At 46.1% G+C, this 72,089-nt stretch overlaps 1 protein-coding gene across 2 annotated transcripts; it reads right to left on the bottom strand.

The window, feature by feature from the left end:
- Positions 1-14,054: 14,054 nt before the first annotated feature.
- LOC121724530 (PDZ domain-containing RING finger protein 4-like) lies at positions 14,055-64,849 on the bottom strand. 2 transcript variants are annotated; one of them, XM_042111161.1, is made up of 8 exons: positions 64,293-64,849; positions 32,369-32,622; positions 30,288-30,432; positions 25,199-25,297; positions 22,596-22,658; positions 19,537-19,638; positions 18,511-18,633; positions 14,055-16,332 (listed from the first exon to the last, which is right to left on the bottom strand). In XM_042111161.1, exons 1-8 carry the CDS (start codon positions 64,359-64,361, stop codon positions 14,620-14,622), a joined length of 2,568 nt encoding a protein of 855 aa, XP_041967095.1. In that variant the 5' UTR covers positions 64,362-64,849; the 3' UTR covers positions 14,055-14,619. The 2 variants fall into 2 exon arrangements, with proteins under 2 accessions (XP_041967095.1, XP_041967096.1); XM_042111162.1 differs by lacking the exon at positions 25,199-25,297.
- Between the last annotated feature and the right edge of the window lie 7,240 nt (positions 64,850-72,089).

Below are 72,089 nucleotides of genomic sequence, written 5' to 3'. Positions count from 1 at the left end.
TTGGTAGCAACCCCCCGGTAAAACAAACGTGTTTGTCAGAGAGAAAAAAAAACTGATCATAAAATGTATCGTAAAAAGGAACGATGGTGTTGTAGAAATGTAGCGGAGTAAAAGTACAGATAATTGCTGTAAAATGTAACGAAGTAAAAGTCAAAAGTATGCACTATACATTTTACTTAAGTAAAGTACAAATACGTGGAAAATTTACTTGAGTACAGTAACGAAGTATTTGTACTTCGTTACATTCCACCACTGGCAGAGGGATCATGTGCTAAAGGCACAGCTGCTCTATGGTGCCCACTGTGCCTACTGCTGCATATGAGGACACAGCTGCTCTATGGTGCCCACTGTACTGTACTGTACTGCATATGAGGACACAGCTGCTCTATAGTGCCCACTGTACTGTACTGCATATGAGGACACAGCTGCTCTATAGTGCCTACTGCACTGTACTGTACTGCATATGAGGACACAGCTGCTCTATAGTGCCCACTGTACTGTACTGCATATGAGGACACAGCTGCTCTATAGTGCCCACTGTACTGTACTGCATATGAGGACACAGCTGCTCTATAGTGCCCACTGCACTGCACTGTACTGCATATGAGGACACAGCTGCTCTATGGTGCCCACTGCACTGTACTGCATATGAGGACACAGCTGCTCTATGGTGCCTACTGTACTGTACTGCATATGAGGACACAGCTGCTCTATAGTGCCCACTGTACTGTACTGTACTGCATATGAGGATACACCTCTCTGTGTTTTCCAAGTATGTCACTTGCCTACTATATCTAACCCTAGATGAACATGGAGGACTGTGTTCACCCAGGGAGATGAACATGAAGGACTGTGTTCACCCAGGGAGATGCCTGCAAGTATCTAAAGCAACAATAAGCAGAGATGGGAAGTTACTGCACTTGAGAAGCTTTTTTAAGGCTTCGTACTTTGCTTGTGTATTTATTTTTTTGACAACGTTTTACTTTCACTCCCCTACATGTTAACAGGAGTATCTGTCCTTTCTACATGTCCAAGAAAAGCTTCATTGCTTTTGTGATAATGCATTTGAAAAATAGTAATAGATTTTTTCCTCATGTGTGTCCTCCCCAACATCAAGACTGATTTCAACTGCACTTCTTCTCCAGTTGGAAAGTGTCTCTGGCAGTACAATGTAGACCATGAGGAGGAAGTTGGTTAGCAAGTGTGGTTTATTCTGATATTTACATAGAAACTCTAATCAGGTTATATCAAGACAGCAAATAAGTTGAAAGGATTGTATGTAACTTCAATAATGTACAGATGCAATCATTTGCTTTTGGTCTCTGTAACATTCAGACAAAGACAGTCTAGAAATATCATTTACATTTAGCAGACGCTTGCATCTATCCAAAGTGACTTATATGTCAGTTACATTACAAGGGCCTTTGTTCTGGAGCAACTCAGTTACATTACAAGGGCCTTTGTTCTGGAGCAACTCAGTTACATTACAAGGGCCTTTGTTCTGGAGCAACTCAGTTACATTACAAGGGCCTTTGTTCCGGAGCAACTTGGGGTTAAGTGTCATGCTCAAGTGTGTCATGCTCAAGGGCACAACGGTGGAGGTTGGGAATTGAACCAGACAATCATTTTTTTTTCAAAAAGATTATGAGAGTGACATTTGCATACTCTGTTATTGCCACTGGAATCCACTAATAGTATATACTGTATATTATATGATCCGTTAAGCTATCGGATCAGAACGGAGGGACTGAGCAATTAAAATACAGTTATTACATTACATTTATTATAGAAGTAAATCCTCTGATAGACAATTGATTATTGTTGCACATGGTAGTTAAGTCACATTGCTAGGCTATGTCAGAGAGAAGCTCTTACTCAAACACTTTGGATAAAACTGCCAAGCAAATATGGCTGATGAATATCTGTGACTGATTAAGTGTGCCAATTGGATGTTTGAAGTTGATGAAGGTTTTGATGATGCTATTTAGAATGTGCCAAACCTTTCCATGTACTCTGGGTCTGGGTTTGTTGGTGTTTGGTAATATCCAGGGAAATGTTTCACATCGTATCACTTTTATGGGCAGCCAGTGTAAGCAGTTTCCTCTAATGGACTGCCATCATGGACACCGTTATCCCAAATGGTCTGCAGTGGTCTGTAAAATCAAGTGCCATGAATCTTCAGCAGGGATGGACCACCCCGCTATGAATAACTGCCATAAAGACTCAAGGTCGTGGGAAAGCGAGTCAGGTAGGCTACTGTGTGCAGCCAAGTGTCCAGTGTATGTCCAATACCCTCCTCAATATGCAGACTGAACTTCATCTCGCTGCTCAGTCAGACTGAGAGCCTCCATGTCTCAGGGAGTATTACGTTGATTTGTACTGAATCCAGAGGACATGTTTCCACATTAATGGTCATTAACCCTCCTGTCCTGTGTTTCATGTTTACTAGTTTTGTGTTCCCGGTCAAAAATGGCCACTGCATTATAACTTGTTATAAATTCATAACACATACACTATCTATCGAGTAATGTTGTGATAGACCTTTTTATCAAGTTATATTGGATCGAGACCACATCACCCCTGTCCTAGCCTCCCTCCACTGGCTTCCGGTCCGTTACAGAATTTATTTTAAAGTCCTTCTTTCTACTTTCAAAGCCATTAATAGAAAAGCCCCCCCCCCCCCCACACACACACACATCTCAGACCTCGTCTCCCCCTACTCTAATGTTAGGTCCCCTACTGTAATGTTAGGTCCCCTACTCTAATGTTAGGTCCCGTACTCTAATGTTCATGTTTACTAGTTTTGTGTTCCCGGTCAAAAATGGCCACTGCATTATAACTTGTTATAAATTCATAACACATACACTATCTATCGAGTAATGTTGTGATAGACCTTTTTATCAAGTTATATTGGATCGAGACCACATCACCCCTGTCCTAGCCTCCCTCCACTGGCTTCCGGTCCGTTACAGAATTTATTTTAAAGTCCTTCTTTCTACTTTCAAAGCCATTAATAGAAAAGCCCCCCCCCACACACACACACACATCTCAGACCTCGTCTCCCCCTACTCTAATGTTAGGTCCCCTACTGTAATGTTAGGTCCCCTACTCTAATGTTAGGTCCCGTACTCTAATGTTAGGGCCCTTAGATCGGCCACGCAGGGGTTACTGACGGAGCTGAAAGCCAATCTCAAGCACAGAGGCTACCGTGCCTTTGCTGTCGCAGCCCCCAAACTGTGGAACAGCATCCCTACCTCCATCAGATTCGCCCCTTCAGTTGACTCTTTTAAATCCCAGCTCAAAACCTTTTCTCTCTAGCATTTCCCCATTCATCTTGACCGGAGCCCTGCTTGTACTGTCGTCTCTTTCGTGTATTTGTATGGTCTGCTTTATGATGTGTTTTTGTATGGCCTGCCTCTGTCTTACTTGTTATATGTTATATGTTTGATTCCCACCGGTCTCTGTAAAGCACTTTGGTTGATGCAAGTCATGTTTAAATGTGCTATATAAATAAATCTGATTGATTAATTGATTGATTGGATATTATCAGTATTGAACTTCGATTTGCTATTTATGGCCTGCAGGCCTCACTGACCTGAGCTCATGCAAGTCAGAAAGGGGAAGATTCTATTGGGGAAAGGTTCCAGTGGGGGCTGGCATAGAAGCAAAGTGTGGGAGTGATGGTGTGTTTGTGTGTGTGTGTGTGTGTGTGTGAGTGAATGTACAGAAGCACAGATACAGTCCTGTGTCTGGACTCAATTTTATACCCTGACTATTTTCACACCCATTCATTTCTAATGGCCGGTCATTTTTGAAAATTGGACTGCAAACACAACAGGGGTAATACACATGAGGAAGTGTTGACTGGGTTCAGGGGAAATTAAGATGAATTTATGCAAATGATAAGGAACCAAATATATACTGGCTCATATGTATTCATTCCAGAAATATACACATATGTTTATTGAATAAATACAGATGAAATGTATTTATTTGATTATTTTTCTATTTTGCAAGTAAGAAATGACACATCATGTCACATCTTAAAAAGGTCCACCACACACCAAAGTTTCCATAATGTGTTTTGCCTGCACAGACTCCGATCTGTCCTGTCTTCCCCACAACCACAGGATGACATTCCCACTGCTGGTTGTGAGACAAATCCCACTGTCAAGTCATTGTCAATGTTTGCTTCGACCCTGTATTGATTCATGCTCCTCATTGCACTCTCTCTCTCTCTCTCTCTCTCTGTCTCCCTCTCTCTCTCTCTCTCTGTCTACCTCTCTCTCTCTGTCTCCCTCTCTCTCTCTCTGCCTATTTAAATCTCTACGCCAAGCCAAGCGTGATTGAAAAAATATCTCTGCATCTGATTTCCTTACCAGCAAAGCACATGCTAATCAGTTGTCATGAAAGCCCTCTCCCTTGGGACTGCACGAGTTTGTGTGGCGAGATCATTGAGCTTTTTGTTGTGCTGCCACACAGGACTAGGATCCATGTTGGCAGCGAGAGCCCGAGGCCAGACGCATCATCATTGTTTGGGTTGAATTCTTGTCAAAATGGGAACGAGTCTGATTTTCTTTTGTTTTCGTCGAGTTCACGAAAATCTTTAACCTGGCCGCATGGGAAGAGAGTTTTTATTTTTCTCCTGTGTCTAGTTCAGCAGAACTGGGTCATGACTGCGGTGGCATCATGGGCTTTAGTGGGACGCGGCGGTTACGCAGCTTTGACATGTGATGGGTACAGTAAGAGAGCGGAGGAGGAGTGGGCAAGGGCTCAGACGAGGAGCTCTGAGGTGAATTCCCAAACTGGGTTATAAAAACAATTATCTCATGAAATCTTAATTAGTCCTTGGCCATCACTCTTATAACCATGTTGACAAAGGAAAAGGAGGCATCAAACCAACTGATATATATATTTCTGACTATCCTATTTCATTGATATATATATATATTTCTGACTATCCTATTTCATTGATATATATATATTTCTGACTATCATATTTCACTGATATATATTTCTGACTATCATATTTCACTGATATATATTTCTGACTATCATATTTCACTGACAGACTTTTTGCTTTAACCCATCTGTGTTGCTTGTCATTGCTATGCAACTGAAGATGATGTTCTTCTATTTAACAGGGCCAAGACTATTTCATAGTCATCCAGGTGTTTACAGTGGTTGTCTTTGCCTTGTTGATCTTTGCAGTTATACACTCAAGGCAAACTATGTAATGAAATGAGACTATCCAGAATTGCTTCCAGTTTGTATTTGGGGTCCACTGCTGTAAATAGCTTTTTTTTGCAGCTGTGAACTTTGCCATCAACACTTTTGTGCCACGTAAAGAAAATTGGTACTTTGTTGGTACAGTATATCCTTTTGTACAACCTCAGGGTAACTCTTAATGAAACATCTATGATAACACACACAAAAAAACTCTCAAAATATAATTGAACTCAAGGTAAAGACACAACGTCTAAATTCAACACACTGCCTTGCTGACAGAGAGTATCTCCAGGGTCCAGTTGGGGAGATAATATTATAATAATATATATAATATAATATTGTAATAGATATAAAATGGACCCGGTTCACAAGATGTCAGAAATCATTTGCTAGTTGAAATGCTCAGTGAGGCGAGAGCAGGACTGATTAGATGAGCCTCCCACACTCCTCTCCACTAGGACCTATTCACACCCTGTAACCTGGGGCTCATGAATAGGGAAGAGTGAGCAGACCCTTAAGAAGGACACATGGAGGTCATTACCCATGCTAATCAAAGTCAAAGTCAGCTTTATTGTCAATTTCTTCACATGTTCCAGACATACAAAGAGATCGAAATTACGTTTCTCACTATCCCACGGTGAAGACAAGACATATTTTACCAATTTAAGTCCACAGACAAACATAACATTCAAGTAAACAAAAAAGTAAGTAAATAAGTAAATAAGAGGGCACATATAATAATGAAAAAATAAGAGCAGCAAAATTTGGTTGAAATTGTGCATAGACAGTCAATAAAATACTAGTGCAAAGTCAGGCCAATAAAAGGCTTGGGTAGTTCTGTTTGACCTAAGTAATAAAGAAAGTGGCATAGTGGTGCAAGTTATGTAAGAGCAGCAGAAGTGTTGTGTTTTCAGGACAACAACACCAAGTTGTAAAGTGTACAAGTGTGCAAGTGTGCAAGTGGAGTAGTGCAGGCGGCCATTGTGGGTCCAATGTCCAGGATGTTATGTAGCTGAGGGTGGAGGGGGGAGAGGAGGGAGAGAGTTCAGCATCCTTACAGCTTGGTGTATGAAGCTGTTGGTGAGTCTGGTAGTGCGGGAGCGCAGGCTTCTGTACCTCTTCCCAGAGGGCAGTAGATCAAACAAATTGTGAGCGGGGTGACTTGCATCACTCACAATTTTGGTCGCCTTGCGGGTGAGGTGGGTGGTGTAAATGTCCTTCAGAGAGGGGAGTGAAGCACCAATAATCCTTCCAGCTGTGTTCACTATGCGCTGCAGGGCTTTCCTGTTGTATTCAGTGCAGCTTCCGCCCCACACAGCGATACAGCTGGAGAGGATGCTCTCAATGGTGCCTCGGTAGAATGTGGTCATGATGGCTGGTGGAGCACTTGCTCGCCTGAGTTTCCGCAGGAAGTACAGGCGGCGCTGAGCTCTCTTCGCCAGTGATGCAGTGTTGGTGGTCCAGGAGAGGTCTTCGCTGATGTGCACCCCCAGGAATTTGGTGCTGCTCGCTCTCTCCACCACAGCACCGTCGATGGTCAGTGGCAGGTGTTGGGTGTGACCTCTCCGGAAGTCAACAACAATCTCTTTGGTCTTGCTGACGTTCAGCAGGAGGTTGTTGTCCCTGCACCACGTGGTCAGATGGTCGACCTCCAACCTGTATTGAGTCTCGTCGCCCTTGGTGATGAGACCCACCAGAGTTGTGTCGTCAGCAAATTTCACTATGTGATTGTTGCTGTAGGTTGCAGTGCAGTCATGCGTCAGCAGAGTGAAGAGCAGCGGACTGAGCACGCAGCCTTGGGGGGCCCCTGTGCTCAGTGTGATGCTGCTTGAGGTATTGTTGCCAACACGTACTACTTGAGGCCTCTGACAGAGGAAGTCCAGTAGCCAGTTGCAGAGGTAGGTACTGAGTCCCAGTTTGTCAAGTTTGCAGATGAGTTGTTGTGGTATTATGGTGTTGAATGCAGAACTGAAGTCTATAAACAGCAATCTCACATATGAGATATATGTCTGTTTATATAATGCAGTGCAATGTAATACTGGCTGCTACCAATGTGTACCAAATCAACTGCACATCAAACTGTTTTGCTCAACTACAGCTCCTCCAATTGGTTTATTACAAAGTTATTACAATGGCGTGACAGTGCCTGCTCTCTCTGAAATAGCAGAAGGATATATTGCATGTATCAACATATTTGGAAAAAGACACAGTTTTGCAAAGTTGCAGTGTATATTGAGATTTGCATTGGTATTACGAAAGTGAAGTGACGGTTTCCTTTCTTCGAGAAGGTGGTTGAATAATACATTGCAAGTCTGCTTTTGCATGGATCTGGCACCACATATTTAATGAATAATAAAATGTAATTAGCTACTTTAATTACACCCTGAAATATTCACAGCTTTTTGGTATAATTGAACTTGTGTTCTCAGTAGACAACAGAACAGTCATGAAACATTAGGGGTAAGAACCCAGAAATGTAGCAATATCATATGTTATTTATATGTTTGCATAACATATATCATATATCATTAGAATATCATATGTTATTTATATGTTAGCATATATTTATATGTTAGCATAACATATATCCTATATCATTAGAATAGCATATGTTGTTTATATGTTAGCATAACATATATCCTATATCATTAGAATTTCATATGTTATTTATATGTTATATCATATATCATTAGAATATCATATGTTGTTTATATGTTAGCATAACATATATCAAATATCATTAGAATATCATATGTTGTTTATATGTTAGCATAACATATACCCTATATCATTAGAATATCATATGTTATTTATATGTTAGCATAACATATATCCTATATCATTAGAATATCATTAGAATCCCAGAGTGGCATGTCTCCGGCCTCTTTAGTTATAGGTCATCAATGTAAAGGTTAACCCTCTCATTTTATGCATTTCTTTTGCAGGGGAAAGAACATTTTTGGAGGGCAAAAAAAATACAGGCAGGCAAAATTCAACATTGACCCATCACATGGTGCTTTAGCTGTCAGTTAGCTATGGCAGGGGGCAGTGAAATCCCCACAACCTCTACGCCAGCCGTATATTTATCCGCCCTATTAAGACATTTTACCTGACACTACAGTTATGATATCAAACACTGAAGCAGCCATAAATATCCAGAATTACAGCAGAAAGGGTCAGCCCAGACAACTCCGGGTAAGACCTTACAATAATGCAGGCAGGCATTGGGGAAACAGACTGCTTCACATGCCACTACACACACACACACACACACACATAGGAAGCCCCCTGTTTTGGCAGCTTAATGAGGGTAAATTTGTAGTTTTTTGTCGCTCCGTAAATCATAAAGGTTATCAGCAAACATTCCTAAAGCAGACAGAGGCTACCCATGAGAGTGTGTGGGAGGAGGGGCAAGAGCAGGGCATTGTGGGTAGCGCTATCTGTTTGACATTTCTGTCAGGATAGGTATTTTGAATCGGCCGGATGCCTCTGACAAATGCCAGCGCTGTCAGCGCATCACTTTTAATTACACCTGACTTGCCTTTCTTCCGTGGGGCTGCGGAATGAGCTTAATTAGTTGGTGCGGAGAGAGAGTCGCTCGTGCTCGTGCTCTCGCTCTCCTGAGCAGGGCTGGTGTGAGTGACCTGCACGGCTCTCGCTGTGGCTGCCATGGCATTTTAATGGACTCCATGTAGACGGGGCAAATTAGAATATGAGAGGAGAGGAGCAGCCTGCTGAGCTTGGGTTGGACTCTGGTGGAACAAAGCTAATCTGGGCGCTAAACTGGGCTGGAACAAAGCTAATCTGGGCTCTAAACTGGACACTAAACTAGGATGGCGACGCACTGGGATGGTGCACAGGTGTGCCGGCTTCATCAGTTGACTGAAACTCATTTGACCCCTGCTGACTTATGAAATTACACTGGCAGGTGTAAGAATCCATCCTTTTTTGTTTGATAAAGATGAAAATTGACGTTTTTACAAAGTACACTGTAAAGTCAACATTATTTGACAAATAAACATACTCATACCTAAAATTGAATATGACCAATTTGGCTATAGTAGAAAGTGTGTGTCTTTTATATTGTACACATTGCTTTGTTGATATAAACTGTATGTTGGCTAATGCAGGTTAGAATGCATTGATGTCTCTAGACTGACACATTGTTGATGTCTCTAGACTGACACATTATTAAAATGGGTAAACGCACAGAGAGCACCACATTATTAAAATGGGTAAACTGGGCATATACAGTAGAGCACCACATTATTAAAATGAGTAAACTGGGCACATAGAGCACCACATTTCTTCCTCAAATATTTGAGAGGCTCATCACCATCTCCTCACCAAGGATAATTTTGTTTCTTATCTTTACTCAGTCTTAGAATCAGAAAAGATTAAATAAATAAATAAAAGCACCAAATGTTCAAACACACTGGGACTGAGAGACTACATGTAAAGTGGGTAATGCACTTTTGTGTAGCTTCTTATTTATGAGTAAATCATTATGGTTGTAAACAGTGGTGTAGTCTACGTGATACGCAAGACTACGCAGTATACCCACTTAAAAAGCATCTCCATCTTAGTATACTCACTTAGAATAGGCAAGGATACATATTAACATTTGGAGTTGATCACAGTATATCCACTACAGCTAACTAGACTACACCACAGTATACCCACTACAGCTAACTACTACATCACAGTATACCCACTACAGCTAACTACTACATCACAGTATACCCACTACAGCTAACTAGACTACACCACTGGTTGTAAACAACATGTTTATCTTATTTATGAGTAAATCATTATGGTTGTCAACAGCATGTTTATCACATCAGAAGAATGGAATGCAAACTTTATTATATATTTATGGATTACTTTATAATATATTTATATTTTTATGGATTTCCTCATGATGACAGTGTGGTGCTTGTAAATTTAGCTTGACAATGCCCTTTGGTCCCTACCTTGCATACTACAAAGTTCATCTCAGACTTACTAACCTAGAGTTATACATAGATAAGCCCACTGAAATGATTCAGTAGCTGATACACTTAATTGGGGTAAAATCATTCAAACGTGAAGGAATTTTAATTGAAATTTGCTTGTGATCATGTTTGACTCATTTAAGTGAATTTGAGGCTACTGTTAAAAATGCATATATTGGGGAGGAAACTGCCAGTATTGAATAAAAACAACCCATGGTGATTTATGTTTTTCTAAAATACATTTTCTTGGTCTCATTTAGCATGTGCCATTGCATGTGATAGTAGCCAGTCAGTGCTGTGCTTTGGGTAAGCTTCACCCCCAACACCTGAAGACACACAGACTTAGGCATAGACACCGGCAACAGTAGTCATGGCTTTTGTTAGCATGCCTGCCTCTCATGCCGGTGTAGCAAGTTTGAGTCCTGGCCAGTGCTGGACTGCACAGTAAAACACAGCGCAGGTTGCAGCACTGGCACCATGACCTGGATGAGGGTGAGGTTTTATGGAGGAGCAGGGATGTGGTGGAGGCTAAACGCAAGTAAACACAGTTTATCCACCTCTGGCATTTCAGAAATAGAGTTTATCCACCTCTTATTAGAGTTTATCCACCTCCCAAGAGTTTATTCACCAATTGCAACTTTTAACATTCAAAAATCCCACTGTATTATCCACATTCACAATATGTACACTTATCAACACTCTAGGACTGTAATACCCCTGGTATTGCTATAAATATTGGACAATAACCTCTATCATTCAAACATGTTCCTTGAATGCCTTTTTTAAAATGGCACAGTCCACCTTACCGTGATCACAGAATTCATTCCCAACCTCTTATTTTACCAGCACACCCCTGGACACACACACACACACACACACACACACCTTATTTTACCACCAAAGTTCTGTTCTTCAATGTGACATGATACATGTATTTGAGGTGTGCAGGGGAAATGTCTGGCAAATAGAATGTTTTCTTATTCTGGTGTTCTTATTGGCCAAGACAATATTCAATTTGTGAACAATCATTTTCAAAAATCATTTGCAGACAACACCAAACTTGCAGTGTTCACTGTTTCTGTTTTTCCAAAGAAACAAGAAACAATGGTTTATTTGAATTTTTTTAACCAAATAACACAATCACCACACATTAACTTGGCCATCAGCTGGACAACTACATAGCACTGGAAATAAGACCATCGACATTGACTTTGAACAAATACATGGTCAAATTTACAATTGAAATTTACATTTTTAGCAGAAATAAAAAGTAAAAAGTGTAAAGTTGGAGCACTGGAGAACAAGAGAACACATCCTCCGTGTGCCTTTGATTGCTGGACTGATATGTTTGCAGGTGCGTTGTACACAAAGACCCCTCCATGATACACATTAATGGTAATGATGGCCATTACCATCTGAAAGCCTTCACAAGAAATGTAACCTTCCTACTCATGACGTGTGTACACAAGGCAACACACTGAGATCACATGATCATATTAGCTAAGGTGTAAAGGGAAGCTCCACTGTGTTGGGTTCGGCACCAGAGCGCTCCGTTCACATCGCGTAATCATAGTTTTAGAAGACTGGTCTAATTTGAACCTACGCACCACCATCACGTCTAGTGTAGCCAGTTCCATTGATTATAGTGGAAGATAATTGTTGCAGCAGACGCTACGCTAACGGAACACTTCAGTTCTATTGATTATGGTGGAAGCTAATTGTTGCAGCAGACACTACACTAACGGAACACTTCAGTTACGCGCCCTGTGTACAGTAGTCTCCGTTACTGAGATGCTAACCTCTCAATTGTGTGCACTAGCCTGAACACAGCTGCAGGTAAGATGCCATACGATCTGCTCAACATGCCATACGATCTGCTCATTTTTAACTGTGTGCGCTAGCCTGGACAGAGCTGGAGGTAACATGCCATACGATCTGCTAGTTTCTTCGGACATCTGGTGTCCAGTGCATAGTCCAGTTCTTCAGTCAGTTATTCAATTAGCTGATTAACTGGTAGAAACAAGTAGAACATGTCATCCCCTTTAATGAAAAACTGTTTAATGGGGTAGGAGGACCTTTAGTATTTTGAACATTTTATTTATAAATTAATTTATCAAGAATGTTAATAGTTAATATGCTACTTTTATGCAACCGTATCTCATTCAAATCAGAGATAGACTCACTGGCATTAAGACCCATTTGGATGAATGATACACGTATAGTGATCACAAAGTACCGTAAAACTTCAAATAATAGCCAAGTCCCAAATAGACACCGGTCTCTTTTAAACGCCTGGTGTGGCTACAGGTTTGGGTTAAAGGCCGATCTCAAATAGAGGCCTGGTCTGTTTAGTTTCGAGTTGTATTTAATCTTCTAAAACCCGTCAGATCGTCTGTTTAAGCCAGTATGGTGCAGACTGCGCACGCTAACGTTATGATTACATGGCATTAAAAGACTGCGGTGGGGAAAAGCTAGAGTTCCAAATTGTATAACTTTTTTCAATATGAACTATGCCTATATGTCCGACTCAGACATGGTTCAATTCATCCCTTTTGTTTCAAATTTGCGGATAGGCTGATGGTAAGCTTGTTTTTATGCTGGCAACGTAACAAAAGGGTCGACAAACGTTATTCTTTATTCTAAATGCGAACCGCCATGGCGATGAAGTGAAAGAAGTACTGTAGGCTATGATTTGAAATGTAAGCTGACTGTTGTCAAATTTGCCAAATAAAATACGGGAGAAACGATATGGTTCATGCTCTCTCATGCTGTTTCATTCGTGCAGAAAAGGAGGGAGAATGAAACATTACGCACGTTCCACTTTTGCATAAATAATTCCTGAACGGTTGGTCAGGGCTGAAAATGCAACTGTATTTGACAGAGGACAGATATAGGTTGCTAGTGAAAAAATATGAGCTTTCAGTGTGGTACGCTCTCTTTGTAAGTTACGTTTGATTAAAAAGTGTTTCATCTGTTCTGGCTATCTCCGCTATTTGGATTTTATCTCACTCAATGAATAACATCTCTACACTAAATGAATGATGATCTGTAATTGTCATCGGATAGCCTAGTCATATGGGTAGACATTCAGTGTGTTTGAAATAATTAATTCGATAATATATTCCATCTTTGCAGAGGAAAAGTTTTGTGTGAAGGGAATTAAAGGCCTGTATCATATAGATGCCTGTCTCTAATACTAGCCGGTGCAGTTTGGCGATTTGGGAAAATAAAAGCCCGGGGTATTATTTGGAGTTTTACGGTAGTCCTCTGAGTCTCTGTACCCTGACACTGAAGAGGAATATTAAGATGCTAGTAGTAAGTCTCTGTTTCCTGACACTGAATAGGACACTATGACTGGCTTTCTCAGTAAATTGTCTAGTGAGACAAGCTTGTAACTGCTAAATGTGTTATTGGAATGAGGACAAATGTTAACCACTCTGTAGAAATGCTCACTGACTCGCCTGACGTGAACACAGAGCCTGCAAGATCTGAGGACAAACATAAACAAAGAACTAATCTGAGGACAAACATAAACAAAGAACTAATCTTGGGTCTTTCTACATTGGTCCCTCGCAACCAAGACAGTCAAGTTGTGTGAGTTCAATGATTGAAATTCATAGAGCGGCACATATCAAATGTACAAAGAGTAAAAGGGTACTGACAGATGTTCACACACTGGAAGAGTCGGAATGATGCAAACGTGAAGCCCAGCTCTGAGAGGCTCAGTGGACCTGTGTATCAAGGGAAGTCTGGGTAATCAAATCCTGAGAAGATATGCTGGTTCAATAGTTTGGTGTTCATTGGTGTCATGTCATCAACCCATGTGTCATCTACCTACAGTACTGCTGTGTCACGCCATCGTACTGAATACGAAGTAGTACCAAAGTTGTTCAAAAAAAAAACCCTGCAGCAGACTACATTTCCCATGAAACAGTGTCCAAAGAATGCTAAAAACCCTGCAGCAGACTACATTTCCCATGAACCAGTGAGGAGAGCTGTTGTGTGGTGTTTTACATTCGTATTAAAACCTTACCTACCAGGAACACGGCTCTACTCATGGAATGCAACAGTACAAAAATAAAATCATGATTGTTGAATGTCACATACAGGTTAAACAAAAAATGCACTTGGCTTGGTAGTTTCATATAAAAGCATTTCCGAAAGATGAAAAACAGCAAGGGAAAAAGAAACAATAATATGCGAGATATGAAATGAGACAGTTATTCAAATTGTTTATAAAATGCTATTCAGGTTACAAAGTGTGAAAAATAGTTTTCTTTACGCGTCTTTTCTCTCCACATAAAAATGCCACATTGAACGAGGCAAAGTAGATAATACCGCATGGGGTAGAGTTTGTTTCCGTTGTCCTTGTCTTGGTTTCGCTTTGTCCAGTGTTCTATACAGTGGTGACGGACAGGAAGGCGTTGTGGACTTTGGCTCCCTCGGGCGCCTTGGCGCCGTGGGTCATCAGTTCCTGGATGGTCATCCAGTTGTCCAGAATCTTCTTGTTGCGCTTCTTCATCATCTTGCGGTGGCTGAGCTCAATGATGTTGACCTCCTTGCGGGGCGAGCCGCTGGACGCTGGGCCTGGGGTTCCGGATCCTTCTCCGCCACTCTGCGGGTTCTCGCGTAGGCTATCCAGACGGCTGCGCTGCATGAACTGGCGTCGGCGCCGCTGCTCCTTGGCGCGGGTCAGCTGCTGCTTGCGCTCCTCCTTGCTCCAGTAGCGACCCATCTTCATCTCGCTCATGGCGTCGTCGTCCGTGGTCATTCCCCCGCTGCGCTCCTCGCTGATCTTGAGCGCGCGCTCGCGCAGTAGCCGGTCACGCACCGGCCGCTTGGTGATGTAGCGCGTGCCGTCACTGCGCACCTTCACCTTCCACTCCAGCTTGGGGTCGAGCGACGGACTCGTCTGCTCCGGCTGCACCTGGGGCTCGGGGCACATGCTGAACAGGCTGAGCTGGCTCTGAGCGTACTCCACGGCTGACCGCTGCTGGACCAGGTGCATGTAGCTCTGGTAGTGGCGCGCGTGCGCCGGGATGTGGGCGTGGCGGTGGGGTGAGCTGTGGCTGGGGGAGAAGTAGGGGATGCGGGATGACCGCTCGGCCGGCCGGGGCTGCTGCTGCGAGCAGAGGACGAGGTGGCGCTGGTGACCGGGGGAGGACGAGGCTTCCTCGTCGGCCGGCGGCGGCGTCTGTTCCGACTCGGACGGGTTGCTGTGGTCAGGGCTTCCGCTGGGCGCGCGGCGGGCCGGACAGGAAGTGGACGACGGGGAGAAGGGAGAGCGTCCGGCGGTGGCGGCCAGGGTGCTGCAGAGGTTGCGCTGGTTGGTCAGGCTGACGAGCCGCTGCAGCGAGTGCTCGGGCGAGCGGTCCATGGCCAACGGTGTGCTGCGCGAGCTCTCCGCAGTGTTGTAGGCGCTCGAGCTGTTGTCCTTGTCCGACTTCTCCGGGTGCTCGTTGATGTCGGCCAGCTTGCCGGCCGTGCCGCTGCCCCCAACCTGGCTCTGGTGGTGTCGGCGTGGGCTGCCCCCACCGCGACCAGGCTCCTTGACCAGCGGCGGCGTCCGGGGGTCGCGCTTGCGTAGCTGGTGCGCCTGCATGATGCTCTGGCACTCCAGCTCGATGCTGCGCAGCTCCTCGTTGAGCATCCTCAGCTCGCGCTCCACCCCCTCGCCCCCCCCCACGCCTCCACCCGACTCCGCCCGGCTGCACTCGATGGTGCTGCTGCGGCTGTAGAACAGGTCGTACTCGCCGCTGTTGCGGATCTGGCATTTGAGCTCCAGCAGCTGCTGGACACGCTCGCCCTCGGCCCCGCGCTCGCCCCCCTGCTGACCGCTCCCCGCGCCGGACGCCTGCTGACCGCTCCCCGCGCCGGGCGCCTGCTGACCGCTCCCCGCACCGGGCGCCTGCTGACCGCTCCCCGCGCCGGACGCCTCCACCTCCCGACGCTCCCGCAGGCACCGGGTCAGTCTCCTGTGGATGTGGCTCAGCATCTCCTGCTCCGAGCTCACGTGGGCGTGGCCCAGGCCGCTGTCTTTGTCCTGGTTGGCCGAGGAGGAACAGGTGGGCGTGTCGCCGCTGATGTCACTCTCCAGTCTCCTCCAGGGCTGCAGGGGCAGGAGACGACACATGAGCGCATCATCATGACATCATCATGAGCGCGTGCACACACACTGACATCATCATGACATCATCATGAGCGCGTGCACACACACGGACATCATCATGAGCGCGTGCACACACACTGACATCATCATGACATCATCATGAGCGCGTGCACACACACTGACATCATCATGGCATCATCATGAGCGCGTGCACACACACTGACATCATCATGGCATCATCATGAGTGCGTGCACACACACTGACATCATCATTACATCATCATGAGCGCGTGCACACCAGAGTTTCCGCAAGAAAAAAATGGTGCCGGAGGTTTCGTTTTCCGGACATTTTGATGATATACCGGTCAAATATCCTATTATCGCTTCTTAATTAGTCAAATTGAGGAAAACTGGAGACAGGCTTAAAGAATGACATAATCAGGCTGTATAGAATGCAACATATTCATCAGCCTAACTTAAACATGCCTAACAAGATCTAGCCAGTATCTTTTCATGGACAGCAAGAGTCCGCTTCGTTTGTTGTTTTAAAAAGGCTACGTTGTTTGTTGCTGCTACCCACCTTATCTCCAGTGGTGACTGTTTAACTTACACAGATGCGCACACACAAGAATGAGCGCTCACACCACTACCCCCTAATACTATGCCTCTTTATTTGATAACAATAAATTAAGAAATGTTTCCTATTCTGGCTTAGTTTTTTTGCTTTTTCTTTCGGCCGCGGTTCAATGATATCGTTTAATTGTCCCAGAAATTATCCACGGACCGGTAATCTCCTCATCGAGGAGGCCCTAACCCTGCAGATCATAGACAGAGAATGCATAGGCCTACTGTATGCTTTGGGTAAAGAACACTTTGCATGTCCAGTGTACACGGAGAATGACAGAGTCTTGGAGCGGCCGCACCCACCGCAACTCCACTTCCAATGTCACTGATTCCGACAGATACGCCCGACACTTCTGCTTTTTATCTGGTGGTGGTGGAGTTGACCGGACATCTGAGGCTTCAGACGTTACCAATTTATCATCATCCATCGCGTCTGGCCTCTGAAAAAACTTTTAAGGCTAGTCTGCCTGGGCCTGGCCATGTTTGAACCGCCTCACTCATTTGTTCGTTGTTTAACATGGACGTTTTAAGCGTGCGCTTCCTATTTGAAATGCTGCATAGGCTATGCGTGTTGTTTAGCTTACTTTTCAAATGGTAGAGCCTGTTCATTTAAAAACATAGCCAGAGGACGTATAATATAGGCTTAAATATTAAAGCTTATTCTCAAATTCAGATTGCGTTAGGGGACGGGATTATTAGCCAATTTCAATCGGACAATTTGACCGGAGAGATTTAATTTTGTCAGACATTTGATTTTTTTTCCGGCCAATGTCCGGTAATTACCGGACAACGGAAACCCTGGTGCACACACACTGACATCATCATGAGCACGTGCACACACACTGACATCATGACATCATCATGAGCGCGTGCACACACACTGACATAATCATGAGCGCGTGCACACACACTGACATCATCATGAATTAAACAGACGCGTGTCCTTGGGGACTGCTCTCTACTCTCCACATGGGTGATCACACACACACACACACACACTACCCTCCACATGGGTGATCACACACACACACACACACTACCCTCCACATGGGTGATCTCCGGCTCTCTACTCTCTCCATGGGGTGATCTCCGGCGCACAATAGCGCACAATAGCTCTCTATTGTCTCTTTGAGATCCCAAACTTTGGAATACACAGTATGTTAATATCCTCGTAAAATTTGAATTTATAATGGGTAGTGCTTGGGATTTAAAACACTCATCTCTCTCTCATACATATTCATATCTCAGAAGGCACATTTTGAAAGTTGTTAAAGGATTGGGGAGAGCAAAACACACTCAATAGATTAATGTGAACCTCTCTGCATCTGCAGTATCCATTATTTCTAATGACTTCCTGCATTTTACATTCATTTTAGCTTTAACACTCTCATGGAGCCAAAAGGCCGACGACAAACTAGCATCTTGAGACAGAATTGCTTGCTAATGCTTGCTATTCACTCTGTAAATAAAACAATGCCGATGCTTTGTTCAATGAAATGCTGAAATCTAAAGGCTCATGTGTTCCTCTAACTGCTTCAGCCTCTGGTCCGCTACCTGCTCCTGTAGCTTAGCAGCTCTGTCCATCTCCTCCTCCTCTCTCCTCTGCTCCTCCAACATCTCCATCTTCAGCTCCTCCAGGAACTCGCTGTGCTCATCATCCAACCAGCCTTCCTCCAGCTGTGGAGAAGCCAAGGCAGTGTGAGAGAGAGAGAGAGAGAGAGAGAGAGAGAGAGAGAGAGAAAGAAATGTATTGCTATTGAAGAATGCTTAATTAATAAACATCAACACAAGCTTTTAATGGCCGCTGGTGACGTACCCACACTCGTCAACCTGACAGACCGAACCTGCTGTGGACACGGCTCAGTGACCACACCACGCTGTCTTGACCTTGTGCTCTCATTTCTCACATCAGCTCTTTGTCAGGGTGTCTCAAGCAAAAAAAAATCATAATCCATATTTATAGATTTAGATTCTCCAAGACGCACTTAATTACTGCGAGAGTCCATTACAGCGGCAGGCCTCAGCTGGACCCACTGGCTCGTCCACCACGCCGGGCCCAGGGCATGGGCTCACTCTAGATTAGCATGCCATTAGTTTTTATGGGCTACAGTCCCAAGTCAATTATGTTGCTGCTACATAAAAATAAAACATGACGAGGAGTGTGGAGCTACCGCCCTCAAGCTGCCCAGGAGGGACAGAGCAGCGCAGGAGGGGTGGACAGCATAGCACAGGTGCTGCTGCTCTTTTAGTAAAAGTAAAACTTGGCTGCAATCACGATTCGACAAAGTGTGAGATGCCGTCGGCAGCAAGCACAGTTGTGTGTGTTGCACTTGTAGGAGCGAGATGCCGTCGGCAGCAAGCACAGTTGTGTGTTTCTCAGCATGTTTGTGTGCGCACATGTGATGGTGACCGTGTGATGTCATCAGGATGGTGCACAGTGCACGCTGTCTCCCTGGGATCAGTGTGTGTGATTGGGAACAGAGTCGATATGCTGAGATGTGTGGTCATTTTCTACACATACAGTACAGTACATCTCCATGAATAAATCGGAGTGTCGGCCGGTGCAGAGGAATGACCCACCTGCAGCTCGGGTCTGGCCACCAGCAGCACGATGCTCCTGCTGTCCTCGCTGGAGAGCGCCACCACCGCCTCCTCTCTGTCCTGCACGTCCTGACCATTTATCTGTGGGGGCCGAGACACGGGTCAGACACGCACTTCACACAGCCCCGCTTAGCAGGAGAGAGAGAGAGGAGTCAAGAGAGAGAGAGAGAGGGAGAGAAAGAGAGAGAGAGGGAGAGAGAGAGGGAGAGAGAGAGTGAGAGAGAGAGAGAGCGAGAGAGAGAGGGAGAAAGAGAGTGAGAGGGAGAGAGAGAGTGAGAGGGAGAGAGAGGGAGTGAGAGAGAGAGAAAGAGAGAGTGAGAGAGAGAGAGGGAGAGAGAGAGTGAGAGGGAGAGAGAGAGAAAGAGAGAAAGAGAGAGAGAGGAAGAGAGAGAGTGAGAGGGAGAGAGAGTGAGAGAGAGAAAGAGAGAGCGAGAGAGAGAGGGAGAGAGAGTGAGAGGGAGAGAGAGAGAGAGAGAGAGTGAGAGGGAGAGAGAGAGTGAGAGGGAGAGAGAGATAAAGAGAGAGGGAGAGAGAGAGTGAGAGGGAGGGAGAGAGAGAGAGAGAGTGAGAGGGAGAGAGAGAGAGAGAGAGAGTGAGAGGGAGAGAGAGATAAAGAGAGAGGGAGAGAGAGAGTGAGAGGGAGGGAGAGAGAGAGAGAGAGAGGGAGAGAGAGAGAGGGAGGGAGAGAGAGAGAGAGACTTGCTGCAGCGGTAGGTACACATGTGGGTGATTATCTATTTGTGGCTTGAAAAGGAACACAGTGCCGCATGCCATGGAGGTACAGAGAGAAACGGCCATTTTCTCCCTCTCTACTCTCTCTCAAACACACACTTACACAAACTTAACACACACACACACACACTTACACAAACTTAACACACACACACACACACTTACACAAACTTAACACACACACACACACTTAACAAACACACAGACACACACACACTTAACAAACACACACACACACACACACACTATAACGCACACATACACACATTACATTACATTACATTACATTTGGCTGACGCTTTTTAACCAAAGCGACTAACAACATGGTAAACAGTAAGTTTTAGAACAATTCTCACAATTTTAGGACAGTTTAAAAACACATTAGAGTACAGTAAGAATAAGTGCGTCGGTGAGTGCTGTTTTTAACAGTTACTTGTCAGTTTAAAACGGCTGGTGAGTGCTAGGATCAGTAAAACTTGTTGTAAGTGTTGCTATGAGAGTAGATGTTCTCTAAAGAGCTGGGTCTTCAGGAGTTTTTTGAACACACACACACACTTAACAAACACACACACACACACACACACTATAACGCACACACACACACACACACTATAACACACACACACACACACACACTATAACACACACACACTATAACACGATGCTATTCACACTACTTTGCCTTTTCATTTCCCATCCTCCTCAGGTAAGTGCCCTCACTCAGGTACACAGTTGGAGAGGAAGCAGGACAACAGGCCAGTGATTACTGCTGGGGTGTGCACCTTGGACAGTGGAGACTGGCGTCCTGCACATGTCCTGGCAATGCATATAGATCTGGCCACACAATGAACTGCCGCTGACAGGTGGTGTTCATCTTTTTCCAGGGAGAGTAATGGGACTGTCACTGGAGGATAAAAGCGCCCAGCACTGGCCGACCAGCGGACCCAGCACTCGTCTAGTCAGTCACGCACCACACGCTCGTGCCAACAATTAGCGCCCGCGCTTCACATTATCTCCCTGAGGCACGGGCGAAGTTCCACTGGTCAGCCGCGCGCTATCGCTTCTTAGGGACGTCTTTGCACTACACGTGCCCCCAAATGAAGGGCCCTCTGCTACCTGTCGGTGTGAAACAGTGCAAACATTTCACTCTTTCAGACAGAGTCTGCCTGCAGGTGTCCTCTCACGCCTCACATGCATCATATCCTGTCTACGCTGGACCCTGGTGGACCCTTGGAATCCAGCGTTCTTTTCTGGTACTATGCCATCTGCCAAAGCTGTTATTAAACATGCTCCCCCCCTGTGCCCTAATCATCAGCCCTAATGGCATCAGACTCACTGGCTTTGCCTCATCAGACTCACTGGCTTTGCCACATCAGACTCACTGGCTTTGCCTCATCAGACTCACTGGCTTTGCCTCATCAGACTCACTGGCTTTGCCTCATCAGACTCACTGGCTTTGCCTCATCAGACTCACTGGCTTTGCTGCCTTTTAGTCCCAGTGTGCCATTCCTGGTTAAAACTGGAAACAAAGGCTTTTATGACAGTAGCTGTAATTTATTCTCTCACTTTGCATATTGTGTCCAATACAACATGCAAACCTCAGCAACAATAACGTGTAAAACTATCCCCACTGTTCACAACATTAGCTGGCTGAAGAACAATGTAATTTTCAGAAAATAGTCCAGAGACCGCAGGAATCTTTAAATAAGGCAACTTTTATACATCTTTATAGTGTGCCAAGTCCCAAAAGCGTGCTCGCTTGAACGCGTCTGCACAACAGTCAACATCGCAGCCGCTCTCCCTCCTGTGTGCCTCTCCAGACTGGAGGCCACTATCTCTCATGAGTGCAGACTACAGAACCTCTCCTCATGAGTGCAGACTACAGAACCTCTCCTCATGAGTGCAGACTACAGAATCTCTCCTCATGAGTGCAGACTACAGAACCCCCCGGGTCTCTGGCCCGGAGAACCGCTCACAGTAATGATGTTGAGAAATCTTCTCCAGCCCCTCGGGGGGCCTCATCCGCTGCACCGAGCGCCTCTAAACTGGGGTCATAAAAACCCGGCAACCCCCCGCGGCCCCCCTGGCTGCTGACGCGGGGAGTAAAACAGCCGGGGGGGGGGGAATGGGTGAGGGGGGATTATCCCCTAACCGCCACTAAGGGGGCTGCTTCTTCACTTAATGTTCAACCATTAAAAATGAATGGGGCCCACTCGCCACAAGACGACGGCGGCACTCCGAAAATGAAGGAGGTTTCCGTGTCGGTGGTAATGAGAGCGAAGGGACGGATTCTGGGTGTACTGCACCTGTAAGATGCGGTCCCCTTCTCGAATGCGCCCATCTCTGGCGGCAATGCTGTTTGGACCAACCTGAGAGAGAGAGAGAGAGAGAGAGAGAGAGAATGGAGTACATTGTGTATTGTTGAAGTAGGGTGACCACTGCCATGACTGTTAAAAGAGGACAATTTTGTCACAAAACAGTAAGATATAATAATTGAAAAAGAGATAATGTGCAAAGTTTCCTTTCTACTATTAGCAAGAAGTCGTATAATAAGCGGTATAATGTGTTTACTGTCTCCACTTTGTGTTGGGCCTATGTTTGTAGGGCCTATGTTATGTTGGGCCTATGTTGTGTTGGGCCTACATGTATGTTGTGTTCAGAATTTCACGGAGGCTTAAAATGCTCCAAGTCAACTCATATGATCTCACGTGTATTGAAGAAAGTGAGTGAACCTGAGCTTTTACGATACAAATCTGACAGATGACAAAAGCTAGACGATCAGGTGTCCCCTTAGACGTCTGGCTAGACAACGGACACACACACACACACACACACACACACACACACACACACACACACACACACACACATAATCTATAAAATCAGATTGTTTGGGCCGCAAACCAGACGTGTGGCCACCCTAAGTTCAAGGGAAATTACTTTTAAAGAGTAACTCTGTGGCCTATAAACAGTTAGCCTATAAACATCTTCATATCATACTGGATCTAGTACACGATACCCTACATGGATATACACTTTTTTCAATGCTAACTGGAAGTCAGCTCCCCTAAAGATATCAGACACATGTACGATTAATGACTGTGGGCTGATGGTCATCTACACATACACTTGCTTTGTACAAGCATTATTAATCTGATTCCCCTGGGTATTCAAATTCATTTGATCCTCTCTGGTACCAGTTAACAAAATGGATGAGGTTCAGGGTAAATTCTTTATCCTGCATAGATAACAAAGTCATTATAAAGTGGTGTTTGCATTTTAAGAGGTCATTATAAAGTGGTGTTGCATTTGAAGAGGTTGTTTTATTTTGCTGTCTCTGATTTCCCTGGGCCATTCAGCTTTCGAAATCAGGAGCCATGATTGGCTCGGCCCACAGACAGGAAGCTGAAGCATGTGGCGCTCTTTTGTGATTAATGCTACTGAGTGAAGGGGCTGGCCCATCCTTCACTGGCCAATCAATTGCTGTCTAAGGTCATTTGTTTCACTCTGTCCTGTCGGAGGAGATCTCCTGAGATCTCTTGGTGTCGGAGTGTTCCGTCTTCATAAACCTCGACCCTTCACTGTGCCCACTCACTTAAAGTGACGTGCTGCCGAGCCAGGAGGAGGAATCGGCAGTTTGCAGTCAAATAATGAGCCGCGTGTCTACTGCCATCCAGTCAATGGAGAGGCTTGTTTGTCTGCGGCTACATCATTAACTGTATCTATATAACATCACCAGCGCTGCTCTGGACGGGTAGAGACATGCAGTGGTTAGGGCACCCTGTCCTATTCAAAGCAAATAAGGGAATAATCATATTTGAAAGTATTTACTTGGAATAAGTTATTTTCCAACTCATTTTATGAATGCTGTTTGTTAAGTTTTCCATTGAAAGTTGTCAATAGCATGGCAGGATGCAATAACTAAAGAGGCAGTCTGTGCAGAGACGCATATTAATGAGCCCATAACCACTCATTCATGACGAATATCAATATGCTGAGCATGTCCCTGTAGCCAAACTGCGGCGCTCGGAGCTAATTTAGCTGACTTGGAGAGCAGGCTAGGGTGGGGTGAGGATAGCACTCTGTGTTTTTGACAAGCGAAAGAGAAGACTCTTAGACTGATAGCGCACCAGGCGAGAAAAGCGGTCATCAAAACATTTTCATTATTCATCATCAGTGCACGATATAATGAGTGTTGCTACTTATGAGAAGGATGGTTTCAATCCTAATATTTTCCCTTTTAATATTCTTCCCCATGGAGAAATACATATTTTCAAACACATCCATATTCATGCAAGTATCTAGTAATGGTAAAGAAAAATAAATAAATCAAATGCCAAAACATATTTAGGCATATTTCAGTACAGTGACGGCATATTTGAATACTGTCAAAAAGGTACATTGACACATCAAAGCTCAGCATTCAGTTCCATTATGAGGAAAAGCAGATATGTTCATCATGCTAAGCCACTCCTCTTCTTAGCACCACTCAAACTGACTTGCTGTGTCTGAAGACTTCAAAAGAATCAGAGAAAAACCCTGGCTGACAGAAATACAACACACAGGCGTACACATTTAATGAGGGGAATTACCATTTGATTTCATCAGTGCTGCTAAAAATAGCGCTGCTTGTGAGGGCTTTTGTTTGTAAACTTCTGCATTTCAGAAGAATTATTGAACATTTATATATTTAATATTCTTGGCATGAAGGGCCACCCTCCAAGCAAGACACACAGACACTAATTGACACTTCAAGGCTGACAATAAATATATATGCTTTTAGCTAGACTCTCTTTAATTCTTTCTGTCTGTCAAAGACTCCATCATAACCACCACATCATAACCATCTATTTCCAGTAATTCCAGAGTCCTGTGGTCTAGGCAGTGGATCTGCATGTGAGTTTCTCACCTCACTGACGTAGATAGCGTTGTCATCCTCATCATCTGTCCTGTAGCACAGCGTCAGGCCAAGTTTCTCCTGACTGACCAGCCGACACAGCTCAACCTCCTGCACACACACACACACACACACACAGACTCTTACTGGTGTGTTGCCGTTGGCTAGACGTCAGGGCAGGAAATGGCTTAGAAACATTAATGCCCTTTTAATGAACCCCCTTTTGCACTTTTAATGTGTTAGTTGATGTTTTAATTGTAGCCAGTAACTGCGGTGAATGCAAACAAGCCCTAAGGTAGTACACCTGCTAATGCTGTAACTTTGCAGGTACTTTGATAACTTGATTCAACTTTTGGGCATTCCCATCCGCTCTCTCATTAAAATGCATGCTTATTCTGTAAATACGTCCGTAATTATGCTAATAATCACTGATTTAATTCGGTCAGCGGGCCCTCTCTGTAGTAACCAAAGAAAACACCCATGAAATATTCATTAGCTGTCCCCGAATGGGGCTTAGGGGCTTTGCGAGATTTGTTTTGAATGCGGAGTTAAACTCTATTATGCATTGCTGCCTGGATTATAACTTGGTGTGCTATGCTATGCTATGCTATGCCATGCTATGCTATGCTATGCTATGCTAGCACAATCTCCGCAGCCCAACCGGCATGGCTGGAGACGACTGACACAACAAGAGATTAGAAAAGGTGTTTGTTTCCACACATTGGGGGCAGTGCGTGGGTCCTTTGGGGGCAGTGCGTGGGCATGTCTGGCCCCGTCGCTGCTCGGCAGGTGGGGCCTGGCCCGGGGGAACCCTGACAGGCCTCTAGGGGAGAGATGGACGAGGTCATTTTCCTTCCTGGCATCTGCGGGCCGGCTGGTTAACACACGTCGAGGAGACGAGTCAGGAACAAAGAGGAAGGTGGAGAAGACAGGCAAACGAGGCCGAGGGAGAAGGCCACCTGGGGGGGGGGGCTAGAAAAGGGGGACAAATACCAAAGGAAGAGGAAGAAAGTACATAGAGGGGAACCTACACACTCCACCTGACAAGCCCTCACATCTTTAATTGAGTGTGTGTGGAGCTACAGTAGCGTGAGCTCTGGCCTGTCACAGCCAATCTCACACACACACACACACACACACACACAGCACACACAGGTGAAGTGGACAGACACAGTTGAGGCAAAACTGCATCCCAAACAACAAACAACAACAAACAATACCTCCAATAACAAGATGAAGGCAACACCTCCAATAACAAGATGAACATCCCAAACAACACCTCCAATAACAAGATGAAGGCAAGCCACAGTGAAACAACACCTCCAATAACAAAATGAAGGCAACACCTCCAATAACAAGATGAACATCCCAAACAACACCTCCAATAACAAGATGAACATCCCAAACAACACCTCCAATAACAAGATGAAGGCAAGCCACAGTGAAACAACACCTCCAATAACAAGATGAACATCCCAAACAACACCTCCAATAACAAGATGAAGGCAAGCCACAGTGAAACAACACCTCCAATAACAAGATGAAGGCAAGCCACAATGAAACAACACCTCCAATAACAAGATGAACATCCCAAACAACACCTCCAATAACAAGATGAACATCCCAAACAACACCTCCAATAACAAGATGAAGGCAAGCCACAGTGAAACAACACCTCCAATAACAAGATGAACATCCCAAAAAACACCTCCAATAACAAGATGAAGGCAAGCCACAGTGAAAGCTGCTGGAAGAACAGTGGCAAGGTGTAATCACTACCTAATTCTCTGTTGATGTTTATCATATTCATATTAATTACATGAAATATGATACAACATTGCAGACGGTGAACAGCTGGCTATTTAAAATTACAATACACTGCAGTCAAAAAATAAAAGTCTTTACGATGGAGAGGCAATTCATTGCCTTGGAAAGTCCGGACAGCAGATATTACAGAGCAATTAGCAATGCAAGAGCAATGCAACAGAACAATTAGCAATGCAAACAAATGGCAGCACCAGAGCAGTAAAATCTTAAAGAGAGGGAGTCTTTTTACTGCCTTATTCCTTGAGTGTTGGGTATGAATCTCAAAGAGAGGGAGTCTTTTTCCTACCTTATTCCTTGAGTGTTGGGTATTAATATATTTGTAAATCTCAAAGAGAGGGAGTCTTTTTACTGCCTTATTCCTTGAGTGTTGGGTATGCATCTCAAAGAGAGGGAGTCTTTTCCTGCCTTATTCCTTGAGTGTTGGGTATGAATCTCAAAGAGAGGGAGTCTTTTCCTGCCTTATTCCTTGAGTGTTGGGTATGAATCTATTAGTAGTTGCACAGCAGTGATGAAATATCTTGATCGAGTTCTCTATTGTCTATCTGACATGCTAAACATCTTCTCTCTCTGAGGCAGGCAGGAGCTGTTAAAGCTGAAGCTCTGGCTGCTGCACTTCTCTCCCTAACACCCCCCCACCCCCCCCCACCCCCCATACACACACACACACACACACACACCAGATATTCCATTTTACAGGCGAGCTCTCGGCCTCTCAGGCGGGAGATTGCATCGGCATCAGGAGAGTAGAGGCTGACAGTAAATTAACGACTGCGATGGCGTGATTAGCCAAGATGGCCGCCCACCGTCCGCGCGCGCAGGGTACTGTCATAATAATCGTGCCTTTGATTGCCGGTAATTGAAAAATCAGCCTCAAAAGAGAGACTGTGGATAATGACGGGGAGGCAGAGCCATTGTACAACCATGCTGATACACACATGCACACACACACACACACACAAAACAAACATACACACACACACACACACACAAAACAAACACACACACACACTCACACACACAAAACAAAAAAAAACACTTGAAGTGGATGGAGAGACATTCAGTGATGAAGTAAGCCTCTGATAGCAGTCACATGTGACAGCTCCCAGAACACCTCCATTGGTACTTCACATAATTAAAGGAAGTGAGTGAATGTAGGCTTTCCCATTGCATAAAAACGGTGACAATGAAGTGATTTGAGTGTTGCGGTGGCACTCTCCTCCACTCTTCTTTCATCTTGTCTTGACAATTCTTCCCCTCCCCTCATGTCAGTTTGCAGTACTGCACTCTGTGGGAACTGTGGGAATGTTGGGAGGCTCTATTGACGTATATAAACACTCTTTATCTTTGTATAGTAAATGGAGTCGTGTTGAGGGGGTTGGGGGGGGGGGGGGTGGATAGCACAGCCCTCCATGCATGAAATAAAAAGAGCAAACACAATGTAACGAGATTAGTTAATAGAAATGAGGCATGCAGCGCCCGTTTAATATATTACATTGGCGCCGACTTAATGCCAGACAAACGCAGGCGGATGTGCAAATCTCCTCAGAGGTAGAGGAGTGTGAGGGTGCGCGGGTGGAGGGAGAGGAGTGTGAGGGTGCGCGGGTGGAGGGGGAATTCAAATGAAACAAAAGCGAAAGAGAAAGAGGTAATCAGCACGCATCCGTCACAAAAAGGCCGTACAGTGAACCGGCTCTTCAACGGCTCGGAAATAAAGGAGATCGGTTTTTGGCCTCTGGTGCAGGCTGCCGCACACGGAGCCGATTTACCCCAGTGTCAGTTTATCATCCACGGCAGCCTCATCTGCATCTTGGGGAGTAGTGGAGGTGGTGGGGGCTGGGGTGTGGAGAGAGAGAGACGACTACGCCGACTAATGATATCATCTGTCAGAGTAACCCTGTGCCAGCGTCGGCATTGGTGAGTTAACTCGGTGCAAATGAAGATGCAAGTGGGGATCATTCCGCTGGGCTTCCCAGAGGAGCGCCACTGTTCATCTTCCCAATGCTACCTCTTGCACCTAACAGGCACCCGAAAGGAAAGGGGTGCACAGTGATGGATGGACTCTGCCTTGATGGACTGTCTCCACTGTGACGAACGTCTGGATGATAAGTGATATCAGCGCTGCTTAATTGATGATATCGTCATATGAAACAAGGCAATCAATACAGCCAGGGCAGACCAAGGGGACGGCATATACAGACCAGAGCAGGGGGGCCCAGTGGTCAGAGGGCCCTCAGCTCACCTCATCATGCCACACCAACACTTCACAAATTTGCTCGGCACTGATATGGAGTCCTGGCCGTGACCCCTCATCCATCAGCCACAGCCTTTGGGGGACATGCCTGGCCTGTGGAGTCAATTATAAGCAGGAGCCCTCTCCGTGTGTGTGTGTGTGTGTGTGGGGGGGGGGGGGGGGTCCATGTGTGTGTGTGGGGGGGGGGGGGGTCCATTATGTGGATGCCACGTGGAGAGGGATGTCAAGCGTTATTAATAAAGCTGACAGAGGAGAGGAGAGGAGAGGAGAGGAGAGGAGGAGAGAGGAGAGGAGAGGAGAGGAGAGGAGAGAGGGAGAGGAGAGAAGACATGAGAGGGGGAGAGGAGAGGAGAGGGGGAGAGAGGGAGAGGAGAGGAGAGGAGAGGGGGAGAGAGAGAAGACAGGAGAGGGGGAGAGGAGAGGAGAGGAGAGGGGGAGAGGAGAGGAGAGGAGAGAGGGAGAGGGGAGAGAGAAGACAGGAGAGGGGGAGAGGAGAGGAGAGGAGAGGAGAGGAGAGGAGAGGGGGAGAGGAGAGGAGAGGGGGAGAGAGAGAAGACAGGAGAGGGGGAGAGGAGAGGGGGAGAGGGGAGAGAGAAGACAGGAGAGGGGGAGAGGAGAGGAGAGGAGAGGAGAGGAGAGGAGAGGGGGAGAGAGAGAAGACAGGAGAGGGGGAGAGGAGAGGGGGAGAGGAGAGGAGAGGGGGAGAGAGAGAAGACAGGAGAGGGGGAGAGGAGAGGGGGAGAGGAGAGGAGAGGGGGAGAGGAGAGGAGAGGGGGAGAGGGGAGAGAGAAGACAGGAGAGGGGGAGAGGAGAGGAGAGGGGGAGAGGAGAGGAGAGGAGAGGGGAGAGAGAGAAGACAGGAGAGGGGGAGAGGAGAGGGGGAGAGGAGAGGAGAGGAGAGGGGGAGAGAGAGAAGACAGGAGAGGGGGAGAGGAGAGGGGGAGAGGAGAGGAGAGGGGGAGAGAGAGAAGACAGGAGAGGGGGAGAGGAGAGGGTTGGGGGAAGTGGCCACTGGAGTCGTACCTCGTACTCAAAGTCATCCATCCTCTCGACGCCCGCCGCCACGTTTGAGAGGTACGCAGAGCCATCGTAGTACTCCTGCCCCACGTTTGAGAGGTACGCAGAGCCATCGTAGTACTCCTGCCCCACGGTGTGCAGAGACTGGCAACTGGGAGGAGAGACGGAGAGAGAGAGAGAGAGAGAGAGAGAGAGAGAGAGAGAGGACGGATGATGAAGGATAATGATGATGGTGATGGTTTAGAGGGCTGCTCCTCTTCATCCCACTTTCTATTTGTTCTTGTACACGCCACACACACGCACACACACGCACATGCACACACGGACACGCACACACACACTCACACACACACGCACACACATGCACATGCACACACGCACACACACACTCACACACACACACACGCACACACATGCACATGCACACACGGACACGCACACACACACGCACATGCACACACGGACACGCACACACACACTCACACACACACGGACACGCACACACACAAATAGACACAAAAACACAGACAAACAAACATGTGCAGACACACCCACACAGTCTAAAGAATAAAGGATCTGTCATGTGCTTTCAGGCAGGATGTCATGAGGGTGATCAAGCTATGTCTGATTAAGCGCTGAACCGCCTCGCTGAAGATTGTTTCCAACCTTCTGAAGACTACACACAGGCATTGTTTTCACCCACCTATGAATCCTGCCTTTACTGCGGAAATGTGATGTATTGTTTATGAATCTCAAGCAGAGGAAAGAATAATCCCTGATGTGCGTTATGCTGACATTGTGGCATATAAAGGCATCCGCCCAAAAGAGAGCCACATATGGATTTATATTACTTGAAAAATAACCCAGTCCACCAATAAAGCTGCTCGTGTAAATGTCAAAATGGTTTATTTTTTGGGGCTACAATATGGCATATTATGCTTTCTTCGGGACACGTGGGTCTAAATAGAATACAATTACATCGTTTTATGATCTGTGCTCCAACAAGGGGAACGACTGACATTTGTTGCAACTATAAAACGAGTCCTGTCTTGGCTGTGGCACCTGAACACAGATGAAGACTCAAAAATGTGTGTGTTTTATGGGACACGTTGATTACATTTGTTTCTGGTCCTCGGGCGAAGAGTATATTTCCAAACAATGAAGCGCCATGTTGGTTCTTTTTATTAGTCCATTTGATTTTAATCACCCTGTAAACCCTCTGTTAAGCCAAATGGTTATGCCAAACGGCAACGATTAAGACGTCCCTGGGATGGGTTCAGAGATTGAAAAATAAAACCGCTAGACATTACCTCCAAATACAGCACTTAGCCTCAGGCCTGGAGGAATGCTACTCTGAAACTCAATTTAATTTTGTTTGATCTGAACCTATTAAAGGTTTGAAGTGTTTAAGAATATCCAACACAATTAGGTCAAAGAAAAAACATACTGTCAGCCAAACAGATAGAAGCCAACAGTGGATACTCCATTAAAGTGGACAAGTGACACATTTTAAACAATTAATTATTTGTGGGTCACAGTATGCTTTTAATTACCCACTTACAATACTCCTTTTCTGTGAGATAGTCTCAATTAACTTCACAGCTTCAACTAGGAAATCCTCTGCATATCTAATGTCATCTTGCTGACTTCCCCTGGGCTGAAACCCACTTATTTCTCATGCTAAACTTTATCTTGTTCACAGTTTGCCTCTCCTTTGAGATAGATTTGAGAACATGCATAACGGTGGCTTATAAAAAGAAAAGAGAAGAAAAGAGGAGAAAAACAAAGGAGTGCTTTGGCTCTTTGTTGTTTTCCAAGAATCCCCAGGATGGTGCCTGAAGCCTTTTTTAAATTATGAGTGCCTATTTCAAGAGTCTCCGACTTTGTGCATGATTTCAAGGATTGGGGAATTACATACAATATTCATTTTCAAGACTGGGGAATTGCTTACATGTTCAGTTCTCAGGTTTGAAGTCACATGACAGTGCTTTGTGTTCCATTCTAATGCAGCTTCAGAATGCTTCATGTAGTTACTGTAGATGTTAGAAGTTGTGATCCAGTAGAGTTTGTATTTGTGTGCACTCTACCTGTCTGAGAGCAGGAAGGGGCAGATATCAGGCACGGGCGGTGTTGACGGGCGAAGCTTGGCCAACGCCATGATGTGCTCGAACGTGATCTCTGTCTGTGTGCACACGTCCACCAGCTGGACCTCCTGAGCGGGCCCATGGGGTCGTGCCACAGGGTTCCGTCTGAGGACCTGCACCACGATGGGGTCCTTGGCACTGCGGAAGGCCTCCACCGCCTCCTCATGGCTGGCACGAGACAGGTCCTTCCCATTGACCTGCCAGGGAGAGGGCAGAGGTTAGGACACTCATGGATGTCTCTGGGTCTAATGGCCTGGATTAGGAAAGAACTGCGACCAGAGGCAATGACAAACACAACAGATTCAAGTGCCCATATTACATTATAGAGGGTAAACACTTCACTTAAAGGTAAACACTTCAGATCCAGTGCTGTTTGTTTCTTAATGTTTGTCATGTATTATGACAATACACAAACAATTGTCTTCAAAAGTGTTATGAATTTGTATCATGAGCAGATGAAACATGTATTATCGTCCTTACATCCCTAAGACATTTGAGGATGCAAAAATAATCATCATCAATATATTAATTGAAAACCAAATTTCAAACTTACAAAGCAGAAAACAAAATTATTTTCAATTCATGTCACCACATCAGGGGTTTAAATTACTGAAGGGTCAAAGAGCCTCTCTGACATGGTCAATTGAATTCAAGGGTACATGCCAGAGATGATGTGTATTAAGCAGCCTTCACAGGCTAAATCTAACTAGTTAGCCGCTAATTGACAATTAGTTGCCTGAAGTGAGTTTAACAGATCAGCAGAACTGCAGATAGGTGCCTGTTAGCACTGCATATAAAACAACACTGCCCCACATCAAAAGAGAACAATTAAATAGACAACAATTCAAAAGAGTTCTCTAGCGTATGTTACTGTAATATACATCAAAAATGAACGATTAAATAGACACCAATTCAAAAGAGTTCTCTAGTGTATGTTAATATAGAAAATGCCAAACTTGTTCATAGACTAGGGATCTGAGCCAGACGGCTGCCAATGATTCATAAGGAAAAGAGCCGTTCTCATCCGTTCTGAAAGAGCACTGAGTATCTATGTATGCAGAGAGCAAAAGCTGTCTTAAGCCACTCGTCCCCTGGGTCCAGTTTGACTTTACGGAGGTTCATTATGAAGACTGGGGTTTACATGGCTTTGCCCCCACAGGAGAATACCCCCAGCCATGAGATGACTTCCTCTGACACGTCAGATCTCTTGCTACATTGCAACAGACCTGCTTACATTAGTGGCTCTGGCAAATTCATTCTTGCGATACACTGTTGCACTAAAAGGCTCTGTGCACACCACGCACAGCTTGTTAACTCTACGTTACTTAATCACGACATCTAATACAGCATATTCGGCACATTATAGGGACTAGGAGAACATGTAGCTCAATAATGCATGAAATACCTAATGAGACATATTGAAGGGTAAGAACAGAATGATGGGCTGCTAAATGCTAAATGCTATGGCAGAACCTGCATCATCATCATCTTTGATGGTTAGTTGGACAGAGTGCAACATTCTATTTGCTGACGGGATTTAATTTCTTCCTGCTACCTGGCCTGCCTATGGAGCACAGCTCTGGTTCATTTAGCCCAGTAATTGGATGGGAAGGAACAATAGGCATTGAATACTCCAGTGAATGGGCACTGGTGTAGTGCTGCGATAAGAAGATAGTCATCTAGTTTCTAAATCTGGTCAAGCTTGCACAATTCTCTGACAGAGCTTTTAATATAGGGCTTCAGCTGGGCCAGGGCCAGGGCGTTGCTGGGGAGGAAGCCATTACATCATTTCCTGCGTTTTAATGGCCCGTGCACTTGCCACTGTGGGTGGCACAGGCCTGAGAGATAAGCGGCTACCGCTACCCAACCTCTCCGTACGCTACCCAACCTCTCCGTACGCTACCCAACTACCCAACCTCTCTGTACGCTACCCAACCTCTCCGTACGCTACCCAACCTCTCCGTACGCTACGGCATGAGAGTGGCTTTTGTGTCTCTTCATAGCTGTCTGTACGCTACGGCATGAGAGTGGCTTTTGTGTCTCTTCATATCTGTCTGTACGCTACGGCATGAGAGTGGCTTTTGTGTCTCTTCATATCTGTCTGTACGCTACGGCATGAGAGTGGCTTTTGTGTCTCTTCATATCTGTCCGTACGCTACGGCATGAGAGTGGCTTTTGTGTCTCTTCATATTGCAGCTACTTTAAATGACGTTTCTTTCACATACCAACAGAAATATGTGAGGACTGCACTGCATCTCCTAAGTAAAGACTGCACTACATGTCCTGAGTAAAGACTGCACTACATGTCCTGAGTAAAGACTGCACTACAGTACATCTCCTGAGTAAAGACTGCACTACATGTCCTGAGTAAAGACTGCACTACAGTACATCTCCTGAGTAAAGACTGCACTACATGTCCTGAGTAAAGACTGCACTACAGTACATCTCCTGAGTAAAGAGAGGATTTCCCTTTATATGATACACTGTCACTCTGAAACTCATCCAGCTTGGTGTCCTGTCAAGACCATGATTCCCCAAGACAGCAGAGGAAAGTGAGGAAACGCTGGGGCTGGTCTGTCGCCCGGCCTGTATGCTCAAGGCAGACATGATTGAGCCAGAGCGATACCTTGAGAATACAGCGACTTTTTGAGCACAAAGCCGACAATAAATAACCCACCGCAGAATGGCATCCTGGGATGCCTCCACGCCGAAGTGACCTTTGTGAAAGGCGCAGTAACATTAATCACCTGAGAGATAAAGTAGGTCGACAGTCCGCCACTGAGGCTTCGCAACACGCCAAAAGCGAGCGGCACACAGTCCCCAAACACCTGCCACTAGCCAGCATTGAAATGTATTGCACCAATCCGCACTAGTGCCTCACTGGGGTGTAAATACTGTAATTAGCTTCTGCAATCATTTTGAAGCAAAGAATCGCCCCAGTTCTCTTAGGCTACAAAACAGCCTCCTGGAGAACTGAGATTGCAGACAAAAGGAGCAGGGTGAGACAAATGGGACAGCCTATTGCCTACGACAGCCCAGCAAACAAAACAGATCAAATTACACAGCAGTCTGTAGCTCTCTCTCTCTCTCTCCATCTCTCTCTCTCCCGCTCTCTCTCTCCCTCTCTCTCTCTCTCTCCCTCTCCCTCTCTCTCTGGTCTTGCTGCTGCGTCTATCCTCTTATTGTCCAGTGGACACACAAGATGAAAAGGAATGAGCTACTTGAGGAAGAAAGAGGATATTTGTCCCATTGTTTAGACGAGTGCCAGATGGGCCAATTAATCCCTACTGAGTGTGAATATTAAGCAGCCATGCTGTGATCCATCCTGCACTGTACTCTGCTGCTGAGCGCTATACTAGTAGCATCCTGCTAACTGCTGCAGATCCTTGTGTCTAATGACGTGGTGCTGGTGGGTTGATGAACACACGCATTATCATCAAACAGCTGCGATCGGATGGGGAGGTGAGAAAGCCGACCGGAGCTAATGGAATATTTTTGGCAAATAATAGCAATAACACATCGCAGTCGCACCTTCAATTCTGTTACAGTCAAAAGTGAAATGTTTGAAAGTGGAGCACAAAAGCAAGGTAAGCCATTTCTATGACACGAGACAAAACCCCATTTGCATTTATTCGGTAGAAAATGAATTTCTACAAAGCATTGTGAATTAATGGCACATACCCAAGCTCATGTCCAAACCACTACACACACACAAACTATAAGACAATAATAAACAATAAACAACTGGCAAAACAGATTGGGGGAAAAAGGAACATTGAGTAAAAATACCACCACGAGCCTAATCTATGCCCATGGTGCTATATTTTTATTTGGCTACACACCGTTGTTCTATGGAGGAAACCTATGCCCATGGGGCTATATATATTTGGCTACACACCGTTGTTCTATGGAGGAAATGTCAGTTCAGAGTTCTAGATGGCAAAGAGGGCGTCTGAAGGAGCTCCATGTGCTTGTGTGTGTGTGTACACATTAATACGCAGCAGCTGTGCGAGAAACAGAGCATTGTTTTGAAACCAACTCCCTGGAGAAGACTTGCAGCCTATTGCACATACATACACAGAACAAAAGCCAGCCTCTGTATATTTCAGTGCTAAAGGCAAAGATGTCAGATAGTGAAATGTCACCGGCCCTGGCTGGCTCCAGACATACAGCTTGAAATTCATAATATATTGTTGAATAAATAAATTAATTAATAAATATAATAGCCGTTATGCCGATAGAGACCATTATGAGACTTCCCATTCACTCCATGAGACAATGTCTGCAGTGGAATGAAATCTTCTAGAGAGATGACCAGATGACACGCTCAGAGGACGAGATGAGACACATGAAAGGGTTCTAGGACGGGTCACAAATTGAAACATGTCAGGAAACCACACTGAGGCATCTGACCCCATCTGTGTCCAGTGCAGGTTTCTCATTGATCTGAGACACCAGCCAATTCCGGCACGGAGAGGAGAACATGGACGATGTGCACTGGAGCGGCTGGAGCGTCTGGCGAGGAAGTGGCGTAATCCTGCGGAGGATTCGGCCCCAGCGTGAGGGAAGTGGCGTAATCCTGTGGAGGATTTGGCCCCAGCGTGAGGGAAGGAGGCGACTCTATTCAGCGCTCTGATCCTCTCCTCAGGCTTCTATCTCCAGCAGGCTGCCAAGCAGTATCTCACAGCTGGGGTGCAATCGAGTACACATGCACACACACACACACACACACACACACACGCTGCCGATGATTGATGCACCACAGTAAATGTGAATGGCTGCAGTGTAAAAAGAATAAAGCTCCTGCATGGCGAAAAGACGCTAACACGTCATTAGCATTAAATGAACTGCTCAAGCGGCTTTACGTGCAGCGTGCTTTTTTACGAGCGCCCAAATGTGCATCAACAGAGCTTTGTTTGGTCATTTAAAAGATGGCCGCGCCCAAATGTGCATCAACAGAGCTTTGTTTGGTCATTTAAAAGATGGCCGCGCTCAAATGCGCATCAACAGAATTTTGTTTGGTCATTTAAAAGATGGCCTGCATCTGGGCATCTCCAATCCTTCAGGATGTCATAAAGCTTCAATTATATTTTGCAATATTGTTTCTGTGCAATCATTCTTCAGGTCGTTTCTCATCATGGATTTAGTGGGGACAGCGGAGGTCTCCTCCGGTGATGATGATGGAATCTGAATCCCCACTTACCACCTGCCGGCAGTGCAGTGTGCGCTAAGCAAATGGGGTAGAAATGTAAACAGAGAGCAAAAACATGCACTCAAGTGCTTTGACCTTTGACCTTAACTCCAGCACCAAACTCCCGTGGCGTGACTGACAGGTGCGGAGAGGCTCTGCGCTCGGGGGCCGGGTGTTGGGATGTAGGTCAGGGGACCTCCTGAGCAGGGCGCTCGGGGATGCTGATTACACACACACACACACCCCACACACACACACACACACCCCACACGCACACACACACACACCCCACACGCACACACCTCAGCTTAAAACTCCAGCTGAGCCGCAGGTGAGTGACAAGAGTAGAACAGAAAAGAAAAGAGGAAAAGAGGAGAGAGGAGAGAAGAGGAGAGGAGAGGAAGGGGGGGAGAGGAGAGAGCAGAAGAGAGGAGAGGAGAGGAGAGGAGAGAAGAGGAGAGGGGGAGAGGAGAGGAGAGGAGAGGAGAGAAGAGGAGAGGACAGGGGGGGAGAGGAGAGGAGAGGAGAGGAGAGGAGAAGATGACGGGAGTGGAGAGGAGAGGAGAGGGGGGGAGAGGAGAGGATGACAGGAGTGGAGAGGAGAGGAAAGGAGGAGAGGATGACAGGAGTGGAGAGGAGAAGATGAAAGGAGAGGGGGGGAGAGGAGAGGAGAAGATGAAAGGAGAGGGGGGGAGAGGAGAGAGCAGAAGAGAGGAGAGGAGAGGAGAGGAGAGAAGAGGAGAGGGGGAGAGAGGAGAGGAGAAGAGAGGAGAGGAGAGGAGAGGAGAAGAGAGGGGGAGAGGAGAGGATGACAGGAGTGGAGAGGAGAGGAGAGGGGGAGAGGAGAGGAGAGAAGAGGAGAGGGGGAGAGGAGAGGAGAGGAGGAGAGGAGAGGAGAAGATGACGGGAGTGGAGAGGAGAGGAGAGGAAAGGAGGAGAAGATGACGGGAGTGGAGAGGAGAAGATGAAAGGAGAGGGGGGGAGAGGAGAGGATGACAGGAGTGGAGAGGAGAGGAGAGGGGGAGAGGAGAGGAGAGGGGGAGAGGAGAGGATGACAGGAGTGGAGAGGAAGACTGGAGAGGAGAGGAGGAGAGGTCATAGATGGGACGGTGGACAGTGGGTTAGCGTGCACTGTCAGCAGGCCAGACCCAAGCACAGACCTGCACAGCTGTGGGCCACAGATAGAGCAGCTGGTGCTGATGCATCTGTCCTGCAGTGCAGAGAGGATAAAGAACGGACACGCACAGTATGCAGAGAGGATAAAGAACGGACACGCACAGTATGCAGAGAGGATAAAGAACGGACACGCACAGTATGCAGTGCAGAGAGGATAAAGAACGGACACGCACAGTATGCAGAGAGGATAAAGAATGGACACGCACAGTATGCAGTGCAGAGAGGATAAAGAACGGACACGCACAGTATGCAGAGACCCGGTCAAGGGTGAGTCCTATCAACTAGCAGAGATAAACCGCACATCAGACACCCTAATGTATGTTTAGGTACATGTATAAGGAAATGAGCAACATACAGGGGACCATTGCTCTGGTGGCAGTACATGTACTTTATCAGGGAGAGGTCACCCCAGCTTCCAACAAAAATGATTTACAGTAAAAAATGCTGCAAAATGATTTACAGTAAAAAATGCTGCAACATTGTGCTCATCTCTGGCACTGTGTGGATCTGGACCACCAAAGCTTATTTGTTTTCCCCACTGGATAACAGGACATGTGGAGCTCTACTGGCCACATGTGCCAGTCCTCATCCCACTCTGGGGGCACAGGGGGCTTCGCCTGTCAGCCGCTCTCTCCAAGAGGCTCTGCTGAAGTGGATGCCACTTCATGCACAACAACGCAACTGTCAACTCCACCTCTGTGCACACCGAATCAATTTGCATTTCCATAAATGCAATTCCTCATCCACCATTCCGCCTACTATCCCTCCTTAAAAAAAATGGGTAATTCCCATTCCTAGTGCTGAGCCGGAGCGATTGGAACACTCTCCTGGAGCTCACAAAGGCAGGGGTTTCCATTCACTGAGCTAAATGTCTCATTTCAATAATAAGTGTCAGGCTAAAATATGACCAGCGGCCCGGTACAGTAGAGGTGCTAAGACTGCATAAATCACCTGGGGACAGATTCCCCTCTCCACCCCCACCCTCCCCAGTCTGGGCCTCTCCCAATGTTCTCAGTGCTGCTCCAGTGACACCAAACTGCGCTTAACAAAGGGGGGGGGGGTGCAGTGTGGGCCACCAGGGAAATCTCACAATCCCCGACATCTCCACAAGCGCCCGCTAACAGCCACGCTAGCAGCCAGCCTTTAGCCCACACACTAGCAGCCTTTAGCCCACACTGCAGCTCTGGAGAACGCTGTCGCTCTCGCCCTCCAGCTATTTTGCACTTTTGGAAAACCCACTCAGTTCTGCTTCGCTTCGTGACCTTCATGTCTGACAAACAGAAGCAATTTCCCCCCTCTCTGCTCGGCCCATGACCATGTTCACTTTGCCGACCCCGATGTCAGTCAACGTTTTTTACGGCCTACTTGCTCAGATGACTTTTCAGCCACACATATAATACACTTGCCACTCAAAGTGAACTGTTCTGTCAATAACATGTCCTGACAAAACAAAACATGCTATTTACAGATTGTAAACAAATTGAACATACAACATAGATGCACAGTTAGACAACAATCAGACAGCAATTTTCCCTCTATAACCTTTGTAATGTAATAGCACAAAATATTATATATAATGCTGACTTCATATAATGCAGCACCGATGCCATCTTTACTAGATGATGAGGGAGAAACTGAAGAATCAATTTCTGATGATGAGGATGATGACTGAAGTGATTTATTATTATGAAATGTCTCCATTCAAGAAACTAATGATAAAATTGACTTACCCTAAAAAAACATGTATTTTGACCTTTTAATTGCATTTGTATCAGGTTTTAAGCCTGAGATACGGAAAAATCTCCAAATGGCGGCCATTTTGGACGCCATCTTGAATATCTCAGAGAGCACAAGGGGGATTCACGGGGACTTTTAGCATGTAATTCCTATTTTAGCATGTCATTCCTATTTTAGCATGTCATTCCTCAAGGTATTCTGAACAGATCCTGACACATTCATTTTGTTACTCATTTGGTGTAACCCTATTACTACTGGACTATATAGCGTACCTAGCTGATTAATATAGCACACCTAGCTGATTAATATAGCTAGCTGATTAATATAGCGTACCTAGCTGATTAATATAGCTAGCTGATTAATATAGGGTACCTAGCTGATTAATATAGCGTACCTAGCTAGGGTACCTAGCTGATTAATATAGCGTACCTAGCTGATTAATATAGCTAGCTGATTAATATAGCGTACCTAGCTGATTAATATAGTGTACCTAGCTGATTAATATAGCGTACCTAGCTAGGGTACCTAGCTGATTAATATAGTGTACCTAGCTGATTAATGTAGCACAGTGCTAAAAAGCATTTAAGTTAAATAAATAAGTGCTACATAACTTAGATTAAATAAAGTTCATAATTGCTCATTAGAACTAAAATTATCTTGAAGTTATATGATATTGGAATTTAGGAGTAAGGTCAAGAAATAAGCTTATTGTCGTTCATCTCCATTCCATTCAATTTGGGTAAGTGAAAGGGATTATGGGAGTTGTAGTTTGATACACAACTGTGTTTAAGTCATGTATGTGTTTAAATTCATTCTAAGAGTTTTTGTTAAAAATATTTCATTGGCAAAGTGAAATGTATAATGTAACATGTAATATTTTGATGTTGTGTTAAAAAATATATTTCATTGTATGACTTTTGTATGCATGGAATTACATGTGAGGTGAAAGGTTGCAAACCGCGCGAGAGAGGAGACTGGATAGTTGAGGAGAAGCCACGTTGAGGACTTGCTCCGTGCTTAAGTGACTAAACTTTGAAATAGAACGTGACAAACGTATATTTTGCCAGTCGGACTAAATTGTGAACTTGGAAGCCGAAGACTTTGTAGTTGACGTTTTGGGAAAGTTGTCATCTCGTCACCGAGAGGATTCCTGTCATTGAGTGAGCTGCCAGTCCATGGTCATTGCGTGTGAGAGACTGCCTGCCTGTGCCGGTGCGGTGACTCGACGGGAAACCTACCACTTGGGATTAAGGTATCGTTACTTGTTTCTCTTGCTCTAACGGAGTGAAGGGGTCCTTTGTTTTTGGCCACGCCGACCACAAGCGACGCTCCAGGCCTGCAACGGTTAGCTGCTAGGTTTTAGCTCATTTGCCGGCTAGGACTGGGGTGGGTGAATCACGTGTGAATGTGTGTGTGTGCGCGTGGGCCCGTGTGTGTGTATGTGTTTTCATGTTAATGTGTTGTGTACTGTACTTTAAGCTTACTGTTAACTGTTAGCTAAAGTGTGGCTAATGTAGCCTACTAGTTTCTAAGATCCTACTGCATTTTGAGGCTTTTGAGGTACGTGTAACATTTTTGATTTCTTGTACATTTGCTAAGAAAGTATGTGTTGAATACTTTGCTCCATTGATACACTTGTATCTTATTTTTTTTTTGTTTATATTGATAATTCATTCTTTTGGTAAATTGAATATTTATATTCAGTAAACTATTTTTATTTAACATTTTAATAACTGAGTTCTGAGTGTTTACTTAGTGTTAAGATACCATTGGGTAATAGATTGCATATGTAAATGGTATTTCATGTGAATATGGTTTAAGTCAGTTACACACAAGTAGGTATACAAGGGTTAAAAAGTTATTTATTCAAAGTACATGTAAAGACACAAACAGACATTTAAACAGAAGGTCAGCAAGAATTCTATATATTATATATACTTTACTGGGATTAGTTTAAGAACCCGGGAAACGCCCTTTAGTACCAGGAGATAGGCCTAGGGGGCGCTACATTAATATAGCGTACCTAGCTGATTAATATAGCATACCTAGCTGATTAATATAGCGCAACTAGCTGATTAATATACCTAGCTGATTAATATAGCTAGCAATCAGCGTACCTATCTGATTAATATAGCGTACCTAGCTGATTAATATACCTATCTGATTAATATAGCACACCTAGCTGATTAATATAGCTAGCTGATTAATATAGCACACCTAGCTGATTAATATAGCTAGCTGATTAATATACCTAGCTGATTAATATAGCGCAACTAGCTGATTAATATAGCGTACCTAGCTGATTAATATAGCTAGCTGATTAATATAGGGTACCTAGCTGATTAATATAGCGTACCTAGCTGGTTAATATAGCGTAGGCTACCTATCTGATTAATATAGCACACCTAGCTGATTAATATAGATAGCTGATTAATATAGGGTACCTAGCTGATTAATATAGCGTACCTAGCTGGTTAATATAGCGTAGGCTACCTATCTGATTAATATAGCATACCTAGCTGATTAATATAGCGCAACTAGCTGATTAATATAGCATACCTAGCTGATTAATATAGCTAGCTGATTAATATAGCATACCTAGCTGATTAATATAGCGCAACTAGCTGATTAATATAGCGTAGGCTACCTATCTGATTAATATAGCATACCTAGCTGATTAATATAATGCACCTAGCTGATTAATATAGCTAGCTGATTAATATAGCACACCTAGCTGATTAATATAGCTAGCTGATTAATATAGCGTACCTAGCTGATTAATATAGCGTAGGCTACCTATCTGATTAATATAGCATACCTAGCTGATTAATATAGCGCACCTAGCTGATATAGCATAGCTAGCTGATTAATATAGCGCACCTAGCTGGTTAATATAGCGTACCTAGCTGATTAACATAGCATAGGCTACCTAGCTGATTAATATAGCGTAGGCTACCTAGTTGATTAATATAGCATACCTAGCTGATTAATATAGCGTAGGCTACCTAGCTGATTAATATAGCGCACCTAGTTGATTAATATAGCGTAGCTATCTGATTAATATAGCGCACCTAGCTGATTAATATAGCGTACCTAGCTGATTAATATGGGCTTAAGAGTGGTGCTGATCCCTGGGGCTCTGGCCCATTTCAGTGGCTCCATGTTCAGAGCTCATAGACTCATTACAGCAGGATGCTGAGACACAAACTTCAAACGTACAGAGAGAGGGTCTTAGAGGAACCAACAGCACACAGCCCCTGGGACAGGGACGACATGATCAGGTGAGAGTATTTCAACAGCACTTTTAGGTCCCTCTCCGCAAAATGGTAACAAATTAGTGAGTGGAATTAGTGAGTGGAAAGATTTTGACATGACAGTCATATACTGTAGCTAAAATGATCTCTAAATGTAATATCTGTACCTCATTCACATGGAATATTTGTAAAGATTTTTTTATTAAAATGGGGAGAAATGATACTCAGTGAAATTACAATTCCATTATAATGGCAATATAATGATTCAATTCTCTCTTTAAAAAATAATGACAATGGGGGAAGAGCCAAATGGTAGATTCATCAAATGAATGGTTTTCCAAAAGAATGGGAAATGTGGATGCCCATATGCTTAACAGGCATGTCAAAATAAAGGCCCTTTCAACCCATTTCTGTTAGAAACTCTGAGTATATTTAAAGAGAAGAAAGGAATAGTTTGCTGGGGACTTGCAGCCTACCACCTGTGGAAATCTGATATGAGCTGTAAAAATGCTCTGAGCGATCAGATTTGGGATTGTAAACTGATAGTACTTGAGGAGAAGTTGGCTTTGATTTGGTCTGCTAAAGGTAATTAATGAGACAGGGAGGGGACAACGTGAGCAGAGGCAGTTGTTCATGGAGCGCAGCGGACGTTTGCGTCTTAAGAGCTAAATCTCGGATAAATATAGGCTTTACTGAGACTGGAATTGGAGGCTGGGCCTAAGTAAGTAATTAAAGTCCCTTGAGAGACATCACAAACTAACAACCAAGCTTTTTCTTCACTCTCAGCCAATTATTTGAAATGTCTACTTCTGGAAGCTTTTCATCCTTTGAAAAAATATGAGTATCTATTTCATATCAAACATTCTCTGGCATGGTTTACTTACTCCACTTGATAGCATGGTAAATTAGATTTAAAAAGCTAGTGTCTATTTGCACCCCTGGTACAAATAGCCTTGGCCACACAGCTGAGCTATTCACACCCTGTGACGTAACAACAGCTCGCATTGCACGCACGTTGCTCGCATGCACAAAAAACATGGCGGACACATTGTTTTTTCATCAGCAGAAAGTGAAGAATTCTGAAAGGTTTTGGTACTAATGTCTGTTCAAATTAAGTTTCAGTTGGAAAAGTTGTGTTTTATTTTCATAATCTTTGTTCAGTGAATGTACAACCATCAGTTTGTTAGTTAACAGAAATTTTGTGATAATGACGCTCAGGCCTATGAACTATATGTTCGCCTGCAAACTCTCATCTGAGTGTGGAAGTAGATAGCTCAGTGGTTAGCGTCATGGTTTAATACGTGGGAGACCGGGGTTTGATTCCTATGTAAAGCGTTTTGGCAGAGATATATAGAAATGTAAGTGTGCATGTGTACCAACGTCTCTGCAGAGAAGACGCACAATTTGAAGAAGAAATCAGTTCTCAAACGGAAGTTTTGATTGCAACAATTCACACAGTTCACGCAGCAGGGTGTATATAGCACACATACAGTACTATATACACCAGGGTACGAATAGCATTCACTTCTAATTATACAGTGATGCAAACAGCATACCTTATTCAGAGTGTCTATTTGCACCCCTGGTACGAACAACATAGGCCACACAGCTGAGCTATTCACACCCTGTGACGTAACAACAAAAACACGTTGCTCGTTTTTTGTTATTTTTTATTTACATTGTGTAATCAATATGCCAGGGTAAATGCACCGGGTTACGAATAGCATACACTGATATTTGTACCAGACGGGGTATTAATAGAACACATTGCTGTGGGCGCCGGGTACAAATAACATTCACTTCTAATTGCACAAGGGTACGAATAGCATACACTGCTAATTGTACCAGGGGTGCAAATAGCCTCATCCTTAAAAAAAATCATCACTTATAATGCAGATGCATTTTTTTGTGTAAGTTGCGTCAACATCAAAAGCTGAGCTTGAACAACTAAACCAAAGCAGACGTCATGCACGGTTGGAAGTGATATCACACAGATCACAACATTTTTCAATTTATCAAGGTTCATCACCAGCGTTGGCTTTCATTACAAAAAATAAGGACATCTACAGTACTCTGGCAAGTTGTTACTTCCTAGTCCCTGAAAAAGACATTTCTTTACCCAGAGACCTCATGTTGCTTCCTGCAGTCTGACTGCATCCTTTCGTAAGCAGGGGGGAGAGAGAGAGAGAGCAGATTTAAAAGCCAAGATTGTGCCCCACACATTAATTCTCACTTCCCTGACACCCAGAGTGCACTGCTCCGAAAGCAATTAGCATGGGATAAGCACTATTTACATAATCACAGACACGCGCCTGCCCACAACAAAGACTTGGTGGCGCCGCCTCACGCACTGCTGGGCTGTCACACCACGGGGTAGCCCTTCATTATGGCAGGGACCCCATCAGAGGGTGGCACACAAGCTTCAGATGAAACACGTACGGGGAGGGTAAAGGGTGGCACACAAGCTTCAGATGAAACACGTACGGGGAGGGTAAAGGGTAAGCAGGAGGCCTGAAACACGTACTGTACGGGGAGGGTAAAGGGTAAAAGCAAGAGGCCTGCTGCTGCCCACTGATCTGCCCGTTAGGCCGTAATTAGGAGTCTGGGGAGGTGTGGAGAGTCAAGAGGTTGGTAGATTGATGGACCCCCTGGCCCTAAGGAAGGAAATATCAAATTGGACAGCAGCATGAAGGGGAAGATGGACAGAGAGTGAGAGAAAGAGAGAGAGAGAGAAAAAGAGAGAAAGAGTTAGAGAAAGAGAGAGAGGAAGTTTGGACAGACAGACAAAACACAGGTAGACAAAAGCCCAGCACATCTTCATTATCTCTAAGAACCAATCAGCTACAGCTATGGAACCTCTCTGTAATACTGCAGCTAGGGTGAAACCTCTCTGTAATAAGGTGATTCATAAATGTAAAAATATTGATCACCATTAAAAATTGGTCAAAAAATAAAAATCTGTGATGGTCCAGTGGTCTCAATGATAGTGGATCACCCATGACACCCTCAACACACAAAACAATACACCAGATGTAGGGCAGCCTCCAATAACACATTCACATTGACTAGAGTTCATTTGAAGACTCTAATACAAGACTTGGGAGCAGCCATTAGGTGGGTGTGTGAGGGGAGGGGGCTGAAGTGTCTGACAGCAAAATGACTCTCTTGTGATTAAGTGTCAAGTCACCAACCCACTGACGACAGGAGCGTTTCTCATGTCAAATGGTGGAATTAGAGGTTGGGCACTAGAGAGAGTAGCAAGTGTGAGCCCAGAGGATCTAAGTGAGTGTGAGCGCACCCTCCCCTCCCCATGTCTTTGGAGAGTGACAAAGCCAACATATGCAGCAGCTGGGTATCTCTGCGCTCCCTAGGCTTGAAGGTTCCACCAGGTTTTACTACTATGTACAAAAACATCCAACTCTCTACATCTAATGAGCCTCTAACGCTGGGTTGGGCTCATTATTGAGAGTCAGGGAGATAGTCGCCAGACAATACAAACTCAACATAAGTCTGGGACGTCTGATAAATAACCTGCCATAAAACCAAAGCATGTCCTGATAATGCACATGAAAAGCTGGTGATAACGATGGGCAATCTTTAAGGTAAATATCTCGGTGGCCAATGTGAGACTGTGGAGTAAGAAAGGTGGCATCAGTCTCTTCTTCTCCGCACCACTTCCCCTCGCACACTTTCCGAGTAAGTAAACAGTCCCGGGCAACAGGAAATGGGATGTGACTCGTGGACGAGACCACTCCCTGCTGTGGCTAACTGCTCATGATTACACAGCACAAACAAATAAAGCTATCCTACAATAAAACCACCCCGGGCATCTCCTCTGCATTACATATGCAGGCAACCTCTGTCATCTCGCCAGAGATAAGTTCTCATCATCACTCTCTCATAATACGCCAACACGAGACGCATTCATAGCTTTGATAGGAGATGAAGCTGACTGATAGTTGGCCCTGACAAAACATTTTAATAACTGGCGCTGGTGATATGGGAATATGTTTTGAATACAGATAGCGTCTAAGGGTTTTGTGGCCACTAAAGGAAGGACGTTTAATGGGGAGAATAAATCATATTGCGCAAGGCGTCGTCTCCGGCACTACGTTAGCTGAGAGCGGTCCGATTGTTGATACATGTAAGGCAAACGTTAAGGATCATAAAAGTGATAACAAGAAAGAGGAAGGGAAATGGAGGGATGGTGTGTTTAAAAAACAACACAAACGTCTGCCGAGGAGGGAGGAAGGACGTCTATTATTCACCTCAATATTGCACTATATCAAGTGAGCAAACGCTACAGTAAGTCTTTGGCAATCTCTCCAAGCTCTCGTCTGCTGTTCTCACACAGTCCTGAGTGCAGGACAAACCTCTCCTCCAGCCCAAATCAAACAGCATGGAACACACCTCCACCCACATTTTTATGGAGCAGATGAATAAATAGTTTGCTCCAAAGTAAACCTTTCATGTCATTCACTGACGTATGAGATCTTTGTTTTACTCTGAAGTAATGAGGTCTCGTATCGACAACTTTGAAGTTATTTGCTACAAGTTTTTAAGAAGGAACAGGTAAACTCTGCAAAGATCATCCAGAGATTATTTAGCCATTTATATTATTTAGTTGAAAGGAAACATCTATTAAACAAATCCTGTGCCCCCAGTGGGGGTAATGAAGACTTGCCCACAGAGGTACTCACTTGCAGGCTGAGTATGTATTTGTACTGCCTCAACTCCTCCGTCATTTACTGATGGATTTGATTTCACTTTCAGACAGGAGACGCTCGTTGGGCGCTCCTTAATGACATCAACGGCACAATGAATTATTGAAAGTAGATGTCACTCTTTCCATGGAGCATGCCAATTTCTACATAATGAAATGCCTCTCAAACATGTCCGCCACGCAGAACAGTCGATGAGAGAGCTTGTAGAGGAAACAAACGATTGCCTAACCCCCTGCCCCCCCCCCAAACCGCCAAAGCAAGCGTTAATGAAGTAAGGTGGCTCCCTGTACATACCCAGGCCCATGCATACACAAACAGGCCTAGAGGAATATTGATTGTGCCTGTCTTGTTCCTGGGATTAAGCAGGCCAAACGCTGTGGAGCGTCTCTCCGCAAACAGTACATTAAGACTGGGAATTCAATTATTTAAGCCGCATGGCAGGTGCGTGACCCTGCGGAAGTGAGTCTAGCGTCACGCTCGCCAGTCAGACTCGTGTATTGAACCCCCGCGCTCCCGCTCCTGCACTGGATGGAGCTCCATGGGGAGGGCTGCTGGGGCACTCTGGCACGGCCTCTTCGGCTGGCGGCGCTCCCTGGCGTTAATGGGTGTAATGACGGATTGTTCCACGCGAGGGTCTCCGCTCATTTATTCTCATTCCGCCAAGAGCCGGGCGAGACCGCAGCCACAATCAAGAACCCCCCCCTTTTAATTCCCGCTCAAATGTGCTGCCTAATTGACTAATGGAAGTGGCCTGCACCTCCACCCGCCAGCATCATTACAGCCACATCAGCCCCTAATCAACAATTAAAAATGACACTATTACTGTGATAGCATCAAGCTGCTTCCATGAATATGTGTACAAGTACCTCCTGATTGGGCAGAGGGAGAGGGGCAAGGAGAGGACAGTGGAGTGACCTGTGGTGCCAAATCAGTGATGCCAGAGGTGACTTCTGGACAGTGAGATGGACAGGGAGGTGGACCAGACGAGGTGGACATCTGCTTTCACAGTGCGAGCTGGAGGTGGGGGCAGCGGGCAGCCACAGGGGCAGGGCTAGGAGGTGGGGGCAGCTACAGGGGCAGGGCTGTGAGGTGGACGAGATGAGGTTGGGGGAGGGGCCTGCTGTGCCACGGCTGTCTCCGCTCAGTGCCCCACGAGCAGGTGCTTAATTGGAGGATGGCTCCCGCCAAGCGTGAGGACGGGCTGCCACTGTTGCCCACACGCCAGTCAGGTGGCGCCTGGGAGCGGGCAAGCGAGCCTCAGTTCATCCCTGCACCCCCAGTGCTGCGCGCACCATCTTCCAGACTGACCGGGTGGCCACGCGCGCTGCGGCGAGCTCCACGGCATCAGAGCTCCAGAGGTCTCGTCCAATGGGAGCCGGAGCCGGAGCTCACCCGTGCCTGAACTCCTCTTGCTCTCGAGGAGAGTGATTAGATCCATTTAGAGCAGCAGCGCCTGGCAAGCGTGGCCATCTCATGTGGAGCCAATGTAACACCAGAACGGGACCAAATGGCTTCCGTGATTGGAAAGCAGAGGGGGTGGCATGGGGGGGTGGCATGGGGGGGTTGGTTGGGGATAGGTGGGCATCCGTGCCAAATCCACCCAGCGTTTCATAATTAGATGAGCGCAATTGGTGAGGAACAGAAGCGTCTGCTCGGCTACAATTCTCCGATAACGATTCTCTGCGACGGAAGGCCGGGATGGGAGCCCAGTAGCAGAGATAATTAGAGACCCAGCAGAAATACCCGACGCAAAGAAAAGCTGTGTTTAAAGTACACTGTGGGCAGACAGCGTGGGCAGACGGCGTGGGCCGGGCCCATGTGGCACGCTGCAGTTGGCACTGGGGAGCAGGAGACGTCTGCCCCAGCATCACCAGAGAACCCTACGGAGGGAACGCGCACGACAAACGCCACGACAACGCCACAGCAACGCCACCAGAGAACCCTACGGAGGGAACGCGCACGACAAACGCCACGACAACGCCACAGCAACGCCACCAGAGAACCCTACGGAGGGAACGCGCACGACAAACGCCACGACAACGCCACAGCAACGCCACCAGAGAACCCTACGGAGGGAACGCGCACGACAAACGCCACAGCAACGCCACGACAAACACCACAGCAACGCCACGACAAACACCACGACAAACACCACAGCAACGCCACGACAAACGCCACGACAAACACCACAGCAACGCCACGACAAACACCACAGCAACGCCACGACAAACACCACGACAAACACCACAGCAACGCCACGACAAACACCACGACAAACACCACAGCAACGCCACAACAAACGCCACAGCAACGCCACGACAAACGCCACAGCAATAATCTCATTCATTCATTCAATATGATCCTACTGTATTAATCAATCATTTGTTGTTGACATTTAAGTTCAAGTCCATGTTCTTTAAAACATGTCTGCATGTATATTACTGCAATTTCATGGTCCAGAACAGTTGCTGTGTCGTCGTTATAGCTGCGCCTCTTTGTTCAGCCATCTTGTCCATCTGGCCACTCACTCCGAGCCGCAGCATGCCAAGCGTGAGCCGGACCGATGGGATCATTGGCACGAGCAGGCGGTCACAGGTCAAGTCTGTCCCTTTTCCGGCCGAGGACGCTCCGTCCAAGAGTCTTCTGGCCTTTGGTTCCAATTGCATCCGAACAAACATGTGTTGGTGCGGCACCCGTTAGCCAACTCATGCAGAACAGCATGTAGTGAGACCATTTAATAATTCAGATCTGGACTGTCGGACAGAGATAAACCACTCTCCAACGCTGATTTAACTGGCTTACCATAACCAAGTCCAGTCATGAATTTATGTGTATATTGCATCTTAGTAATTCAGTGTGAGGGCTCTGAGGAGACTCTATGGTGAGCATCAAATGCAGAAGGCAGGGCTAAGCTCTGGTCTGTGCCAGGTGGGTGACAACTGCATGAATTATAAATGCTATATCATAAATGACCATATTCAAAGTTTTAAAACTGCCAGTGTGATTTAATGTTGCAACATTTAGTGAAATGATGGCACATAGTAAAATAGCATATTAGAGCATCAAAGCGCATCCATTTCCACAGCAGTCTGTCCCGGTTACAAGACTCAGAGCAGTGAACATGCCGGCTCTCTGTGGGTGAGAAATCAACTCTGCTTTCATATGCCTGCACCATTCCCAGGGCATCTTGGGTATTTCTTTCTGGGGGCAGAAATAAACACCTTCCCCAGGGGCATGGCGCACATGTGCACAAACACATACACACACATGTGCACACACTCACACACACATATGCACACACTCACTCACACATACACACACACTCACTCACAGATACACACACACACTCACTCACACATACACACACATATGCACACACTCACACACACATACACTGATAAGAAATCTATTTGTTGTGAAGTGCTGGTCTGTATACTGTAGACAGATTCATCTTGTGTTTGTGGGGGAATGTCAGAACTGATGAACGTCTGCCCTGGAGAGGAATAAGACTTAGACCAAGCCTCCGTCTGACACAAAAACCCCATCCCTTAGGCATCTCTCTTTCCTCCTCTCTCTGACACAAAAAACCCATCCCTTAGGTATCTCTCTCTCCCTCTCTTTCCCTCAAAAAACTATGATGCTGCTATTGATTAGTGTGCATGGTTCCTCTGGCGGTCTCACAGCTGCCTACGAGCTAAACGCTGCTTTCAAACCCATCGCCTCAAACCCCTCAGGTGAAACTGCTCCCGTACCTCCCATCGCTACAGACTTGAGGGGAAACGATCCAGACAAAAGAGATGTTCCCTCTTGTTGCTTCCCCCTTTTTTTATTTATTTATTTAGATCAAATTTGCACCATGTCTTGGACAGAACCGTTTCATACAGTCCTCAGAGATCTGGAGCAACAAAAACACTCACACTGTTTTAAAAGTGTTAATGAGTGTCGTGGGGGAGAAATCTTTTCACAGCGTGAGACAGGGGAAGCTGTTCTGTACTCATCCCAGAGTGACTTCTCTGAGTAAGTGCTGCAGGGGGGCTTTAGCGGAGTACATCACAGACACTACCCCAACTGCCCCTCACCCCTCTCCCCTCTCCTGTCTCCTGGTGTGAGGGGCAGCCGTGGGCATCAGAGAGGAACGGACGTGCTCGGTGACGACATGGCTACCGTATAATGATGAGCCCACGACACGTATGGCCTTCCTGTTAGATACTTCCTGACCGACACTCTGCCACCACATGGACGGATGGGAATGAGACGGGTCGAGTCACGGCGGCCAGATCAAGCCGCCATGCTGTGGTGCCGGCCACGATCGACCCGGTCAACATCTCGTTCATGCCATTCCGCTAGGGCTTAGCTCCACATGAAAAGGCTCAGCTGCTTCTGATGGGGTTGCATGTCCCATGTGAGGGGCAGTCAGTCATCTATTGTGGCCAATCAAAAAGCATAAAAAAGGTGAAGTGACCATAGAGAAGGATTCAGCGGTTACCCCGAGAGACAAGGGTCCTTGCTGATAGGATCCCTTTAGTCTTATTAACTGGCACACTTCAATTAAGAGTCTCATTTTGAGCCCTTTTGTGAATGACTAGCTTTGCTAAGTAGATGGTTCTAGTGCTATTTGAGCCCTTTTGTGAATGACTAGCTTTGCTAAGTAGATGGTTCTAGTGCTATTTGAGCCCTTTTGTGAATGACTAGCTTTGCTAAGTAGATGGTTCTAGTGCTATTTGAGCCCTTTTGTGAATGACTAGCTTTGCTAAGTAGATGGTTCTAGTGCTATTTGAGCCCTTTTGTGAATGACCTAGCTTTGCTAAGTAGATGGTTCTAGTGCTATTTGAGTCCTGATGTTCACAAGCTCATATTCTGCTTGTTATTTTTTTCTTCCCTGAATCTTATATCTGCCTTCAATTTTATATCAGTATCATTAAAATGCTCCAAATGCATATTTTGCGAGGGACATTATTTATCAAAATGAATTGCATTTGTGATTGTGCCTTTGGGTAAAACAAGCTTTAAAATGAATAATTGACATTCCTGTTCTACAGCACATTGGACATAAAATTACAACACATTATTCATGTACTGAGTTTCATTAAAACTTTGTAATTAAATAAGCTCAACCGCAACACTTTCCAAATAATACGGCCCGCTGTGAATGGATTTTGCCATATTGGCTTTAATTGCCTGTTACAAAAGAGCCAGTTCGACCTGTGCTCCTCCTCAATGGAGGAGGAATTGATTTCAACGGACAATGGCTTGCTGATCCTTAAGGCTTTCAGAGCTCGGCTCATTGAGGGTAGGAGAGCACCCGGCCTATGGAAGTGTGTCGGTGTGTCAGCATGACAAAAGCAGCACGACTCACACTCATCTACACCCCAAAAGCAGCACCACTCACACTCAACTGCACCCACAACACTCTCCGCACGTGACCATGTGAGCTTTGTGTGTTGTCCACTGTTCTGTAGGTCGTAATGCCTCTAATGCTCTCCGGCGTCCAGACTCCTATTTTTAGAGGAGCATGCAAATGCAAATGACTTTGCTGCTGGGCCGAGGATGCTTTGTTGTGCTCCTTATCGGCTCCTCTCTGGCGCGGCCGAGGCAGTGTGTGTGTGTGCGTGTGTGTGTGTGTGTGGGGGGAGGGGGGGCAGGCATCAGCGGTTCCCATCACCACTTGTCAGTCGCTCCCCTTATCAGAGGAGGTGCAGGGGGAGCTCACTGACCTGTAGACTGACACTCGTTGCTGGCCGCCAGCTGATCTCCAGGCTCTGGCAGACATCAGACACCCAATCCCAACTAGCATCGCACACACAGCTGCACACACACACACACACAGCTGCGCACACACACACACACACACACACACACACATACACAGCTGCACACACACACACACACACACACAGCTGCACACACACACACACACACACAGACTCCTATCTACACCTATTCTTCAGCTGCTTCAGCCTTGGAGCACCACTGTCACCTCTGGAGATCTTCATGTGTGTGTGTGTGTGTGTGTATGTGAGCATATGTGTGTGTGAGTGTGAGTGAGTGTGTGTGTGTGTGTATATCTAGATGTGTGTGAATACATGTGTGTATGTACAGTATGTATGGACCTGTGGTTTCTGGCCAAGCCCTATCACTGAACTGATCACATGAGCGTCTCATTCTGACACTCGCCTCATTTTTTCCGAATGTCAGCGCTGATCCTGGCTGGAGATTCTCTCCTGGAGGAAACGGCAGCTACGGCCTCCCAGCTCGTCTCAGGCACACACACACACACACACACATCCAGCACATTCCCTCAGACCCGATAAGAGAAGGTCTGGTCCAAGCTCCTCTCAAGCCCGATAAGAGAAGGTCTGGCCCTAGTATCCTCTCAGACCCGATAAGAGGAGGTCTGGTCCCAGGCATTCCATTTGTTTTCCCTCAAGTCAGGAAAACAACACGCTGTAGCAGGATACAAAAGACCAGCTCATCCAGCAAAAGCACGCTAGTAAAGACCAGAGCACGCAAGACCAGAGCATGCTAGTAAAGACTAGCTCATCCAGCAGGAGCACGGTAGTAAAGACCAGAGCACGCTAGTTAAGATCAGCGCACGCTAGTGAAGACCAGAGCACGCTAGTTAAGACCAGAGCACGCTAGTTAAGAGCAGCGCACGCTAGTGAAGACCAGAGCACGCTAGTTAAGACCAGAGCACGCTAGTTAAGATCAGCGCACGCTAGTGAAGACCAGCGCACGCTAGTAAAGACCAGAGCACGCTAGTTAAGACCAGAGCACGCTAGTGAAGACCAGCGCACGCTAGTAAAGACCAGAGCACGCTAGTTAAGACCAGAGCACGATAGTTAAGACCAGCTCGTCCAGCAGGAGCACGCTAGTAAAGACCAGAGCATCCAGCAGGAGCACGCTAGTAAAGACCAGCTCATCCAGCAGGAGCATGCTAGTAAAGACCAGCTCATCCAGCAGGAGCATACTTGTAAAGACCAGAGCACGCTAGTAAAGACCAGCTCATCCATCAGGAGCTCGCTAGTTAAGAAACAGTTCTTCTGAAGTTCTTGGAGAATTGGCTGAAAGTGCACCATGCAGTGCGTTAAACAAACACTGGACATGCACAGCTGTGACTAAGCCAACAGGGCCACACACTATTGACCTATTACAATAAAGAGGTCACACACTCTATCGACAGCCTGAGGTCCCCATCACCTCCCACCCAGGCCACATAAACAGCAATCTGCCTCTGCAGTAGTCTGGCACGGGATTAATGGGAGCCAGTCTGGTGAGTGGTGGACAAAAAGTGGGAAAAAATAAGGAGTGTGGTGCCGTTTTAATTAGGGCACATAAATGTCACCCTCCTCGCCATGGCTACGGAATTAATGAGCATTCCTTCTGTCTCCTTAAACGGAGCTAATCAGGCACGGCGAGAGGCCCAACCCGCCACAGACGGCCCTGACGTTCCTCCCGTGTTTTCATTTCGCGGTGGCCGCATTGTTTTAGTCGGCGCTGACAGACCCAATGCCAAGTGGTTGGGGGGTCCGCTATCACCCGCACACCGGGCTGAGGCTCGCATTTCATTACAGCGGAAACATTCTCCTGCTGGATTTATGCCGTCTCGTAAAAAAAACAGAGAAGGTGGAGGGGGTGGGGGGTGGGGGGTGAGGTGGTGGTGTTGTAGGGAAGGAGGGGGAGGCTGCTTTGAAATGCATAAAATTTCATTTGTGTGAAAACGCGGCTATCTCGCACTGGCAAACCAAATTTAATAATGTGTCTTTTCTTTGTGGCGGGAGGAGACCAGGCATTAATATTTCACTCTTTGTCATTGAAGACACTCGGCCGTATAGGAGCAGGCAGATTGCAGGAGGCGGAATGCGCGTGTGTGCCTTGCCATTGTCCAATATTCATATCGATAAAGCCCATAAAGTCGCCCTGCGAGTGATCTACAGGCTCGCTGGAATTAATGAGGAGGGGGGGTTATGGAGAAATCTGTGCGGAATTTCCGTCCGTCAATTCGGTTTTACTCGCTGTGTGGGTGACTCATGCTGACAGACGCTGATCTTAAAGAGTGAGTAAGAGTCAGCGGGGCATGACCACGAGAGAGTCAGAGTAAAAGTAATGACCACGGGAGAGTCAGAGTAAAAGTAATGACCACGGGTTATTGTTTTGTTTTACTCACACAGTGATGCAGACTGGACTTACCTCACCCCTGACCAACACCGGCAACACAAACGCAAGCGATCTGTCTAAACCCTCTGACAGGCTATGCGTGTGGCGCATCTGCCCTTGGGCTGACGTGACCAAGTCATGTGCCTGAGATTTAGGAAAATCAATAGAGAAAAAGAAACAAACCTGATCACATTACGTCACTGAGTGTAAAAAACACACTTCAAAGCCCATGTCACCAGCACAGCCCTGACGAGAGGGGATGGGAGAGGGGATGCGTAATGCAAGCGTGACCTATTTAAAGACGTTTAAAGTTGGAACCCAGCAAAGTATGTGTATCCCTGGAGACTGCTTCTAATACATGCGTGGCAGTGTGCGTGTGTGCACCTACGTGTGTTCATGTGTGTGCGCGTGTGTGTATGTGTGTGTGCATGTATGTGTGTGTGTATATGTGTGTGTGCATGTATGTGTATACGCATGTGTATGTGTGTGTGTGCCTGTATGTATGTGTATACGCATGTGTGTGTGTGTGGAAGGAGGGGCTGTAAACAGGAGCTGTGTGTGTGTGTGTGTGTGTGTGTGTATGGAAGGAGGGGCTGTAATAAGGAGCAGTGTGTGTGTGGCCCCGTGTGTGTGTGTGTGTGGAAGGAGGGGCTGTAAACAGGAGCAGTGTGTGTGTGGCCCCGTGTGTGTGTGTGTGTGTGTGTGTGTGGAAGGAGGGGCTGTAAACAGGAGCAGTGTGTGTGTGTGTGTGTGTGTGTGTGTGGCCCCGTGTGTGGGTGGAGAGAGGTGGCCGTGTGATGGTGATAAAACTCATTTTGAAGAGGCAGCGTGTGGCGGGTCAGAGCGCGCAGTGGCGGGGATTTGATACACGGCTGAAAAGGTCAACCTCGCTCTTATTGGGATAAGGAACAGGCACGCAGGAAAAGGTCAATTCATCAACTCCCTCTTAAATCCTCTGCAGGCTTCCTCAAGGAGATTTAGTGGACTTGCTGATAAAACCCATCGACTTCATATCTGCGCATTTATTAGCCCCTGTTGGATATATAGATGACGCCACAATCTAGCGAAGCGAGGCTGACAAACCATTTACTGCTCCGAAAATGTGACCTCCCCTCATTTTGTTTCTCAAGATGAGACACATAAATATGTCACAAAGTCCCCATTTCGGAATTTTGCAATTCAGACGTGGTCATGAGTAGAACGCGAGCCACTTGATGTAACATCCTGCGCAGTGTCTTGAACGCAGCTGCGTGATGGGTGTTTTGATGCAGAAAAGGTTGGGGAGGTCTAGTAAATATCGCAGGCGTTAGAAAAAAAACACAGACTCAGCGCTTTCGGATCTCGCGTGAGATCGGAAACACACGCCTCGCGTGGACGTCAGCGAGGACCAGGAGGTATCCACTGAGGGTCCACCATGGCCACTGACTGATCCGGAGCTTGATTAAAAGTGAGAGGATGGAGCACAGGATCCTTTCTGAGCGGGGTTGTCATAATGGCCAAGGCTCAGAAATATGGGTCCTGCACAACGCCTCGAACGCGCCGTCTCTTCATTTTGGGGAAATGCCTCTGGAGTAGATTATATTTCAGGATAATCACCTCAGGCGGACACCAGATCAGTCAAGCCGCACATTTCTCCTCCCCCCCCCACCCCCCCTCCTTGCTTTGTTCTCTCTATCAATTTTAATGGTTGAGGACCATCATTCAGAGAAATGTAATGGGACAACAAGATGGATGGGGGCATTTGTGGCCACGGGTCCAGGAGATGGGGACAATCTGGTGGGGGAGACGTTGGCTGCCAGAGGCCTGATGGCCAAAAATATCACAAACACTCAAAACACACCAAAACACACTGACTGCAAATGTATATGTGTACATCTAAACACACACACATGCACACACCAATATAAACCAGTCCATACATGCAGCTCACATATACCTGAATGCACACACACACACACACAGCGCACACACACACAGCACACACACACACACACACACACACACACACACACACACACACACAAAACAGAAGAAAAAAATGCACAGCACGGGTGCCCCATAATCTTTGCTATGTGAAAATAATGTAATCACAACACACAGTTATGGTCGTTTGACATGTATATGTTTCAAATGTAAAAGCCTGACTACATTTGGCAGCATTAATAGCAGCCCAAATATATCCTCCCAACCACTAGATGAGACTGCTGACTCTTCAGCAGCGGGAGTGATTTCCCTGGTGAACCATAGGGAACTACAGCACTGCTCTGGACAGCAGCCAGCTCCCTATAAGGCTCTATCCACACAGCACAACTCGGACTCATGGGAATTGTAGGATGCAGTGACTCCCGGCCCCAGCGCTTATGAGTGATGTTACTTCCTCCTCCACAGTCAACTCAGCAGGATTGGTGCAGAAGCGTTTGTGCATCAGGCCACGAGGAGGAGGGAGAGCTTGCTGTGCACCATGTACTGTACGAGCAATACAGAAAAATAGCACCATACTTCCCCATACGTCACCATACTTCCCCATAGTTCACCATACGTCCCCATACTTCACCATAGTTCACCATACTTCACCATAGTTCACCATACTTCACCATACGTCACCATAGTTCACCATACTTCACCATACGTCACCATACTTCACCATACGTCCCCATAGTTCACCATACTTCACTATGCTTCACCATACTTCACTATGCTTCCCCATACTTCACTATGCTTCCCCATACTTCACTATGCTTCCCCATACTTCACTATGCTTCACCATACTTCACTATGCTTCCCCATACTTCACTATGCTTCCCCATACTTCACTATGCTTCACCATACTTCAAATCCCCAAACCCATTTTACAATTAAATACTCTTCAGTGAATGACAGTAACATACTTTGAATTAAAGACACAATGTCACTGGGCTTTAGATTCATGGCATAAAAGTACTGAGTATCTGTGCTGATTGGCACAGTTGCACTGTTGCGTACTGTACTGCACAGTACAGTCCCAATGTAATAAGGCTTGTGCAGCATAGTGTATGACTCTCACTGCACTGGGACTGTAATCTGCCATCTCCTTTAAAGAGCGGCCCATAAGAGCTCAGAGGCACGTATGCTGCTCGTAAATCTTCTCGGCTACTTCTTTATCAGCGATGATCAGGCCTGTTCTGCCTCATTAAACTGAGCTGCTCCTGAGCACGTGCGTCCAGGCCCTCGCCCAGCAGAGCCCAGCAGCCAGGTCCACTCTCCTCTCGCCCCCGCCCATCACTCACTGTCTGACTGCCGCCGCATCAACGCCACAGCTCCGGGACCCGTGGAACTCTCCAGAATCCAGGAGTGCGGCGAGCGTTAGGGAGGGCCATTAGGCAGCGATTAGGAGTGAGAAGAGTGACCGCAGAGTCAAAGACAGCTGACTGGAACTTGTCATACTCTGGCATGCTAGATTGGTTCCACTGCTGCGCTAAGCTGTAGGATGCTGTTTGCACGGTGACAACGGACCTGCGGAGGACTGCCACCAGCTGGCTTGTTAAATCCCGTTTTTGGACGTGTTTGTTGGTCATGGCTGGTCCCACTCCGTCTCCCTGGCGGCCAAAAATCTATCAAGCACAAAAGAGACCTCCCAGGGTTGGAGCACGCTTACATCCACGAGGAGCTCCAACAAGGAGGGAGACCAAAAAACCAAAACTAAACAAGAGCTCTCTCTCCCATAGCCCCTGCCAGCACAGAGCCCACCGCACACAGCCGCATCTGTGCTCCCGCTAATTAGCCCAAAAAGAGTCACACCTCGTCACACCTCGCCGCATCCAACATCCACCAGGACGCCGCGGTGACACTCCGCTGGGGAGGGGAGCATGACAAGCTCGGAGAAAAAACGACTCTAACTCCGACTCCCACGGTACCACAGGGAGGGCCATTACTGTTGACGCCTGATGCTGGTGCATTACAATGGCTTTCATTCTGTAGGGAGATCCCATCTATTTCTCTGCAACAGTTACTTCTGTCTTCACTTCATTCATGCATAAACAAACTTGCGCTTTGAAAGTAGTGACAGCTCATTCCAGGCAAACATTTTTGTCTACTCAGCCACACAGTTTCTCCAACACATTTGTCCTTTAGACAAAACCAGGGAAGTTAAGCACTGTGGAGAACTATGCATGTCATACTGTGAATGAATGGACTGGTGGAAAGTTTGCTTCAAAGAGGGTTGCTGAGGTTGCATATGATTCTGTGTTTAACAAGTCAGCAAAGTTTTTGTTACTTTAAGATGGATGGACACTAGTGTTATGTGACAACTAATCATAGAATGTTGATTGTTCATTGTTGTATGTAAAATGTTGATATTTGTTGTGAATATTATAGAAGGGCTCCAGTCCCACCTTACACAAGAGTTCTTACAGTAAACGCTGTTTCAGACACTAAACAAGTCCTATGGAACATGTGCTTTCAGTTCAAATACTGGCACACAAAAGCTTTTGTTTTCCCTCTACTCAAAGTGCATTAATACAGTGTGCCATAAAAAAGAGCATATTTGGAAGGTGGAAGGTCTGGCCATTTCCACAGCCAAACACCTGCAGCAGTGTTGGAGCCACACTCATAAATCTTACGCCACTCCTGGGAGCAGGCAGACCGAAGCAGTGTCAAAGCTGCCCGGGCCGGGAGAAAGGAGAGAGAGGGATAGAGAGAAAGATAGAGGGAGAGAGGGATAGAGAGAAAGATAGAGGGATAGAGAGAAAGATAGAGGGAGAGAGGCAAAGACTGACCACCGTGACTAGTTTCTCTCAGAGCCTCTTTATGACCAAACGACAGAAGGCTGCCCCTTGACACATTTGCACACAGGACATGTACATAGCCTACAGTAAAGGAACCCTGGACATGTACATAGCCTGCAGTAAAGGAACCCTGGACATGTACATAGCCTGCAGTAAGGGTGAAACCCTGTGTGTTTAACAAGGGAAGAATCAGAGATGGAGACAAAAGAAAGTGACAAGGAATCAGGATTATATTGGTAGGGAAAGTGAAGGAATCAGGATTATATTGGTAGGGAAAGTGAAGGAATCAGGATTATATTGTAGGGAAAGTGAAGGAATCAGGATTATATTGTAGGGAAAGTGAAGGAATCAGGATTATATTGGTAGGGAAAACATTGGGATGCTCTTGTTCCAAACTGGTGCAGTCAGACAACCACATTCAGAAGAATGCAAAATGTCACACATTGCCCCCCCCCTCTCTTTCTCTTTCTCTTTCTCTCTCCTTCACTCCCCCCCTCTCTCACTCTTCTGTCCATCATTGCCTCCGCTGATGGTGCTAGAGCAGCGAGGCTGCCCAAAAGAGTCTTTTGCACAGATGGAACAAAAAGACACCCCTTATCTGAAACGTTTGTTCGTACGACCGACCCTCCACCACCCCCACCAGCACCAGCACCACCCCACCAGCACCACCCCACCAGCACCACCCCACGCTCCCATCCTCTCCCAGGGTCTCTGCGAGCCGCTCAGCTCCAGCTCCAGGCAACAACTGTGAGCGGCTGCAAATTTATCTACAGCGCAGGACAAGGAAGCGGAGAGAGAGAGAGAGAGAGAGTGAGAGAGAGAGTGAGAGCAGAGAGAGAGAGAGAGAGCAGAGAGTGAGAGTGAGAGAGAGAGAGAGAGCATGCATATCACCCCTTTGTACTCCAAGCTTTGAGACAAGCCAGCTGTAAGTGGCAGCACGGCGCAGAAGCTTTTGATGATCAATCTTCAATCATGAACCTATTCAATGCCAAACTAAGCAAGAAGCCAAGAAGCACATTACAGCTTTCCGTTTCTTTTTACACAACATGAGCACATGGGCGATGGGAGAGCCGTGGGACAACTGTGTTGGACTGAGCCAGGAACCCCAGAATGACTTTCCGGATATTTCTCCCCCTCCTTCTCCTCAGTTAATTAGCCTTAAACTCTTCCCATCCCACCACCAACACCCCCCCCACGCCCACGCCCTCACCCCCCTCTCCCGGCAGAGGAAGACATGTCACATCCGATTAGTGCCGCAGGGGTCATTTTATAAGGCGGCTAATGAGGCTGGTGCAGGCGTCAGAGACGGCCGCACAGGCAGAACCGCGCGCTCGGGAACCGGCCGAGCTTGCGTCACGCCACGCGCTTCCGTCTGGGACACCCAGACCCGGAGCCCACCCTGGACGCGAGAGTGGAGCAGAGGGAGCAGCGACCCCGGGACACGCAGGGGGGCATTAGGGTGAGCAGGGGGGCATTAGGGTAAGCTCCGTCTAAGACCACCAACGTGGGCACAATGGCCAGACAGGGCAGAGACATGGCTCAATGCCTCCGAAATCTCTGCCGTTGGATGTTGTGTCAGTAGTCTAGCGTGATAATCTGGTTTGTGTCAGTAGTCTAGACTGCTAATCTGGTTTGTGTCAGTAGTCTAGAGGGCTAATCTGTTATTACCGCTACAGTGCTGACATAAAACCACTTTCTACTACAAAATCCATCATGAAACAAATCCAATCAACCACTGAACTGTGAGCAAACATGCAGCCCTGATGACACACTCAAACTTCCCAAATTCCAAATCCAATTCAGTAAATGTACACAATTGTGTTTTAATGCAGCGTTTAGGCAACTAAACATCACGATGAAATGTTCCTCTTTGATTCCAGCATCAGCATAAGAACATCAGATCAACTATGTGACACAGAAACACTGAGCTTAAGCTGCAGCTCTTCACCAAAGACAATCAAAGCAGCTTTAACCCCAAACTGTCATCCGAGTCCACTCGTCCCAGGTACGTATGTGAGAGAAAGAGGGAGACGGAAGGAAAAGAAGAACAAGGAAGAGAGGGAGAGAGAGAATAACAGGAAGAGAGAAATGTGTCCTCTTTTTCAGCCTAGGGAGTACGCTCACAGACATACTCTCACATCCTTAAGGAGACATACTCTCACATCCTTAAGGAGACATACTCTCACATCCTTATACTCTCACATCCTTAAGGAGACATACTCTCACATCCTTAAGGAGACGTACTCTCACATCCTTAAGGAGACATACTCTCACACCCTTATACTCTCACATCCTTAAGGAGACATACTCTCACATCCTTATACTCTCACATCCTTAAGGAGACATACTCTCACATCCTTAAGGAGACATACTCTCACATCCTTATACTCTCACATCAGTCCTCTGCCTTTCACACACTCTCATAGTTTGTCTCCATGAGACACTTTCCCTTACCCAACGCTTCCCTCTCCCTTTCTGTCTCACTTGGTTTCTTCTCACTCTATCACTCTTGTTCTCACTCTCTCTATCACTCTCTCTCACTCCTTCTCTTGTTCCCCTCTACACTGGTTGTGCTCATTATACTCTGTAAGGCAAATCAGACTGGAAAAATGGAAACCAAATCGTCTTTACAAGTCCACAACAATAACTGTCTTCATTTCTCCAGCACTCCTCTCTTTCTGCCTCTCTCTATCCACTCTCTCTCTCTCTCTGTCTCTCTCTATCCATTCTCTCTCTCTCTCTCTCCCACTGTCTCTCCATCTCTATCTCCCTCCTTCTTCAGCTGTCACTGTGCGGCAGGTCAGTGTGGTGAGCAGATGTCACTGGGCAGTGCGTCCTCGTCCTTCTCCTTCCGAGCGCTGCGCTTACCTGGGCAATCTCGTAGAGCAGCTTGTAGTGTTCCTCTCTCTTCTGCAAAGTGCACAAATTGCAGCCCATCCTAGCCGTCGCGTCACGCCAGGTCACGCGGGAGCCGCCAGGTGCCCGGTCCTCTCTCGCCCGCAGTGGAACAGACCGGGGCTCACCCGCCAGACCAGTGTGCCGTTTCTCATCAGTCAATCCGTGGCCAGGTGTCTATTTCAGAAACATGTGCGTGCAGCCACGCAGCGCGCGCAAACACACACAAGAAAAAACACATACACAAACACACAAGCGCGTGTGTGTGTGCAGAGGTGTGCAGCACCAGCTGGGTTGTGAACGGAGGCAGCCACGCTTTCTCTTCCTCTCTTCCTCTCTCAGAGTGCTTGTGGCAGCAGCGGTAGCAGCAGCTCTGTCAGTGTCGGTCTCTCACTCCCCCTTCTTTCTCTCATCCGCTCTCTCAGCCTTTTCGTTTTTCTCTCTCTCCCTCCCTCTCTCTCTCTTCCTCTCTTTCTCCCTCTCTCTCTGTCATACGCGCACTATCAGACCCGTACACGCTTCACGCGCTGTTGTTGTTGACTCCCACTTGCGGTGACACTCCCCCTCTCTGGATGGCGGGGCATGAATAGTCATGAGAGGGCTGCAGCAGCCTGTCTTGGGGAAGGGGGAGTGGCCAGGGGGAGTGGTCAGGGGGAGTGGTCAGGGGGAGTGGCCTGGAGAGTGGGTGGTGCCTGTGACACGGGAAAGAAAAAAAAAAAAGACCGGCTGGCTAATTAGGGGTCTGTCAGCGTTACACAACGAGCTCCTCTGGTGACCGTCTGTGTGTGTGTGTGTGTATGTGTGTGTGCGTGCCTGCGTGTGTGTGAATGTGTGTGTGCTTGCTGAAGTGTGTGTCTGTGTGTGTGGCCATGCACACACAAAAATCTATGTCTGTGCAATCTATATATGCATCCAAAATATGTGCAAGAATGTGTTTATGTCTGTGTTGTGCACCATCAAAGGTGTTTTTAGTTGCTGATACAGAAGAGGCAAATCATTAGCAGAGAGTCTGAGTGTTATGCAGTCTGCTGGGCTGAACACAAACAGTCTGCTTTAGCAGCCACCACCGATTGCATTCTTTTCCCTGAGACTTACTTGGGATTTACTCTCAAGGACAAACCTTGAGTAGATGCGATGGCTGGAACGACCCTTTTGGGAGGGCGTCTGCATCTCATTTGAATCCATTTCCATGCGGCTACACCTGCTTCATGCACACAACGCCCTGTGATCTCACATCGGCAGCGCCTGATGAAGGATGTGCAGAGACCAGAGAGGAAGTGCCCGGGCTGTGAAACCGATCAGCTCATCACCAGACAGGAAGCGTCCGATCAGCTCACTCATCACCAGACAGGAAGCGCCCGATCAGCTCACTCATCACCAGACAGGAAGCACCCGATCAGCTCACTCATCACCAGACAGGAAGCGCCCGATCAGCTCATCACCAGACAGGAAGCGCCCGATCAGCTCATCACCAGACCCGCAGCATGTGCATCTTAAACTAGGTCATTCTCCGTGTTTGTCCAAACAACTCGGCCCTTTAGTCAAGACATGAGCTGAGCTGAACTTCTGCTACATTCCCTCTCCATAACAAGACTCCAAGACTCTAAAAGCCATCCCTACTACTGTACTGACTATAACAAGACTCCTAAAAGCCATCCCTACTACTGACTATAACAAGACTCCTAAAAGCCATAGCTACTACTGACCATAACAAGACTCCTAAAGACATCCCTACTACTTGACTCCATGGAATTATCACAGTAGGGCCATCGGTGGATAAGAATGCCGAAGTCGTGTGTCGACACAATGATGTTTCCAGAAATAAATGTGAGCAATCAGGAGACAAATCACCGTCCAGGAGATCACTGAAAATAACACCTCCTTCCTTCAAGCGGGGATAATAGCGAGACAGTGGATGCTAGGTAGGGTAGGAGATGAGAGAGCCCCCTTGGTTAGGGGAAGAAGGCACTAACAAGCTGTAATTGTTAACAAATTGCCCCCCACCCTCCCCGGTCGTTGGTACCTTCCCAGACTTAAGAGTAGATGAGCGCTCATCAGCTGGCTAGCGGCTGCCTTCACCCCCCTGGGAGAAAATAATCCAATTTTCTGGGGTTTAATTTCAATCAGAAGCCTGGAGGCGAGCCAAAGAGCTACCTACCAGCACACAGCATTATTAGAGTTAATATGCACCCATCCCCAACACACACAACAATGCACACACACACACACACACACACACAGTCACAGACGCCATTGTCACAGATATGCGTGTACACAAAAACCAAAACAGGTGTTTGGACAGGTAGAGTTTCCCACACAGGCGTGTGTTTAACGTGGCATGCTATGGACATAGTGCATATTGTAATTATTTTTGGGAAATATGGTATTGTGTCAGCTATGTTTGTATATCACAAATATACAAATAGAGATTGTATATTAATACATTACCATTATTCTAGAATAAAGATGTTCTCCAAAATGTTCACAAATGGAAATATGCACACACAGATCTTGGCACTGAATGTCACTCACAAATACACACACACACACACACACACACACACACACACACACACACACACACTTTTTGTGGTTGCCTGGCAATAGCAAACCCATGAAGTGCTATCCACTAAAGTGTCAATTTGACATCAAAGGGTCTTGTGGTGGGACTTGTGAGCTGGGATATGATATTGCTTTCCAAGGACAGAACACTGCAGCCTACAAAACAGGATTTCAATTTGAAGCCCTGGCTGTCTTGCTTCTCTCTGATGTCAGCATGGAAATACGTCTCTCTTCGAAGTCCCAAGGTCGACGTGTCAGCCACCCAATGGACTCCTGTTGTCACAGCAATTATGAGAGGTCACAGAAACACAGGCACTTAACACCCTCCACAGACTGCATGCGTGTGTGTCAAACAGGATAAAACCAGGTTCATGGTCAAATACTTTACTGACTGTTGGACAACGATAGCGCACGAAAGGCTGCTGGTCTCTGTGAATTCTATTCTCTCTCTCTCTGCTGTGAGGGCGAGTGTTGGTGTTTGTGTTCCCTCAGCCCAGTGCTGTCCGTTTCTGACCCCCTTCTGTTTGTGAGGCCATTCATCAGCGGTGCTGACTGCCCACCCGCCTGCCCGAGTGGAGGAGAAAAAAGATGGCCGTCGCCGCCACCCACCGCCCCCCCCCCCCTCCCCCTCACTCTCACCTAATGGGACTCTGGTGCGGGAGCATGGAAAAGCCATTCGTTCTCGCAGCGACGACGGGGCCCAATTTTCACCGCATCCTCTTCGGCTCCTCTGACAGACTGATATTTCAGTTCAAGCCCCCACCACACACACACACACACACACACACACACACACATCCCATACCACCTCATACCTGAGGGCCAGGACCTCCTTGAAACCAGCCAGGTGTGAAATTTCAACAACTCACAAGACTGCATGATGCAACATGGCTGCCCGTGGCAGACCTCCGTGGCGGACCTCCGTGGCGGACCTCCGTGGCGCCCTGCGAGCGGTGAACTGACCGGAGCCTGAGCCCCAGACTGGCTCCCGTCATGGACCGGACTTCAAAGGGAGTGCGGAGTTATGGAGTTTTAATGAATTCCTGCCCGACACAGAGACCCATCTCATGGCCGCCTCGAGATATGCAATGGTAATCACCGATGGCTAACGGCTTGACCGCTCCCACATGTAGAGGGAAGGGAGGTGAAGAGTTCACGGGTGAATAACTCCGGAAAGTTCCCAGCTCCACCTCTTCATCTTGCAGCAAAGAGAACATACATACAGGCACCTGTAGGCTCCTCAACCAAGATGACCTTTGAAACACACACACACAGTAGAATGCCTGTGGGCAGTGCTGACCTGCCCCCATGGCCAGACCACACGACGAGTACAAGTTCTGCTTAGAGGTACTTTAGGTTCAGTTCGGTGAACGACGAGTACCAGTTCTGCTTAGAGGTACTTTAGGTTCAGTTCAGTGAACTTGTACTTGTTGGGCCATTTCTCTGGCCCAGGGAAATCGAATTCAGACTATCAGGTTAGACATTATGAACTACCAAAGGCACTATGCAAAGGCACATACATCATTTTCTGATTTTTTTATCATTTTCTGACAGAATTTTCTGATTTCCTTTCCACTTTAACCATCCAAACTGAAAAAATACTTATATTGGGTGATTTCAATATTCATATGGATAATGTGAATGATTGTCTCACAATTGCATTTCAATCCCTAATTGAACATGTTGGGTTCCGTCAAAATGTTAATTCACCCACACACCGAGATAACCATACTATTGATCTAGTCTTGTCATACGGCATAAGCATAGAGCAGTTAACAGTTCTGCCACAACACCCGACCTTAACTGACCACCATCTAATTACTTTTACAATGACATTACAATATGCAGTACCCAATTTAGCTGAATACTACAGCCGCGGCCTATCTGAAAAAACGAATGCAGACTTTCTAGAAAAAATCTCGTTTACGTTTGCCCCCCAGACCCATGTGGTATCAGAAGGCCCTTTCCTTAATCCAACCGAGGTCGACTTGTTAACTGATAATGTGATGAACTCATTACGCTCAACCCTTGATTCAGTAGCACCACTAAAAAAGAGAGTAAGGAAACAAGTAAGGCGTGCTCCATGGTACACCACACAGACAAAAACCCTCAAACAAGCAGCGCGCAAACTTGAACAAAAATGGCGTACTACTAAATTGGAAGACTTCCGCCAAGCATGGAAAGATAGCCTTATCACTTACAAAAAATCACTCAACGAGGCCAAGTCAACTTACTACTCCTCGCTGATCGAAGAAAACAAAAATAATACAAAATTTCTCTTTACCACAATTTCCCGCCTGACAAAGAGCCACACTGAAGTAACCGAATCTATCCCTATATGCCTAAACAGTAATGACTTCATGAATTTTTTCAATGACAAAAATGAAACAATTAAGATTAATAACCAATCAGTCTCACCAGATATTCGTACTCCATTGCTGAACGGTAGCGAAAACATAATTGAATCACAGATGAGACGAACAACTTTGAATTCATTTACACCGATCGACATATTAGACCTCACTTCCACAATTTCCTCATCAAAATCTACAACTAGTCTACTAGATCCTATCCCTACTCATCTTCTGAAATCTGCTCTCCCTTTCTTGGATAATGCTTTGCTCCAGATCATAAATAACTCACTGCTGTCAGGGCATGTACCACAGTCGTTTAAGTTATCTGTTATTAAGCCATCCCTCAAAAAACCTACCCTTGACCCTAACAGCCTGGCCAACTATAGGCCTATATCTAATCTCCCTTTTCTGTCGAAAATACTAGAAAAAATAGTGTCCAAACAAATTAGTGCCTTCTTACATATGAATAAAATCGAAGAATTATCAGTCTGGTTTCAGAGCTCACCACAGTACTGAATCAGCCTTAATTAAAGTTTTTATGACCTCCTCATTGCTGCCGATAATGGACATATATCAATTTTAGTCCTCCTGGACCTCAGTGCTGCCTTCGACACCATAGACCATGACATACTACTTCACAGACTTGAACATTTGATAGGCATTAAAGACTCAGCACTCGCTTTCTAACAATTTGTACAAGTCCACAATAAACCGTCTATCCAGACTATGGTAAAATATGGGGTGCCTCAAGGCTCAGTACTGGGGGCCCCTGTTATTTTCTCTCTATATGCTTCCCCTAGGCTCTGAAATTAGGAAACATGGCATTAAATTTCATTCTTATGCAAATGATACACAACTATACCTTTCCGTAAAACCTGACGAATTAACTCCGTTAGCCAAACTTGACACATGTATAAGAGATATAAAGACATGGATGACAAATAATTTCCTGCTTTTGAACTCCGATAAAACATCCTGCTTTTGAACTCCGATCGACTATCCTCATCCACAAGTGTTAAAAATGTAGGAGTTACAATTGACCAAGACCTATCACTAAGTAATCACATAAAACAGATTACCAAAACTTCATTCTATCACTTAAGGAACATTTCAAAGATAAGGAAGTCCTTATCCTTACCAGACGCTGAAAAATTAATCCATGCTGGCTGCAATAACACCTGTCTAAAGAGCTTATACAAAATGCAGCTGCTCGCACACTCACTAGAACTAAAAATATGAACATATTTCCCCTATCCTGGCATCTCTACATTGGCTGCCTGTTAAAAGTCGCATTGACTTCAAAGTATTACTTCTAACGTACAAAGCCATTAATGGCCAGGCACCAGAATATATTAAAGATCTCCTAGTCTCATATAACCCGCCCAGACCGTTATGATCACAGAATACTGGCCTTCTTGTAATTCCAAGAATCTCAAAAACGACAGTAGGTGGCAGAGCTTTCAGCTATCGCGCACCACTTCTCTGGAATAATCTAACCTCCTCAATTCGATTAGCAGACACCCTCCCTATTTTTAAGTCTAGACTTAAAACATACCTCTTTACTGCCTCCCATAGTTAGGTATGGTGCGGTGTGGAATTTCACCCATCTCAGGGATTTTGGAATGGACCACCCTGCTGAGTCCTCGTGTGACTGGCACCCCAGTTGCGCGTGAGATGGTGGTCACTGACCATACCTGCACTGGTGTCGACTACCCCTCACCATGCCTTAGTTATGCTGCTATAGCATAGTGCTATTGCCGGACTATTGCACTTTCTCTCACTAAATCATGATTATGCTTTATCATACCGGATACGTAATCATCCCACCTCTTGTAACTTTCACCTCAGGTGCTTTAAACACCATGTCCTATTCTCCACACCTGACTGTCATATGCATTTTTCATTGTTTATAGACCTTACTGTCCGTATTGACCCTAGGCAGATGGGTCAGGCCCTTGAGTCGTGGATCTGCTCGAGGTTTCTTCCTATATGTATCTCCAATTCTAGGGAGTTTTTCCTCGCCCCTGTTACCCCGGTTACCCAGGGGCCTTCCTTCCTTCTTTCTTCCTTTTCTTTTCTCCCTCTTTTCTTTTTCTCTGATTGCCTACATTCTGTGAAGCGCCATGATACATGTGTAATGTTTTGGCGCTATATAAGCACAATAAGCACAATAAATTGAATACATCATGGCTTTCTCACCTCTAAGGAGACAGGAGACACAGGTGAAAACAAATGCTTACATATACTTACAGGGTATTTATAGGACAGGATTTTAAAACTACTGCAGTCAAAGAATAAGAATAGGCTACTGTACATGCGAGGAAGATGGTCCAGGCTACATGCGAGATGGTCTTTTGTCATTATATGTGCGTATTACAGGTTGCAAACTGACCTCTGTGTGAAGTCACAAACATAAGTCCATGCTATAATGCTATAGATACACCATTAGCATGCTGCTCCTTAAAGGTCCCCTGTTGGGCAGATGAATTTCCAAATAACTGATTCAGTGAAAGATTATTAAATCATGTACCCACTCATTTTGGCTCTCAGTAGGGCAGCATTTTTGAAGGGCTTTCTGCCCTATACCTTATGTATCTTACACATCATATCTGCCCTATACCTTATGTATCTTACACATCATATCTGCCCTATACCTTATGTATCTTACACATCATATCTGCCCTATACCTTATGTATCTTACACATCATATCTGCCCTATACCTAATGTATCTTACACATCATATCTGCCCTATACCTTATGTATCTTACACATCATATCTGCCCTATACCTTATCTATCTCATACAGGGGGCAGGGCAGCCGTGGCCTACTGGTTAGCACTTCGGACCTGTAA

Source organism: Alosa sapidissima, chromosome 11, assembly GCF_018492685.1.
Source record: "Alosa sapidissima isolate fAloSap1 chromosome 11, fAloSap1.pri, whole genome shotgun sequence".
Lineage (NCBI taxonomy): Eukaryota > Metazoa > Chordata > Actinopteri > Clupeiformes > Clupeidae > Alosa > Alosa sapidissima.
Note: the sequence above shows the minus strand (reverse complement) of the source record. Positions and strands in the feature narration are given on the sequence as shown.

What these genes read in the sequence shown, in the direction of transcription:
- LOC121724530 (XM_042111161.1), bottom strand. Translation starts at nt 64,361, where the DNA reads ATGGGCTGCAATTTGTGCACTTTGCAGAAGAGAGAGGAACACTACAAG. An exon ending in ACGCTATCTACGTCAGTGAG is followed by an intron (nt 22,659 to 25,198) that starts GTGAGAAACTCA and finishes TCTCTCTCTCAG; the next exon opens with GTTGGTCCAAACAGCATTGC. An exon ending in TGGCCAGACCCGAGCTGCAG is followed by an intron (nt 18,634 to 19,536) that starts GTGGGTCATTCC and finishes GCTTCTCCACAG; the next exon opens with CTGGAGGAAGGCTGGTTGGA.